The sequence below is a fragment of the Thermobia domestica genome, chromosome 11 (genome assembly GCF_964235325.1).
Source record: "Thermobia domestica chromosome 11, izTheDome1.hap1.1, whole genome shotgun sequence".
Classification (NCBI taxonomy): domain Eukaryota; kingdom Metazoa; phylum Arthropoda; class Insecta; order Zygentoma; family Lepismatidae; genus Thermobia; species Thermobia domestica.
The window spans coordinates 122,092,022-122,164,110 of record NC_137464.1 but is presented as its reverse complement, the minus strand read 5'-3'; positions in this window follow the sequence as shown (position 1 = coordinate 122,164,110).

The window sequence follows — 72,089 nt, the reverse complement described above, 5'->3', positions numbered from 1 at the left end:
ACTCCCCATTTGTCTGCACGAGCCGTACCATACTTATTAATATTGTCTTTCACTTTCAAGAGGGTTACTTTACTGATGCACTTTCTCTCTTGCTTAGCTTTCTTGCTTTCTTTCTCTATATCTGCTTCTTCGCCACAGACGAGACAATGAATTTTGAAGTCAAACTGAGAGGATGTGGAACGAGTGGACAGTCCAGGAAAAACAGTGTCTGGATTATCACAATCACTATTTATCAAGTCAAATTTGATTGATGTTTGCCGAGTATATCGTTTTCGACACTCACTGTGCACTACTATAGATGTATATTTGGATAATTTTTCACGCAAGCCATCATTCCTCTGCTCACTTGATGCAATTAGAGTTGCCAGACCTCTCTTTACTACAACAGTAAGCGACTCTGTAAGGGCTCTCCCACACAAAATACATGTACTTCCTGTACATGCTGACATCCTCAATCTAACTTCCTACTTGCAAATAGTTTTCATGTAAACCTGATGTCCATTAATACCTGCAAAAGATAAAATTAAAATAAATGTAGCCTGCTACTAAATATATATGTACAATAATAAAAATATATTATATGAAATATACAATAAAAATATGCAGTACATAATATAAAATGCAAAATGTGCAAAAACACACACACACACAACTACACAATTTCTTCAGTTTAGATAGAAATGAACCCAGTTACAATATTGCAGCTTGGGAAAATGATAAAAAAGATCGGATAACAGTTTTACTGGCTGCCATATTATATAAAGTAAACATCGCAGAGATGATGACTTTTTATTTCGTTATTAAATTTTTAGTAAAGACTCGGTGTGCAAGATTTCGTGACTTCAACAGTTATGTGCAAAGTAAACTGAAAGCTAGACTGGGCATCTCGACGACCGCTAACGTTTTTTGAATGTGAATTGCTTATTTGTAACATGTTATGAAAAACGTTCTAATTGAGCTACTAATGGGCCTATCAGCATGAAACAAAATTATAATCTTTGCAAACCAAGTGCTCTACTCAACAATACTAAAGAAAAGTCATAAATCACTTTAGTTGTGTCTGTATGAAAGCACAAACTGTGTTGAATAGCAAAATATATCAGGTAATTTTAGCTTGAAAGTTTTCTTACATAGAAAATAATTATCATATGAATATGAAAATGTAGTTTATAATAGCTACATGTATGCTGTTTAATATGGTATTTACCGGACGTTAATATGTTATGTAATTTAGGAGCAGGGTGTCTTTGTTTCAAACCCTATGTACCTAACATACTCCTTGGCGGCCATATTGGATTAGCCGCCATATTGGATGAAGCATGCATGGGAGGGGCAGGGACTTTTAATATGTTATTACATTCACATCAAGGACTCTGTGGGCGACGTTTGAGGAATTCAACAATTATGTCCGGGTTTGACCTATATAAAATTATGCCAGCTAGACTGGAGTAGAAATATTTCTCAGCACTAGCATTGAGTGCAAAAGACCCATTTCAAATTCCAATGGGACCTTATGTGATTGGTGTTCTCCGTTAATCCGTATGCTTTGTGCAAACTTACTGATAAAAATCAACAATAGTCTCCAATTGAACCAATTTTATGTTCCATGTGAAATAAAATCCAAGATTACTTAATTTAAAGCTTTTATTCAACCCTTCGTTGGATGTCATGCTTTCACATTTTCTCATTTACGGATCCAATGTCAACTGTAATCTCTATATAAAAGAATAAATCTTAACTGACTAACCGATCAACGCCCAGGCCAAACCGCTTAAGGAAGTAACTTGAAATTTGGACACAGTAAAAGATTTGTGATTTAAGGTTCCACAAGGGAAGATTTTCGGAAATTCGACAGGGAAAAAGAAGTAAAGATGGGTGGCAATTATTATCGTTAAATGTCCATACCTCGGGATCTCTGAAGGTTAGAGGCATGACATTTTGTTTATGGACTTCTCACTTCAAGCACTGTTCCAGCTTTTTTATTTGATCTAATTCAGTACTCTTGTATCTAGTGGTATATGAAGAATATGCATGCGTATTGAACATTTTACATGCAAATTCAATCTACATACCCTATCTCTAAACTACATCAACCAATAAATTGGCGTACCGGATGTAACATGAACAAGATACGAAATCGGGTATTTTCTCATCATCAATTCTGTTTCGCTCCTATCAATCCAGATGTAAAATCCGGATCTTTTATCAGGCACAGTACAAAAAAGATCTCATGACACCTTGAATTTTCCTGCGCTCATTACAATACAGGATGTATTATCTAGTGAACTACGAACCACAACTAACTCGGTTTGATTTTGAGTTTAGCGTTCCTGTCAGTACCGAAGCTACATGGAACGTGGACCTACAGCCTAATATGGGAGCCGAATTACATGAGCTCCCGCTGGGAGTTAGCCCAGGCCGATAACTAATGATGACACTTGTAATAGGACACTGCTAACATCAAAACTATAAACCTATTATAAGTGTTCAGTCTAGTGCAATTGCAAACTTGAATTCTTAAGATAAATACATTAAATTCGAATATTATGCTATATCAAAAACGAGCTCATCTGTATAGTACGACTTTATTTTATTTGTACATTTACAGTATTCATTTCAAGTGGATAAGTATAAAGGTTAGCCCAATCACTTTCCCCAAATGATATTTCCTACTGGCAAGCTTCACTAAATAAAACCTATTGAGGCCAGACATCATCGCCTACTAGTTGTAGAGGTGGAGTGATCTTGACCTACTTTCGAATCGGACACTCTTTTCTCATTCGCTCCTATTTTATGATTGACGATGAACTTTCGTATTGTGAAGATTGTATTCCCACTGAATATTCGGCACATTTTTGTTGAATTTCTATAATATTCAGACCTCTGATAGCATGTAGAACAACTTAAAACTCTTAGTAAGGTTTTAGGAGATAATGTGAGCTCTAGCGTCCGTATTCTCACTGTTATTCATTATATTGCTATAGTAAATGTATTCTGAAATTTACTTATCATCTGTATTCTGTAAATATGATACTATTTGATAGAAGATGATAATTGTGGTGATTGTACTTATCTCACAAACGGTTTAAAGTAATCCACATGTCGTGTGAATAAGTAGCACAATGTGTTCTTTGGATAGTTTTGAAAATGAAATGAAATATTTAACTTTTACGTCCCACGGCTATACCGCTTAGGCTAAAGGAGACGGTGATGATGAGAGATGAGTGAAATAGTGGAATAAAGAAAGTGGGAGGAAACGGGAGAACTTCGAGAAAACCCACGGACACGGTGCTTTTTCCACTACAAAGTCCACACGGCGCGAGCTGGGATCGAACATGGATAGTTTCGAATTAATATAGAGATCAATATAGACGAACGTGGTGAATAAAATAAATTATAATTATACGTGATTTTACGTAAGCTTGAGAGGTATTGATCATGAATAATTAACAGCGATAATAATAATTAGATTACCAAAATAAAGGAGGTTGTGTATTTAAACTAATGCAGTATAATAACTGAACGTAATGGATCCATTGCGTTACGCTTAAAGTAGGGTTAGTTTTAGTAGCCCCATATTGAATATTAAGACAATAGATGTTTCCTGGATTGGGTATTAATTGATCAGAATGTTTTACCTTCAATCTCAAGAAAGTAACGCATGGAAAGATTTAAGAAGTTGACACATACCATACATTTAAAATACTTACATTTCTACTATCCCTCCAATGGAACAGTTCTGAAACGTTAGTAAGCAGGATGATAAATTTGCATATCTTCTGAATTCAGTCTACAACTAAAGTTTCCAGGACTAGGAAAACAAGATCTACAAATAAAACTACTAATGAGGAAGGCCAATGACTTATCGTAACAGCGGAACAGTTGTTGGCAATGCAGACAATTGCAGTTTGAGGCAAAGTAGTACATGTACAGGATATGAGGTACCCAGTAAGGTTTTGATATTGCTATAAATGCTATTTACGTGACCATTACGAACCAGAGTTTTGTGTTAATGTAATATCAAATAGTAGCGTGGGAATTAATTGCATTGCTTAAGAGGGTATTTTGGATGAAAATAAATTGAAGTGTAATGTACACCATAGTTCACCTATATAATATTATATGTGACGAAATGAAATATTTTGTCCAAAATTGAATTACTCCTTTTTGCACTCGCATATGAGAGAACACAGTTCCCTACTATTGCCACAATTTTAACACAAATTTCCTTCGCGGAGTTTGGTTATAAGAAGAAAAATTGCACCATAGCATGGCACTCTTATTTCCGAAGTCTACACTGACTTATACCTTCTTCACTTCAGAAATGGGAAAAAAGAGACTAAAACAATTAAATGTCTTATATTTGGATTATAATCTACAAAACTATTTTAAACTATATTAATTGTAAACATAACGAGGGAAAAGATTGAAAATTTATAATTGTCCTCTTGTATTTTGTGTGTTTCTCTTTCTATAGTTAACTTCTCTTTCAACGTACACTGTGTAGTTGCTTGAATAGATCCGAGATGGCGACTGGATAAGTTCAGTTGGTTTGGGCGTTTAGTAATGCTTTCAATATAGAGGCAATAGAAGACATGGACCTACAGCTTCACTTGGAATCTGAAGCACATGAGGACCCATTAGAAATCGAGCCCGAGACTCTCACACCGAAGGATCATACGCAGACCTATATCCACTTGGAAGTTTTAGTCTCTAAAGTGTCTAGCTACAGACAGGATGAGAAGAGTTCAATATCTAACCGCGTCGAAACACGACGAAAATTCTCACTCGGTTGAAGCCTAGTGTAGTATAGTTGAAGCCTAGTATCTAGAATACCTACCTAGAAACACCTGGTATTTAGGTACCTGTAGTATGGTGCTGAATACATCATCTAGTGTCAAGGTCAAAGTCAGGATCCTTACCTTCAAATAATTGTTTGGCCACTTTGACCTATTCCTAAGAGAGTAGTTTATTTCTGTAATCATTAGCTTTAACTTCTACATGTAAAAGAATATAAATAAATATTTAGAAAGTTGACAATGATATAGTATATAATAACTCTGGTAAGTAATACAATGCTAAAAATAAAGCTATGGTACATAGTTTGAGCTATGACTTACTATTATTCAGATCAACATTCCACATCTCCTTGATTTTATTGGAAATGTAAATACTCCAGCTACTTTCTAATAATTCTACATTATTTTCAAAATTTACTGCATTTATGTTAAAACTTTCTAATATAATTAAATTGTATTTATTGTAGATATTTGTTTATGATCAGCACGATATACCTAGAAGCAGTTTCTTTTCGAATATACATCCTACTCATGGTGATAGAATTGTGACTATTCTTGTGAAGCCTATAACTGAAATAGGTGCTCATGATATCAGCATTCCGTCGAGAAAATGTCGCTTCCGAGAAGAAAATGAAGGAATGTGGTATTTTAAATTTTATTCTCAAACTGCTTGTATAGTTCAATGTCAAGCAGAAGAAACAATTAAAAGATGTAACTGTACACTCATGGATAGATATGAAATAGGTTTGAAATTATTATTTTGTTATTCCTTGAAATATAGTTAGTGTCGTTAATAATTCCTCAGACAATAGTAGAGTTTCCAAACACTCATGCTTATTATCTAGTGTTCATATTTTTAGTGTACCATCCTATCATACTAACGTACCTAGATTTTCGTTTAGAAATGTAAGTAAAAACGTGTGTAGTATGACTGGAAAGTTCAGAGATAAGAGTCACACTACTCGATAGAAAGACTAGGTCTGACAGCGGATGTAGAAGTGCAAGCTTGTTCTGTTCTTGAAGTGTCCTACAAATATCACTACACTACCTTTGTTCAGCAGAGAATGGTAGCCTGGTGAGTGAAGATTGTGCTTGGTACTCGACTGTTTAGTAATTAGTGATTAGGATGGAGTGTATGTCAAATTTTGTTTTAAAATCGAAAAATTAGCTTCGGAGACTTATTAACTTTTCAAAATAACTTTCGAGGATGAATCTCTGAAGAGATCAAATTATTTTCTCTAAATGCATTCAATTCTCCGGCCTATAACAGTCGAAGATGAACAAAGATTTGGTTAGCTCTCCACTTATATATAACATATCTAGTTCTAATATTTCTTTGTTAGAATGTACAATAACAACCTTCCAAACTCCCACGAACGAAAAAGCGCGACTAAGTATGTTGGAATACTGTATTACTGAAATATTTCGGTGCATACAAAGTTGGTGTTCTTTTCCTCGATTCTACGAGTATCGTGTATCATAAATTTGCCTCTAGTTACCAGGTGATCACGCAAAAAGACTGCGAAAGTGTCCATCAGGTTTTGCGTGAAAATATGCGGAAGGAAAGACTTGCAATTTGGCAAGAATTCAATCCTCCACCTTGACAACACTTCGCTACATCATGCGTTCTCGTTTATGGATTTTTTCGATCAAATTACAAGTTCCTGTGCTTCCGTATTTCTTGTGACATAGCCTCTTCCGACTTCAACTTGTTTCTTAAATTGAAATATTCCTAGAAAGGGAAACCATATGACTTCCTTGAAGAAATCCAGACAGTTCTTCAAACGCTTAACAAAGAAAACTTTCAGAAAGGCCTCCAAAAGTGAAAATACCGTTAAAGTTGGTGTGTCCAGTTAGGAAGGGGCAACTTTGAAAGAGATATATCACAATATTTAGTCAATGCTTCGATTTTGAGATTAAAAGTGCAACCTTAAAACTTTCCATTACATAAATTTAAAGGTCAATTAATAAGCCTTTTGAACACTTCGAAGGTATTTGACCAATTTTATTATTGGTATTCTGCTAATTAACAGAACAGTTACAGAATAGTTATAGTATAATATTAGATTATTATAATTCTTTTTTTTCAATATTGTAACAATGAAATGTTTTTAATAAAAGAAATACTGACCAAAGCTTAAAACCTACTGAATTTTAAATTATAATATGTTATAACGGTTTCGGATATCTAACATATCCTTCTTCAGACACTATCGAACATAAATAAAAATATCGACACTCTTTCTTTGTCGAAATTATTCCATTATACTTCGAACACATTCTTATAAGTGGCGAATTTCTATACATTTCTGTTCTGGCTCCTCGCAATAAAATAGATCTCTACATAAATGATTTTGTTTTACGTTAAAACTAATTTTATCTAAAAAAAAAAAAAAGAACTTTTGTATTACTCCATTCATGACTTTATAAAGGAATGGTTGTTCAAAATATCTCCTGTTAGTTAAAGATACAAAGTCAAACTCTTTCAATAGTGCAACATACGGTATTTTATTTCCATAGGCAGACATATTTTATTTTTTAAAAATATAAATAGCTTAAAAATTTCTTTTGAATTTGTTCGAGCTGTCCCTGGAGAAATTTCTGATATGGCTTCCGTATAAGAGAGCAATATCCTAATTTTGATCTAACCATAGCATTGTAAATCATAATAATGGTATAAAAGTTATGAAAATATTTTGAATTTCTAATTACAAACCCTAATCGTTTATACGCATCTTTTATACTATTTCGTACGTGGTTATGAAATGACAAATTAAAATTCATTGTAACTCCCAGGTCTCTTAATGAATATACTCTTGATATAATATTACCAGTAATTGTATATGTATATCTTTCAGTGTCTGTTTTACTTACATAGCTAAAGTAGTAACACTTTCTGAAATTCAATGGGAGGTCATTATCTACACTGCAATTGTATATAGCAGGTATATCATCTTGTAGTAGCAACGTATCTTCGTAAGTATTGATTTCTTTATATACTTTGATATCATCAGCATGTAGGAGACATTTTGAACTTTTAATTTTGGTCGGAAGATCGTCTATAAACAACAAGAAAAATAATGGTCCCAAATTAGACCTTTGTGGAACTCCTGAGTTTACATCATATTTAAAAGATTCTACATACTTATATATTGCATACTGTTTCCTATTACTAAGATAGAGAGCCAGAAGATTTTATATTTGACTAGACATACCAAAGGTAGAAAGTTTTTGTAATAAGATGTCATGGTTAATTTTATCACAAGCTTTAGCAAAATCTATATATATATATATATATATATATATATATATATATATATATATATATATATATATATATATATATATATAGTATCCACTCTTATTTTTCTATGAAATGCATCAGAAACATCCTGGATATAATTTATCAAGTTAGTCAATGTTGATCTACCCGGGTAGAAACGATGTTGGTTTTCAGAAACAAAACATTTTATATGATTAAAAATACGTTTATATATTATTTGCTCTAATATTTTCACAGGTGCACATAGTATCCTTACAAGTCTATAATTTTCTATCATATTTTCTCCCGACTTATAAATTGGACAGACTCTTGTAATTTTCCAGAGACTGGGAAATTATTGCGTCTTCAGGATTAAATTATAAATTGTACCAAAGGATACATCAATACTTCAGATCAATCCTTAAGTACATATGGTGGTGCATTATCAGACCCACTCGCCCTTTTGGGTTTTATTTTTTTATTGCTGCTTTATATTCATCTATCTTTATGGAATGTATCACTAATGAATTATTTACGTTCATTTTGCTAGATTCACATATGCTGTAATATGTTTTGTTTTCAGAATATACTGACCTAAAATATGTTATAAAACCATCAGCTATATTTTTATCATCACATAATTTCTTATCAATAACTGTTATCGGTTGATTTATAGAAGATGGCCTTTCTTTTTCTTTTTAATAAACTTCCAGAAGGCATTTGCATCCCCTATAATATTATCTTCCATTTCCCTTACTTACTCTTTATATACTTTATTGAACATTATTTTTTACCCGTTTTCGATATTCTTTATACAACATTGTGTTATATTCACATTGTTTTTTCTGTTTTGTGTAGTATTTCTTTAGCTCTATCGTGCCCAATCTATCCATATTGAACTAACAGGAAAATGTTTCACTTGAGTTCGGTTTCCTTCTGGGTACGATTATGCTAAAATTTTCTTTTATTGCTTCATTAAACTGCTCTGCAGCCAGAAATGACCACTCCGTTTCACGAAATATTTCATACATTTTTAAAAAATCTGCCTTTTGAAAGTTATTCCTGTACGCTGAGCTATTTATCGTGTACCGGCAATCATTATTTTTATGAAGGTTTACTTCTATTATTAGTGGAGGATGATGTTCATCTGGTCGAACTATTGGTGAGTCGTCTTTAGTTACCAAAATATTTTCTCTTAAATTTGTTAAAACTAAATGCAAAGTTATTCCATTTTAGTTTCTAACATTATTAATCGATCTTAAATTATAAAAGTTCATAAAGTTATCAAGTGCTCTATAACTTGGTCCTTGAAGCAGTAGATCGCATTCGACACCCGTAATTAAAGGAAGATTAAAATCACCTATTATAATAAAATTACTATTATGAAATGCTACATTATTTTCGAATGAATTGAAGAAAACTAATATATTCCTCTATCTTAGAATCCGGAGTAAAATACATATTAACAATATAATAGTATCTTCCTTGAAAATTCACCCTACACAAAGATTTTCTAATTTGTCATTTAGTGTATATCCACAGGTATTATATTTGTTTCTAATAGCAATTAAAACATCTCCCCCTCTATCTTAAACACCTCTATCCTGCATAGTTATTACTAAACAGTCCACCCTCATAAATACTATCATTTAACCATGTTTCTGTTGCCAATATAAAAAACATACTCATTCAAGGACGTATTAGTTAAAAACTCGTTTGTTTTCGTCATTAATCCCCTTACATTCTGATAATAAATTCTGACCAAACAAATTCTTGCGGTAAGGAGTAAGGCTATGATTTATATACACAACTTCACTAGATGAAAAACCAAATGTCTTGCGTTTAGATTTCTTTTTCCCTTTTTTCTTTGCATGAGTCTATCTTTATCCGTGCGCCTCAAAAACTTTACAATAATTCTCCGTGCTCTGGTTTGGAAGTTTTTTTTTAAGCTATGACACACGTTGATTATTTCGTTCCTTATTTCCATGTCCAAGGCCCTACCAATGCTTTTTACGGTCTCACACACATCTTCATTAGCTTTTTTCCGGTACCCCGTATATTTCCACTGTATTTCTTCTTCCATATTGATCTAATTCTTTAAGTTTTACCTGTGTCTTTCAACTATTTTTTAAAATGTAACTTTCTTCTTTAATGCATCTATTTTCTCCATGCACTTTTTATTTTTTCAGATTGTTGTTTTATTAAATTAGCACTCTCATTTAGCTTTTCATGTACAACGTCCAATGATTTTCCTAAATCTCGTTCACTTTCACGGTTTACGTTTTGAATTCTATAATATCATTGCTTAAGTTTTGTACAAGTACGTAAATATCTTGTAATGCTTGACACGCTGTTGAAGAAGATGGTTCACTGTAAAGGTTAGTACGTTTCTTTTCCCACAACTTTTACATCGCCATGTTTTATTTTACAATTTCATAAACTAAAGATCCTCATCTTTAAGTTGAGTACATTTTATGTGCCAGAAACTAAGGCAGTCACCACATTCAATTTTAGAAGTTACATCCTGTCTAGATATGAGTTTCATACACTTTCCGCACGAACTCATATTTAATCAGTATAAACTGTTTTGATTGCACCCCGTACTGAAATATAAAATAGAGTTGGCAGCACTGATAAAATGGTTCGTTTTTTTGTTTACATTGCACCGTTCATGTTCGAGTATCGAACTTTTAAGATTATTCTTTTTCTTGAGCATTAGTAATGTAACGTATTATATAAATATAATCACTGTTACTTACAAAGTTTTGTGCATTTTATACTTAGCAGCCAGACTCACTTAATCACTTCACACACTATAAATTTAACAGAACGCAATCCACTACTGCTTTTATCTCTCATAGAAGAGTTGTCATAATATTGCCTAGGGCGTTCTTGTTCCATATTTTGTTATCTCTTACCTATTTAAAGATATCACATCATTACTGTAAAATTAGAGGTGTTTTAATTTCGCAGTGATTAGGTCTCCTAAGTACATTTCAAAATCATCTAAATAGCTTAGATTCCAACATTATAGTGACAATGGAAATTGATAATGAATGGGAGACATATTAGTTTTGAGTAAAAATTTGAAACGATTACGAAACAGTATATATAGAAAACAAATTCGTAATGATCTGTACTTAAGAGTTGACTCCTATCATGATTCTTCTCAGAATTCACTACGACAAACACTGTTACCCAGGACAAAGATAATATCAGATAAATGTCATCTGCAGCAAGAAGAAAGTAATTTGAAATATTTTTAATTTATAACAAAAGAGATATAAGGAAAGCAATAACAAAAAGCCAAAGGTCTAACAAGGAACACATCTCAGAAATGATTACGGCTGAGGTAGCATTGCCATTGATTAATAACACATTTATTAAAATGTGTTGTTTTTTAAATAAATATAAGCAAATATGAACTGACTTTTTTAAAAAAAACACTAAAAAGCATAAAAATATTATTTATTATAAGAAAAGCCAAAGGGCTAAATTAGAAAATTTTCCATTATTGGTATTATTTATATAAAAATTGGAAATCGTTCTAAGACAAAAAATTAATGCCTAATATAAAATTACTTTGATAGTGATGTTATAAGGCATTATTATTATGTTTGACTTGGCACAGATTCAAAACTTTTTAAAGATAATAATAATAATATTTTTCTGCTTTTAATATTTTTCTTCTTTTCTTCCTTCTTCTTCTTCTTTTTATTATTATTATTATTATTATTATTATTATTATTATTATTATTATTATTATTATTATTATTATTATTATTATTATTATTATTATTATTACTCAGTAGGCCAAATTTTGTAGCACGATATTTGGACCTTTTTATGTAATTAGCAATAAAATTAATTTCAATATCATATTCGTTATTTTTAAGTGATGACGACAAAAAGAGTCACTCAATGCTAGTTTGCGTGCTTACAAACATAGGTTTAAATACTAATTGATTTCCTTTTTTTGTGTATGATCTATACACTAACATTTTCGCATATTTCAGGTTTAGATAAATATGCTTCTTGTTTCCGTTGTACTGAGAATATTATAGGTAAGAGTATGTAGATATAGAATATGATTCACATATCATTGAAATTAGTGCAAAATGTCATACGTCCATAGTCTAATTTTCACGACGGGGAAATACACATTATCATTACTAGGCTGCTGTTTGTTGTTTTTATATTTTCATGCATACTATTCCAAAAATGTATTAGATAAATGAGTAAACTGTCTATATGAAGTGTGGGACAAGAATAAACGACCAAGTGCATGCTATATAATTATTTATTTATTATATATAGCATGCACCATGTTATATATTTATTTTAAAAATTATTACAAAAGTAGTATATATATATATATATATATATATATATATATATATATATATATATATATATATATATATTACACGAATACGTGCACATAAATGCAATTTGTAAAAATAGATGTGATTTGATAACATCAAACTTACGTCAACGGGGGAATTTTACATTCGCTGGTTTCAGAACTGCAGAATTGCCAATAAGACATAACATTAATGCGACACTTACAAAATGATTTTCTTGCGTATTTTTTGCAAGTGCTGGTTAATGGGAAGTCAATAGAAAAAGTTCCAAGTGTCATTTCCGGGATCATTCGCCATCATTGCCTGTGTATCCATACTGAGATGGGTAGAGTTCTGGGGCTCCATCAACAAGACCTATGTGCATTGAAAGCTCTTTTGATTGGTAGATGTATCGAAGATGAGGTTGGCAGTAATTTGGAGAAATCCAGACGATTGATGCGATGATACTGGTGAATTCTATACTTATCCATCGATGAGAATTTACTTGACATCATATACACTAGAAAGATTTCTGCAGACATTATCATAGTTTCTGACAATTCTTCTTTGCCGAACTTAGTCAGATACTGTACCATGTTCTTTGCAGTGGTAACAGCAGATGCTTAGTCCAACTTTGCCCGTAGTGTCGCATCCAGTTTCTGTCGGTAAGACAACATTCATGGAACTAGGGAAACATTCAGCAATAACATGGATAGGAACATACCGCGAAGTGATCCCAGCCCCACATAATGCCCATAATTCTACTAATCCGTGACTTCTGAAGTCTTTCTGGAAATAATACAAGACACAAGTGAAAGCATCAATATTAGAGGATGCAAGAATTAGGTGCTTAATGCTCATGTTAGAGACTGCATGCTTAATATGGAAAAATATCCTCTCATCAGCTTCTTCTAGCTCGCATTGCAAATTAGGAACATCGCTTATTTCCTCATTTAATATGCGAATGCTTCTTTTCCCACAAACTTCTAATCCACCAATATACTCATCCATCCCTTGCAATTCATGACTCTGTTTCATCTAATAGTCAGGGAAAAAGATTTGCAACCTGTATTTATTTTGGGAACATATCCAGAATGTATGCATATCTTTTGGCAGTGTTTCTTTTTCACCATTGATGGTAATTTCAATGGGTTGACTCTCACATCTTCTGAGGTGTTCGTACGATTTTACACTACCCTCGATATACACATCGAATATGATACCTATTCTGCTTATACCGATAGAATTCTACGCAAGATACGGTGTAAAAAATTTCCAAACATCATCAACGACTTTCCAGCCGACGCATCAACAACACGGACATGAAGCATGAAGTCAAATTCAGCTGAAGTTTGTAAAGAAGACACAGAGAGAGTTGAAGTAGGCATTTCAGGCAATTCTTTTTCCAGTTCCTGTATCATTTCAGATGTGTTTACTTTGGGCAGAAAACCATATTTTTTTTTTTTAGGAAGAACGAAGTTGAAGTTATTTCATAGCACAATAAACGATCGAGTGGGTATTCTCCCTCCCTAGCTATGTCAATAATCCTCCTACTTTCAGGTGTTTATCTTGTGATGTCAACTTTTTTTGTTTTCTTGGTGAGTCTTCTGCTTTTTTAATTCACGCCAGAGAACTGAACAATTTACTGCCTTTTTAAATAAATCTATCGTCGCAAAATTTAAGGAATTCTCCATTGTCAATACTCATGCACATCAGCTTAAAATTCTAGTAGGTTTCCATATAATGTTTTCCAGTTACTAGATTGTACAAACTACAATCATTTAAATCAAACGGTTTCTGTCTTTCACAGATAAAATTCACAAATGTTTTCATAGAATCGGTATCTGATTGAGCGACACTTAATCAGAATTGGTGGTGAAGCGTGTACTCGTTAGTTTCCTGGAAACCCGCTCATCTTACGATGGATGTGTTTGATACTGACCTTTTCATTTTGAATTAGATCGCGTTAGATAACAGATTCCTTCCGTCTTGTGATCCCGATGATTCCTCATGGACCTTTTGCCGGTTTGTTATACTCCAGTGTTCGGTCCATTGCAACTAAACTAAAGTTTCGATCTATTGTTGGACAACAAAGTGACTTCTCATGAAATTCTCATGGATGCTTTTGTGTGTTTCTTGAAGATTCGAGCAGCCTTCCAAATGAACTGAGCCCATCTAAAATAATAATTTTTTTCCGAATGCAAAGAACAGTGGAAGGGCCCGTCGGAGAGCAGACATATGAAGCTCCCAATTGCCCTCTCTGTCACTTTGAATCATATCTCTTAAGACTGAAAACACAACATTGATAAATGTATTCCAATAACAGAACGTTTTTGACTTATTGCATACATCTTCCACAAAGGAATTGAAATCACCAATCATGGTTGCATAATTTTGAAAACTTCAATATATAAATATTTTTAATACATAATTCAGAATTGCGATATTAAACTTTGATTCTTCTAGAAAACAATAAGCTTATAAACAAGAATGTAATTTAAATATCTTTGCAGCTTAAAATTATATTGTTTTAAATAAATAGAATTCATACTCAGAATACATATTAGAGAAAGATGATATACAAATGTAGGTTCTGTACAAAAATGGTTTGTTAAATAAAGCAAGACTACTTCTACTTATTGAAATAAAACCTCATAGAAATTACAATGACACGCATTTAACTAAATACCGTAAAGCTAAATAAAACAAACTGTAGCGTACATATTTACGTTATATATCAGATTTAATTTTGCGCGCATTTTTGCGCTAAAGGTAGGTTTTAGGCAAGTGCATCCTGTCGGTGGGAAGGATGGAACAGGGAGGTACATGCCCCAACTTTCTCCCCTGAAATATCTACTTATCATACAAACTCTTTATCATACAGATATAATACTGTCCCTCAATTTTTTGATCACGCTACGCCACTGGACAGAAAGGTAAAAATAGTGAATTTCCTCAAAATTTAATCCTTAACAACTTTTGTAAAAGGTTATTTAAAAACGCTCAACCGTTTTAAATATATTCAAAGATTTCTGATATAAGGTAATTTTTCGGCGACCCTTGACCTTGGCTGCTATATTGTCAAAAAACTCACGGTTTTCAAAACATGTGACCAAGACAGAAATCAACCACTAGTACCATTAAACAAAGTCCAATAATAATTTGCTCTCGACCTTTTCGATCCAACAGGACCCATCGGTGGCATCTAGACTAAGATGGTTTCTAGTACTCTTAAATGCTATATACATCCCATTTAAAAGATGTTAGTAGCTATCACTTTTGCCATCTCGCAGAACTGGATTTTCTCGAAGGTGCCTTAAACATGCTATCCCGTTCTTGAATGACACCTAGACTAAGATGGTTTCTAGTACTCTTAAACGCTATATACATCCCATTTAAAAGATGTTAGTAGCCACCACTTTTGCCATCTTGCAGAACTGGATTTTCTCGTAGGTGCCTTAAACATGTTATCCCGTTCTTGAATGGCACCTAGACTAAGATGGTTTCTAGTACTCTTAACTGCTATATACATCCCATTTAACAGATATTAGTAGCCACCACTGTTACCATCTTCCAGAACTGGATTTTCTCGAAGGTGCCTTAAACATGCTATTCCATTCTTGAAATCCACCTAAGTCACTTCTATCCTGGCTAACATGCTACCGGTTCATTGTATATATCATGGAAGTCGTTAGGCACCCTCAATTCAAATGAACTTTGTGATAAAAAGTAACGAATTTACTTATTATTAAACTGACACAACAGTAAAATTGCCTCCTTATATCCGAATACAGAATATCGTTTTATTCCCTAACAATTGAATTCAAGCTTGTTTGTCAATGAAATTTAATTTTCAAAACGTCACTCGCAAAAGACATTTCCCAGGCTGGAAATTGAATAACTTTTGAACGATGTACTGTAATCCTTTAAACCAAACATACTACAACTATTAAACATACAGTAAAGGAGTTTTCAAAACTAGTTACTTTTCCACACGATCTGTAAATAGCTAAAGCTCCTCCTTAGCCCCTATTTACACTCACATTTTTGATCGAAATTGTTAGAAAAATATTACCTGCAAATTCCTTCCACCACAAAATAAATGTTTGAGAATTTTCCCTGATTGACCTTTCCTTACGTTTATAAAGTGTCGTTGTGTCACAATTAAAATTCACTGAATATAATGAAAATCGAATTTCTAAATCAGATGAGAGCTCTCTCGTGGGTTAATGTTAGTAATATCAATGCAGGAGACCTGAGTTCGATTCGTATTGAGAGCTCGTTTGTTTCGAATAGCACTTTAGGTTGTAGATCGCATATAGCATCGGTGCTGAAAGGGACTATAAACTAAAAACCAACCAATTTAAATCAGCTAATTAACTGAAGTTTTACCTTATAGTTAATATTTGTACAGATCCGGCTCTTTACATTACTTGCTCTGAATTTCTGCATCTGAATGATTAATTCATATTTTGTGAAACAAAGTGTTAGATATCAAATTAATTACTATTGCTAACGACGATCCTAATCTTGAGTCCGGGACTTGTAAAGAAGTTCCTGTCCCCATTTTTGGATCTCCATGTTACTCACATGAAATTCCTGCAAGTTAAGTAAGATCTACCTACTCGTGTTACGTGAAACATGAAGTACCGAGAGACATAGTTCTGTCGTTATCTCCGGTGACTCAAAAGCTTTTTCGATATGCAAAAGTCGGGCTACTACCTCTTTTGTGTTTCCAGCGTTATTTAATTTGTAGACGTCAATGACAATTCCTATCCATTGAAATAAAAATAATTAAATTTCGAGAACTCCACTCTGCTATTAAACATTGATTTTCTAAACTTAGAGTTTGATTTTTAAAATACCACTCGTTTTTAACCATGCACCAGTTAAGAATAATTCGTCTACCGCATTCTTCTCATTTAGGTCATACTTAGTCTTATAATCAAAATTAAACCTGCATTCCGGAACACATATGAATGTGGCTTCGGGAGTCAAGATCTTCTCACCAAGGATCAAAATTTCAGAACATTATTCATGCCATAGTTATAAATGCAAAGGCAATTCAGTGGCTAATCCAGCTAAAACACTAATTACTTTACGATCCCCGGCAGTAGGAACCCCAATAAAGCGCTTAAATCGCTTCGTGAACTCGTTATCGTACAAGACCTAGTTCGCTTCATCAAACTGGGGCCACCAAACTTTCAATTATTCCTTAAAGAACACGTCCTGAGAAATCAACTATTTAATTCAGAAATTTCTCAGTCTAAGTGCAAAGGTACATATTCAGGACAAACTGTCCATTTCCAAATTGTTCCACATGTAAGGAACATAAAATATGTTCATGATACAAAGTTCTTATATGCATAATAGTAGTATTCCTAGAAGTTTATCTAGTAGAATCAGCAAAAACTTTGAGCAATTGAAAGATTGTTTACGATCACATGGTATTATCCCATATTTCCTCCCATTCTAGAGCTAAAAGAAATTTTTCAATCGTGTGGAATTTTAAATCTGGGGAATGATCATTAATATTGCCACACCATGCCTTCCGTGGCTTACAGAGCTAGAATCACCCTTCTATCTTGATTTTGGTAAAGGTATCACAGTTTTGCCTATTGACAGGAGGCTATGAGTAAACAGTGCCACATTGTATTCTGATATTATGCTAACGTTCTATAAAAGATACTAAGGAGGGTTTGTGTTAAAGTTTATGAAATTTCAAAGAGAGTGTATGATATTGAGTATCAAAGGTCAGGGTCATATATTAACTAAACTTAGATTTATTAACTAAATTAGATTACATTGGATCACCTGTGCAAGGACCTGCTTATATTCATGGTCGAAGTTTAAGTGGTTCGACGGCTACCTTAAACTTTATGCATGTTTCACAGCCTTTGGTCTATCCCATGGTTAACGTGCTTGTTATCAGAACGGGAAATCTCCGGTCCTGGTTTGATTCCTTTTAGAGTACATTTGGTTCGAATTTGGAGCTCATGTGACATAAATCATACGTTAAGCTTTAAGGTACGTGTCATAGATTAAGGATCTTCACTACGGCGAAATTAAACTCCCGCTAATTTTAGAGTTTTTCTGTAATATTTTCAAAACAAACAAAAATATTGGAAAAGCAATAACGTAGTGAACTAGACGATACGACTTTGCATGTGATACCTTTACCACAATTCAACTATCTGCTTTTGGTATGCCGCTATTTACAAAAGCCGCAAAAAATGTTAAATCTATCTACAGTTGCAAATCGAAAGCAGACAGATGAGTCGTGATAACGGTACTGAAGAACCTTAAGAACTCTAAAAAAAGCTCTAGGTTATATCATTTATTCGATGCAAATATCTCAGCCTAGTTCATGCCAGATTTTAAGTATTAAAAAATAATGTAACGTTGAACTAATGTATAGTTCATGCAAATGCTAGATCATGGCAATGTGAAATAAAGTTGGATTTCAAGTGTTACTATTTATCTAAGCGACCCACTACTATGAATTTGACAGTAATGTTGGTCATTTTAGATACGTTAATTTTCAAGCTCCTCAAAAACTCCATGATGTTGGGGCTAAAATTGAAAGTAAACGGCGTCGGGAATGTTATTGTTCATCTCAGCGACACCGAAGGCTATAAAATTGGCATTAAAATAGGTCCTTATCAACATAATATTTTTCAAGACCCAGAACGCCCATGACGATGGGGGCTAAAGTTGGACTTGAACACAATCAGAAGTTTTACTTTTCATCTCAACGATATCGAAAATTATGAATTTGACACTAGTATCCGACGTCGCGAGAATACTTATCATCTACTTCCATGCATACACTTTTACAATTTAATAAAAAAAGAGTTTTTGAAGGAGATAAGATTAGATGGAAATATCTTTGTGGACAATATTTGGTGGCTCTAGGTCACCTTTTCCTATACAGAAAGCTAATAAAACTCACACACAGCATATATATATATATATATATATATATATATATATATATATATATATATATATATATATATATATATATATATATATATATCCATTGACTGAACAGTTTATTTAACTCTCTTTTTTAATAGAAATAAAATAATACAATATCTGCTTTCACTTGTTATTCTGTAATTAAAACTAATAAATGACATCATATATAAATACGAAGATATTGAAATGTAACTGCAAACAAACATATTTAGTCCAGGCCCTGGCCATAGGGCCCATAGGAATGGCATGTCTGACAGCTGTTCTCTCTAGATCCGGAAACTACCATCAAAAACAAGTGAACAAACTTGGGTAAACATTCTGAATTCCGGGCAGATTTTTTCTTTGATGTCATCAATATGGCCGCAATCGAACTTCAACTTACCAAATTTAAAATTTCATAACTTCCTTACTATTGACAGAAAATATATTGGGCTTTTATAGCAATTATAAAAGTTTGCCTTCTATTGCCGCCATTTTTAAATATGGCCGCATAACTAGAGAGATTATAATTTTCACATTATTTTTTTTAAATTTTATGGCAAATAACTTTGAAACGACTATGTTTAAGGAAATCTATCCCCAAACAAACATTATGGAGCATTTAAATAGCTTTCAAACTATTGATGTATCTCAATCAATAACAGAGATATTCAATTTTATATTAGGTTAAGTGTAAAATTTTCTTCAGTAAGTTCGCAGTATTAAAATTGTATCCATAGATGTCAGCGCCGTGAAGTTTCGGTGCCAGAGCTGAAAATGCTGAGAAGTAATGTTTGAAGAAATGTTAGAAATAGATCTGCCTTGAAAATGAGAAGTAAGGTTGAATAGGTTAGGTTGAGGATAGCTTTAAACGACTAAGCCTCAAAACTCGAAACTCAAAATTAAGTTGGACTAGATATGCTTAAAATACTAATCATTTCGAACCTCTTTACATGCCATTTCACCTTACTTACCTTAGAATTTCGGCTGTAATTAATTAATTAATTAATTATTATTATTATTATTATTAATAATAATAATAATAATAATAATAATAATAATAATAATAATAATAATAATAATAATAATAAATACACTGGGCTCCGAAACATAGCGTACCCATAACTTATTCAGTAGTCTGACATAGCTATTATTAGTTTCTGTAAAATAACGCGATATTTAGCATAAACTAATCACTTTACGTTCTTTCAGGTGTATATTAATATTGTTGCTACTAGAGTTAGGAATTTCTTTTGATATTTAGAAACTACTATTCTTACTTTCAGGATGATGGCGAGACGCCCAATTTATGATTAAAATATTTATTCAGTTAATATACATATATATATATACCAATAACTGTAATTCTATTTTTTCTAGTTTCTGTTATATGAAATATTGAGCTTTAACGATCAAAAACATTCTGTACCATGGCATCAAAATCATTTTAATCTCAATCATTAGTTGGAATTAAATTGGCAGCAGAAAGAATAAAAGATCATGCGACTAGTATCCATATTAACATTAACAAATGTACGCCTAAACCCATTATGATAGACACCTACACCTAAACTATTCATTTTAGACACTTCTTTAATTTGAACGTTTTTGAAAGATGTTGTAGACCTTTATCTTAAAAACATTTTAATGATTTTTTCTTTCATTGTACATTATCAACAGTTAAACATTAATATCTGACATAATTGTACAATTCAGTAATGTATGCCACTCTTAAAAACTAATAACTTCAAAGCATCTGTTTAAGATTGCTTTACTGACATATGCAGAACAACTACTTGTTAGTTCCATTTCTTGGTCACAGTGGCGTAATTTAGACCTTCAGAGGAAGGTAATTGCCCTCATGAAGTTCAGATACAGGGGAGTATGTACAAATTTTAATAGTGAAGCAGATTTCAATAACAATTATGCTTTTAATGATGAAAGCATGAAACTTGGTGGAAACATAGCTTACATAAAGCTAAGTACTAATATGATAGAGAGCGAAAAATATATGACCAGGAACCACCTCTGGCGGCCATCTTAATATGGTCACCATGTGCCATGCATATACATTTCGAAAACCGGCAGTAACTTTCTTCGATTTGATTTTAGGGTGATGACTTCTATTATAAAAATGTACTAAGATGTTCTGATGATTACAAGGATGTTCATTTTGTTGATCCTCGGTTATTAGTTTCCGAGATATTGTCGGAAGACTTTGAAACAATATGGGAAATAAACCTGACAGAAGATACAAATTCAACAATAGTTTTTTTCTGGTGGTTTGAGCGTGATTATTTTTATTATATATATAAAACAAGAACACTGCAATGATTACAGGAACGTATATTTTATTCCTGTATGATGAGTGGTTCTCAAGATATTGTCAGAAAATTAGAAACCTACTTGGGAAATAACTGAGAAGAAAGAACATAACACACATTTTCATTCTTGTTAACCCTGTTGATGATAGAATGTGTATTACACACTAAAAATTAATATAAGAATATACTTACATAGCCTTCCTCAGACACATTATGAGAGAAAATTTTGACAGCTTATATACAATCTTGATGCAAGCACTTGACATATGGTATACTACTTTGGTCAATTGGAGTTTTATTAGTAATCTTGAATTTTCCAAAGCTACGAGGGCTAGTCAAGAAAGACTTGGACTGATTTTTTTTTCTAGGCAATTTATTATTACTCAGCAACAGGCACATGATCCTTTTCAAAGTAGTCCTCGCCCATTTGAATGCACTTTTTCATTCGAGTCTTCCAGTCCTCAAACACGTGTCGCAGGCCATTCTTGGAGAGGTCCTTCAAAACCGCCTCCGATGCCTTCAGAACCTCGGAATTATCGGAGAAGCGGCGTCCACGCAGTCTGGATTTTAGGGCAGGGAATAGAAAAAAGTCGCACGGTGCGGTAGGCGTCTCCACCATCCTCAAACCTTTGCAACAGCTCCCTGCAAGTCTCCACTCGAACGGCCTTCTGCTCTGGTGTCAGGAGTCGCGGAATCCATCGCGCACACACTCGGCTCATGTGGAGGTGGTCATGCAAAATTTTGAAGGCACTGCCATGAGATATGCGTAGTGCGGCTGCCAGATCGTCGATACTGATGCGGCGATCTTCTCTAACAATGACTGCTGCCGTGTTAATGTTCACCTCAATAACAGCTGACGCTGATACACCCGGTCCACCAGCTTTCGTGATTGTCATTCGGCCCTCTTTAAACTCTTTGAACCACCAGAACACGGTACTTCGTGGCAGAGCGTCATCTTTGTAGGCTGCTCTCAACATTCCTAGAGTTTCTGTTGCACTTTTCCCCAGGCGATAGCAGAACCGTATCGCTGCAAATTGTTCATCTCGTAATGACTCTATTTCTTCTACAGGCGACTTCTAGAGGCGGCGCAGAACATCACCTGCAATAAAAAGTCGTGGTTACCAAACATGCAATGATTCCTTAACAACATTTTTTATATATGCACAGCAAGACCCACCCTACTTGTATGCCAAACTATGAAGCTCCAGCGTTAACAGAACTGCCGGGAAAAAATCAGTCCAAGTCTTTCTTGACTTGCCCTCGTACAATGAGCTGACGACTTGCCAATCATTCTTATTTAAAAAATATTACCGTTCATTGTAGATGTCATTGTGCATATTTTTAATAGTTCCATCACATCCGGAGAATTTCCATCAATTTGGAAACTCTCCAACGTTCGCCCATCGCCTAAAAATAAAAATCCAACAAAAGCAGAAGATCTTCGCCTTATTAGTATACTCCCTGCACTCTCCAAAGCATTAGAGCATATAATACATGACCAATTAACTAAGTTCCTAGATAAAAATAACATCTTAAATCCGTTTCAGTCAGGTTTCAGATGTCAGCACAGCACTTGCACTGCTCTAGTAAATATCACTGATGATATTCGTGCCCTATGGATGAACGCTATGTTACACTGTTATCCCTACTAGATTTTTCTAAAGCTTTCCAAATTATAGACCATGACATACTGATTGCCAAACTGTTTTCCTTCTACAACTTTTCCCAGTTAACTTTATCTTGGTTTAGCTCCTATTTATCAAATAGAAAACAAAAAGTTGTCACTAATAACATATGTTCCAATACGAACCTTGTTCCATGTGGAGTCCCGCAGGGCAGCGTCCTAGGACCTCTTCTGTTTTCGTTATACATCAACGATTTACCTGTGCACATTACTCATTGTAAATATCACTTATATGCAGATGATATACAATGCTATTTGACCACTAATCCCCTAAATTTAACCACTGCGATTGATTACTTAAACAGTGACATTGAAAGTATCTGCACATGGGCACGTAACAATGGACTGCAAGTAAACCCAACCAAATCAAAATATATCATGCTTGGTTCTCGTAAACTACTCTCCACAATCAATATTACAAGCCTACCGAATGTTCTTGTAAACAACGTAGCCATTCCTGTAAGCGATAGCGTCGATAGCCTAGGACTCCAGATCGATAAATTCCTAAATTGGACAGACCATATTAATAGAGTATGCAAGAAAGCTTACGGCTCCCTCCATTCTCTTCAGCGTTTAAAAAACCTTCTTCCGGAATCCATTAAAGCGTCCCTGGTTCAGTCATTGGTAATCTCTCATTTAGATTATTATGGTGAAGCATATGTTGATTTAACCGAAGATCTGGCAAAACGTTTACAGCGCATTCAGAATGCCTGCGTTCGATTCATATTTAATAAAAAGCGCTTCGACCACATCTCCCATTGTTATCAGCAACTAGGATGGTGCAATCTAAGCACCCGCCGCCGCATTCATTCTCTAACACTTTTATATAAAATAATTAATTGTAAGAAACCTACTTATCTATCCTCTATATTTAAATTTCTCGGCCATACTCACCCAGTAAATACCCGTTCTAAAGGAAATACAACACTCGCCGTTCAAACGCACAAATCTAATTTCTTTTCCAAATCTTTCACACTATTTGCCACCAAAGCTTGGAATGACACCCCTGAGAGCATCAGAAAGTCTGGTTCAGTGTTGACTTTTAAACGTCGGCTTAAAGAATATCTTTCTAATGAAGGTCTTCAGTAAGTTAAAAAAAAAAAAAAAAAAAAAACGAAAAAATAGTTGTTACACACGAAACTATTTCTGGCGTTACCATGCAGTCGTTCGTTTGTTTCTCTTTCTATTTCTTCTTATTTTCTTTTCTATTCTCTTCTGATACATGTGCACATTATACACAATCACTTAAGTAGGTGCATCATTTTATCTATAGATAGTGAATCATAGGAATGTATTTTATGTTATATATAATCAAGATTGATGTCTTTGTTTCTCCTTGTATAGTTTAACATGTCTTTAGCATTGTCTCTTGTTTGTTTTAGTATTTATTTTATATGTAATAAGTTTCATTTTCATTTTTCATGTTTTATTTTCTGTATTGTTCTGTGTGTCGGTAACCCTTTAATGTGCCTAACTGTATATCATTTTTATTTTCGTCATAAAAAAAGAGATCCGACTGTAAAAGAAAAGTGTAAATGGTTGAGTGGAAGAAAAGGTTATGCCTTAACTCCGCCATTTTAAATAAGAAATAAGAAATAAGAAATGAATAATTTACAAGTAACAGCATCTTATCCCATTGTTGTTATTACTGTTCCATTGTCATGTAATATACTTGCTACACATGGACTAAGGAAAGAGAGTAACTCTTCCTTCTTGCGAGATGATCGTAGAAACTCGTCCCACTTTCTATGTAAAGAAGTACTTGGCGTAACTCTTGTACTAATGCAACACCCCTTCATTGTCTTGTATCTCTCTTTAATAAATCCATTCGGTAGCTGTCCAAAATAATATCTACTCTGGCATCTGTATTAAAATGTATCTTGACATATGGAATTACACCTCAATCCGCATAATCTTGAAAGTTTTGCATTCCTTCCGTTGGTCGTATAAAGTGAACAATGACAGCCCCATTAAGTAACACTGTATTTATTTCATTAGGCCTATCATGCTAATGAACAAGTTGCTCCACACATCCTATTATGTCGTTCTTTTTTGTGTAACGAAGTTGACCATACTCTGCAAGAGAAGGGGGCCAGGCATGGTTTTCATGTCAAAAGAACTATTCCAAATCACCGCCTAGAGCTTCACACCCTATGTACAGACGTGAGAATAACTTCACGTCATTGCGTATTGAAGATAAGGCACTCTTCAGTTTTGATGGCTTTGTTGGTGGTGCTCATGAAAGAGAGTTTGAGTTTTTTTCAACGGCTGTAGAACTGGCTCCTTTGGCTCTGTTATTCCATTACTCATATACTGTTGAAAGTGAGCTAGACCAACATCTTCAATTTGCATAGTTTTCTTTACTTGATCATGGGCGATTTGCTTTGTGACTATGTTAATCAAATCTTCTGATTCATCGTTGTAAGGGTTTCCCAGGTCCTCAAACGTATTTAGAAAGCTTTTCATGTCTTCCATGAAATGCTACTAAACACCAAAATTTTCATTCTGGTTAAGGTGAGAACTAGAATGATTACTCATTTCTTGGAACCGTGATACAAGTTGTGCAACCTTGGTTCACATATAGACCATTGTCGAAATGCAGATAGATTTTCTGTAAGTTCTAATGCGCCATCGTCTCCTTTAACGATTGCATTGTATTGTTAATATGCTTGATCAATTAGAATAGCAGGAAAACTACGTCTCGTCTTATAGATGACAAAATCGCCCTTGCTAAATTGGGTAGCAATCGCTGGGTGCGTATACTTTAATGTTACTTTATCTCTCAAATGAAGAGGAAGCCATCATGCATAATTAATACGGTCTATCGCAAAAAACCACGGACACATCTGAGTTAGTAACAATACAACTGAAAATCACCTGAGCGTAGTGATGACCAGTTAGGAATAACTGAAGGTGTAGTATTCTGTACTAGTACTGCAATAACTTTGTTATCTGCGGATGTTGCACCACTCAGATATGGGAATCTCGGTGCCACTGGTTTCAGTAGCTTCAGTGTATGCTTCATGTAAAAGTACATTCAAAGCGCAAGCAGTGATCTGATGAACCCTTCTTGTTTTCTTAATATGAAATGGATCTAGGAACGCTTCGCCAGCTCGAAATGTTGCCAACTGAGCATCAACTATCAGCTGCGTCCATCCGCTTCCTTCAAGTCATCGTCCAATAAGTTTCAAGAATGCTTGTTCGATGTGTAGAACTCCTAGCATTATCACAAATTTGCCTTCCTCAGAGATGGTTGGTTGGACTGTAACTGACGAGCTAGAGCAAAAAGAGGTTGATCAAATGATATTACAGGTGCTTGATCAGGACAGAAAATAGAAAGTGTCTTTGAAACAATTGTTAAAAGATGTGCAATAACTGCAGCAGAATTAGGTGGTTGTTTTCAGAAGTGGTAGGAGAGCACCTATACAAGGCTCTTTAATCGGCTTTTTCTTGGCATGATATGCAGACCAGGAAACAGACTCATTATTGGTATTTTCTTCTCTAACCAGCTGATTAACGTTATTCATCCATTCCTCTTCTTCCTTTTTCACTGTTAGTAAAGTTGAGATCGCTCGCGTGAGATTGTACTATAAGGACTATTAATTGCTGTCCGAATATTGGACAGAGCTGACCTATTGTATAGAAGTCAGGAAGACTTGGAATTCAGTTCGTTGCAGGCTTTGATGGTATTTGAAGATCCAGCCATGTTTTAGCTCCTGATTCAATTGTCGGGTGTTCTTTTACCACACAAAGAACTTACACGAGATACAACAAGATATCACCAAACACTTCACAGATATCACTGAATATAATGCACACACAAAGAAAGCAAACTATTTTCGCGCGATTTTCTGCAGTTTCACACAATGGATTTCGTGGTTCTTTCTCTTGTATCTAGTCTAAGACCACGCCGAGTCGACCTCATGTGAAAATTTTACGAAATATCTGGACGTTTCTATTACAGATCTTCAAAGGAGTCTACACTAAGAATAGAAATAAAGAATTATATGTGCAGGATGAAGAAAAATAATTCAATTTTTGTCTTTTTCCCCGTACGTTTCATTTCTCAGAAGGCTGTAATTCCAAATTATGTCCTACAACTCCTGCCATCCATGAATTTACTTTTTTCTCAGTTGCTCACTTTTCAAGCAGGTTTCCAATTTTCTGAGAAAATCTCGAGAACCACTCATCGTACAGGAATACAATATACATCCCTGTAATCATTACAATATTCTTATATATATATATATATATATATATATATATATATATATATATATATATATATATATATATATATATATATACCATCAGGAAAAAAGCTATTGTTGAATTTGTATCTTTTGTCAAGTTTGGTGTTTCAAAGTTTTCCGACAATATCTCGGAAACTAATACTCGAGGAACAACAAAAATCACATCCTTGTAATCATCAGAATATCCTAGTACATTTTTATAATAGAAGCCACCACCCTGAAATCAAAAGGAAGAAAGTTACTGAGGGTTTTCGAAATGTATATGCATGGCACAAGGCGGCCATTTTAAGATGGCCGCCAGAGGTCGTTAGTGGTCATATATTTTTGGCTCTCTATCGTATTAGTACTTAGTTTTATGTAAGCTAGATTTCCACCTTCATGCTTTTTCATGCTTTCATCACTAAAAGCACAATTCTGGCATTTATTGACCACAGTAGAGGAAGTTCGGGTATTATGGAATACCATTTTTCTTTCGCGTGTAACTCAGTCAAGAATTGCACATTGAAACAAAAAGGAAAACAAACATACTCCTTACGTATTTGGCTTTATGTATGCGTATCTTGATAAAGAAGTTTCGGTACAGGGGTGGGCAAAACTAATAATTTGTAAAGAAACCACTTTGGAGGGTAATATGAAATAGTCGGGTAATATGAAATACAAATGCTATATAGAAAAGAAATGAGTTTTGTGTTGAACATACAATGAATACAGTTACAATATATAAATATTCTGAATGCCAAGAAATAACTGAATGTGATTACTTGCAAAAGTCACAAATATAATACTCTGCTTCAGGATCGGTACAGTCATTGTGAGCTCACATTAAACATGATCAACGCTGGACCTAAGCTCACCCCTTGAATCGTCAGAAGATTTGATGTAATAAAAAATACGCTAAGCATTGTTGTCATCATAAATGTATGTTTAATTGCCCAATACCGATAGATATTTTTGTAATCGAAATACGAAATACCATGCTTTTCTTGCGGGTATTCCATATTGCCCTCCACGCCAATTTGGAAACGAAAGAGCTATTAAACGAATTCGAAGGCTTATAGGATAATGACGCTTATCAAACTACCACTCTGTATCTCCAACGGGGTAAACGGTCCCTGAACGGGACGTGTTATCATCTCCATGATCTTCAAATACACACTCAATAATTAGTCAGGTTTTTAGCTCAGCAAGCCATTATCGCACCTCACAACTCTCAACAACTGGCGTTTCATGGTTGAATGAACTTTCTCTTTTTCCTGAAATCAGCATTGCAACCTTCTGTTTTAAGATTTAAAAAAAAATAAATCTAACTATTTAACAGAATAAGGAGATATCACTAATAAATTTAATTTCGAGAGTACACTAAGTAATACGAAGTACATCGCACATAATCTTATTATTAACTTCCTAGTAATGATAGGAGACAAGATTTGAAACTTCAGGCTTTTATTAGATTCAGGAGTAGTAGTTAACTCTTGAGAGTGACAACTTTTTTGGACTATCTTCTAAAACGTGAATCAGTTTTATCAAAAACGACTCAGGAGATTCTACTTATATTTCATAAATAAATATTTAAATCCAATAACCCAACAATAATGTGTAAAACAAATTCTTATATATAAAAAAAAATATGCAAGAAAATAATTTCCTGTTAGGGCTGAGTTTTTTTTCTCTAATACGGCATGCTATTTTATTGATACTTCCTTCAACTTGCAGAAATAACTCTGTTTAGGGTTGCAATACATCAAGTTTATGTGAGGTAAAAGGGGTAAATTCTACCCGATCTTGCACGTTTGAACCCGCTCATACAAAATAATTTTCCAGTGAAACCTACCGAATAAATAATTTGAATTTATTAAAATATGTGTACAGTTATCTTCTTTATCGCATTCAAACAATCCTCACTTATTGCGATTGAAAATAGTAGGGTAAACGGGAACAATGACAAATATTTAGTCAACATACGGTTTTAGGCACATATCCAAGAGAAGACTATAATCTATTTATGGATTAAAAATGGCATATACTTGATTGTGAGGCTACTTATGAAAACAATGACTCATTTACAATATTTCAACTTTTAAGCATGCCGATGTAATAATAAGAATTTATACAAACAGACAATACCATTACATTACCAGTTCTAAGCCTCGATGATGTGTAAAAGAAGTTGACATTGTACCTCGAATTTGTAGCCTATTTAGTAGGTTCGACTAGCGTTACAAGTAAATAACTAGCTAGAATAAGTTACTACAGCACCTATAATTTTTCGGAAGATTTCATAAATGCCAATATCATGTGTTATAGATTCTAATGCATATTCTATTCAGCAATATTTTACCTAGGGTGTGCTAACACACTGAATAATTTCTTGAAGAAATTTAAGGCGCCAACACTTGAGAAGTCGCCCCAAGAAAAAAAGACTGCTTTAAAATGCTAAATTATACACGAATATTAATCTAGCAAGCAGTAGAAACCGATTTTGATACTACTACTACTACTACTACTACTACTAATAATAATAATAATAATAATAATAATAATAATAATAATAAGCATCGGAGATTTTGTTTTGATACGGTCTTTTTTTCAAGTTTAATATCCAAGATTATGCTTTGAGGTTAAAAGAAATGATAATAATTCTTCTACGGAGATGGATTCATAGTCGTCCCAATGTGATATGCATGGGCACACCCTAATAAAATACATTCTTTTTTCCTCTTCATTTGTCATGCATTTTAAAATGTGTGATTCTTTAAAATGAAATAAATGAAATCTTTCAGTTTAACGTCCCACATTATGCCGGATAGGCTAAAGGAGACAGAGTGATTCCTTAACATAACATTTTATGTTTTCGAAATCCACTTAAAGCTAGATCAAATGAGCACGTAAGAACGTTATAGTAAGATGGAGAATGGGAATTAATTACCTTTGTGCATACCCATATCAAAAGTTCTGGCTACGCCTATGGATGGAAAGCTCTCCCAGCTGGTCTATGTCTAGCACGCGCCCTTTAGGTGGACGAGAATTCGGGCTCGATTCACGGCAGGAGATTATTGAATGATAGCGGTTGGGATTCCAAATTAAACTTACGTCCAAGTCTCATATAGCCTCGCTGCGGAAAAATAAAAAAAAAGGCTTGAAAGATGGCTTGAAAATTTTAAACTCAAGGAAATTGTGGTAAGTTTGGAGCATCAGAAACAATATGGCACTACAATGCACATATGGCCTTTTTTTTTATACGAAAGTTACCATTGAAGAGACTTTTAAGTGCCAGCGGGATGACCTACCTATGATTATCCCCATTCTCACTAATTTGAATCGCAAGCATATATATACTACGTTGTTCAAAAGCGAATACTTTTCACGAAAGTTATCGCGAAAATAACTTTCAGAATATCGGGAGAATAAGGGGGTCTTGATTTATTTTAACTGCATGCATTGGGATGTTTGTTAAACCATAAACAAACTATACTCTATATTATGTCAAAATCTAGCAATTTTCGCAAACGTCTTCACAAAATATTATTTTCTTATATTATTTAAAATATGAAAATCCCAAAGTCTGGGGTATTTGTTCCCGTTTACCCTACTATTTTCAATCGCAACAAGTGAGGGTTGTTTGAATGCGATAAAGAAGATAACTGTACACATATTTTAATAAATTCAAATTATTTATTCGGTAGGTTTCACTGGAAAATTATTTTGTATGAGCGGGTTCAAACGTGCAAGATTGGGTAGAATTTACCCCTTTTACCTCACATAAACTTGATGTATTGCAACCCTAAACAGAGTTATTTCTGCAAGTTGAAGGAAGTATCAATAAAATAGCATGCCGTATTAGAGAAAAAAAACTCAGCCCTAACAGGAAATTATCTTCCCTGCATATTTTTTATATAAGAATTTGTTTTACACATTATTGTTGGGTTATTAGATTTAAATATTTATTATGAAATATAAGCAGAATCTCCTGAGTCGTTTTTGATAAAACTGATTCACGTTTTAGAAGATAGTCCAGAAAGTTGTCACTCGCAAGAGTTAGCTACTACTCCTGAATCTAATAAAAGCCTGAAGTTTCAAATCTTGTCTCCTATCATTACTAGGAAGTTAATAATAAGATTATGTGCGATGTACTTCGTATTACTTAGTGTACTCTCGAAATTAAATTTATTAGTGATATCTCCTTATTCTGTTAAATAGTTAGATTTAATTATTTTTTAAATCTTAAAACAGAAGGTTGCAATGCTGATTTCAGGAAAAAGAGAAAGTTCATTCAACCATGAAACGCCAGTTGTTGAGAGATGTGAAGTGCGATAATGGCTTGCTGAGCTAAAAACCTGACTAACTATTGAGAGCGTATTTGAAGATCATGGAGATGATAACACGTCCCGTTCAGGAACCGTTTACCCCATTTCAATATGAAAATACAGGTTGTAAAGCAATTACCTGTGAAAGTTTTCAGGAATAAGAAATCAGATTTTCACGTCTATGAACACAACGAATATCACAATCACAAGGACACAGACTATAGAACATCATGGGAACGTGAGGTAGTAGTTTCTTTCCTCTCCGCTTGAAAGAAACACATTACAGGTGAGATCATGAGGTTCCATATTACCCGACTACTCCATAATACCCGAACTTCCTCTAATATACTATATTAATGAAAAATATGAAAATCCATTTGTGTTGGAGATTTCCCCTTCTGCAAGCATAACCTGAAATGCCGATATTGCTTGGATATCTTTATACCTATTGCATACAAACTTTGGCGATGTGTTTATGTAAATACATAGAGTATCCATGGATGAATAGCTTCGCTTCGTTTATACGATTATACTGATTATGTATTATTATGCCCTCCAGTAAATTGATTCGTACTTCTTGTTGTACACCTAAAGTCATCTGTAACATTCATCAGCTCCCCTTCGGAAGCATGCAGAATGTATCGTCGAGTACTGAAATCTCTGGAAATAAGGCCATATCGAGTTAAATGCGTTCAGCAACTGGAAAATCCCGAAAAAATTAATGTGAACTCGATAGTACATTGCGGTGGACATTATTACTGGAGGTCTTTTGGATCCATAGTTATGCTTAACTATAGATTAAGGCTTGTTCTAGTTATTCGATTAATTCAACACGCTGAATACTAGATACTGTACCACTGAAACTCTTGATCTGAGTCCCGAAAAGCCCTTTATTACTAGAAGATCGGTGTTCACTAGCACCTAGACAGTAAGAAAAACAGCTAATTTTGCTAACAAGATGGGCCAATATACCACATCTTATCCGAGTTAATACCATGTGCTCATGTAAAGCTTGCAGAAGAACAGGGAATCTGATTACTTTTAAGTGAGATATTCTTGTTTTGCGAAAGGTAAATCGGACAATGCACACTAATAACCCTCATACCCTGGTGTTGGGATATGTTGGAACGTATTAAATTATTATCAAATATAGTATTGTTTGTGGTGTGAGAAATACTCCGTTGTTGATCTGTAAGTAAAACTTTCACGGATGCTTTTTAATGGAACGTAGATAACTTAGTTTCGAGTAGTAGTTGCAGAAATAAGAGTAGGCAGCTCTACAGAAACTCAATAGGAGTACTAGTGTTCTTACATAAACTTCGTAACATAAGAGCGAAAGAGAAAAAGCAATATTTTTTAATTTTATGAATATCCAGTACGGAGCGTTTCTAAAGTTCCCAAACTCCAATTAAAGAAAATTTTAAACAACTATAAATTCTTCAAATTTCAGTTCTTATAATATGAAAATATTTAATGTAACTAAAGTTTGTTTTTAAGGTTGAATAACAAACTTTAACATTTAGAGGAGATATTGGAAATGTTTACCATCAACTGCTAGGCACAAGTTTGCTCGATGATACGTATCGGAGACCATTTTGAAGTACTGGCTCCGGGATGTCACTCACTGCTCTGATCATATTATCTTTCAGGTCCTGGATTACTCTTGAACTGTTTTTGCCCATTGTGTTCATAAGATAGCAATACAAATAAAAGTCTGCAGAGATTAAGTCAAGCGCTCAAGGCGACCAGCAATTTTCGATATTAATTGATCCCCGAAGAAATGTCCAAATATCTCCATTAATTCATTTGATGTATGACTCGTTGCTCCATACTGTTGGTACCAACGTTAGTTTTCCTCAAGCAAAGTTACAAATTAAGTTAAAATATCACGGTACACTTCTGAATCAACAGTCATGTTGAAAAATTCAATCCCCAATTCTTCTCCTTGAATTTATGCCAAATAATCCCACTTTCTCGGAATGAAGTGGAACTACTTGAACTATATGAAAACTTTCCGGGGCCCATATGCAAGCATTCTGACAATTAGTGTATCCACATAAATGGAACCAGTCTCATTACTGAAAAATGTTTGCTGATCATATTGTTCCGCGGGAATTTGTTGAACCACTGACAATAATTTATGTATTTCTGAAAATCTAATGGGCACAGTATGGTACGGGCACAATATGGTAAACATTTCCAAGCACACAGGATCTGAGCTCTGAAAGTATTCACACCCTGTGTGCTCGAAACTTCAAACGTTTCGCAGCCCTATGACCGATACGATCTTTAGCTATATTCAAATCTCAAAATGCATTACGCTCATATCTTATCATAATTTAATAACAAGTGGAAAATTTAAACAGACATCTACGTGTAAATGGCTGTACTAATTTTAACATAATACTCAGTTTTACTAACAAACTAACAGTTTCGCTGCCTAAAATGACATTTTCATTTCATTCTTATTGTTTTTTTGACACTATTAAACTATTTATATTCGATCTTCGTTATTAAAACTAAGTGGATTTTCACGCGCAAGCACATATAAAACCTGCCAGAAGCAAAAATGAGGAATTTTAGCCGATAACGGTTTACTTTACAAACCAATACAGGCATATTTAAAATACGAATTGAAGTCGAAGGTAGAAAATTGTTAGTTATCATCTGAACAAATTACCATACAGCAATTATACTCAGTAAAAAAAAAATTAGTAAATTTACAAAACGGTGGCAATCTGTTTGTAAAGCCTCTATTTAAACCAATTTACACCTATAAAGTAAAATTACTAATATGAAATGGTATAAAATTACATTTTTATCAATAAAATATATTTTCTTATAAATTTACTATAATTTTTCAAAATACAGCAAATTTTGTAATATAATCTAAGGAAATGTATATCAACTTACGAAATGAAGGGTATTTGATTTTACATTGATATTTGGCAATTTAAATATAGACTTTTTCCAGTATAGGCATTAGGACGACAACTTTCCCAGCTCACGCCAAATGAGTTTTGTGGTGGACAAACACTATTAACGTGGGTTTCATCGTGGGTCTCCCATTTCCTCCCACTTTCCTCATTCCATATTGCATTTATTTCTCATAGCACCGTTTCCCTTAGCCTCGGTGCTGTATCGTAGTACGTTAAACTAAATATAAATAGTATGAAAACTTACTAAACAAATTGATAAAACACTAATAGAGGGCATTATTTTGCAACACTTTTCAATATTAGAAACTAAATAACTGATTAACAAATTTAAAAGAAACGCACATGATGACAGGGACTGAAACTATTTGAATTAACAAAAGCTTTGAAATTAATGAATAAACTATGTTTTCATGAGCCAAAGAACCTGGAATACACTTTATGTGAAGTAAATTCTCTTTTTCCAGCAGATTTCTCTTCTTACGATATAGTATATGTCGAACTTGGATTCTGATGCTGTAACAAGAACGCTCTAACAAACGCATATAAGATTCAGAAATGTTTAACGTTTATCAAACATGATAGGCGTAAACAATCATTACTTGTATCTTTTAATATTTCAAGTTTCTAGACGGGGAAATTTATTATATACACTTAATTAAAATATAAAATATTTAAATAAGTCCCGTATGCTTAGCTTTGGTAGGCCTATTCTTATCTTTTAAGCACACAATTGTTGTGAAAAGATTATGAAAAATTTGTTGTGCCAGAATCAAGTGCATTTCACTAGTTTAAAGAAACCAATATTTCGGTTATAAACACAACCGATCTGAATGTACAGACACTACGGCGATGGTCATAAAAGAGGTAATGAGAATCCTATTGATATGATTTTCTAAGGTATGGTCAGTAACAAAACTAAGTTAAAATGTTTATAGTTGCTAAACCTAATAATATATTTTCATATCTTTCTTAAAGGATATCTGAGGAATGAGGATAATATGATCGACAAATGTAATTGTCTCAATGATTGTACAAAACAAGAGTATTCTACTATTTACGATAATATTATCAGGTAAATGACAAGACAAGAGTACTCTATTATGTACGAACATTACATCAGGTAAATGATAATACATGTAGGTTTATCAATAATTATCATTATCGTTAGCATTTTGTAGTGAATTTTACAAAATGAGTTTCCGTGCGCGAAACTCTCCTAACTTAACAACGATGTGATTATTATTAGTTTTCCATTATAGGAAATCTTATAGTAAGCATATATTCGTCAGTGTCCACCCGTCAGTTTCTCGAGAAGCATCAGTGTGAAAACGAAAGGAGATAACAAAAAGTTGTTTTCTTTGGGCTAATCAATTTGGAGTAGAAAGAACTTGTTCTTTCTCTTCCTTTAATCCTATAGTCAATCAAGAAATGCTGGAAATCAATCATTTCAAGTTTCAACGATGATCACCATAGAGCAAAAACAGTAACAGATTGCAAAAAATGATGTTTTTTAATCGATTCATTGTTGCAATATTAGATTTAACCGCCATTCTTATTAATTAAAATAATAATAAAAATCACGAGGCACAGCACTAAACTTTTTAACTTTAATTTTTAAAGTAACTTGGGTTATGCTGGACTCATTACCGAAAATCTTATTTATGAAATACGAACAAACTTGCAAACTATATCGGACAACTTCGTCCAGAGAAAACGTCCTTAAAAGTGAAATATCCCTTACGGATTTTTCATCATAAATGGTTTCCAGTGAACAAAATCTGATAAGTCATATTTGAGGAAATTGTAAATGAAAAGAGGTCTAAGAAAAGTACTAACGCCAACAGCAGAAGGATATTTTAGTTTTGAGTGATTAAAGCAATATTTTAGCGTTATTAACAAAATTGAACATAAGTATCTGATTTATTTTTGAAAACTTTCTAAAAGAAACTCACCCTCAAGAATAAACTACTATCTGTAGAACTTTTCAGTATAAATGAGTTATACCATATTGTCAAGTCACTGGTGAAACACTTCGTAAGACTGTACAACAACTATTTTCCCTGGTATAGGAAGACTTGAACAAAAATACTGTGGTTGTAATATGATGAACTTTGAAACTTTAGAAGTTGTGTGATCCAAACTACATGGCAATAGCATTGATAATGGTTGTGTTCTCTGTATTTTTCCGGTAGCAAATGTATCCAGATTGTGAACATGGTGAACAATGAACTACGTGTAATGATGGCAGTAATTGAGGCTGGAAGGTTTCATCTGCTTGTGCATTCACCCTATTCCTAGAACTCACTCCAAGTGACTTCTATTTGTTTCCAAGTTAAAACAGCATATTCTCGAGAAGTTTACCTATTATGAGACTGTTACACATGGTGTAGGACAATGTCTTGCTCACCAACTGCCGTATTCCTTTTACAAACATGTAAGAGGTCTAGAACATAGAGAAAGGAAACGCATATCTGTAATGGTAACATTGTTAAACTCCCCTCATATTTATAAAGTGTGAATAAAATACTTTGAGTTGTTTTGGTAAACTCAAAATGAGCTCAACTTTAAGAATTAGTCACTTTCATATGCTTTTGCAGAAATTAACTTGTACACTCCGCATCAAAAAATTTCGACAGTTAACGCCGTGCAGTTAGGCCACCAAATATACACTTTCTTATCCCATAGCCGTGTCAGGTAAAGAGAGCCCCTCTCTATCCTCCTTTCATCTCCCACATTAAAATTAGCTAACAACATGACCACAATTCTAATTTCAAACTACACATGCATTAGTTTCGATAAAATGAAATAAAAAACCCGAGACGAAACAAAATTCGTAAGTTGATATAGGGAGAAACTGAAACACAAACAATGAAAAATTGAAACCAATGGGTGCCTATTAAAGAGAGATTCAGAAATGAGGCAGAAAGAGAGAGAAAAAAGAGAGAAAAAGAGACAAAAGGAAACGAAATGTAGAACAGATAAAAATATGGAATTCAAACGTAATAAGAAAAGAACCTAACATTATAAAGTTCCGTTTATAGAAATCCGACAATAATATTGAAATAACGTTTGTTTTTACATATTTTTCAGAACTACTCGAATATATAGAGGATGCTTTAAACATTTATTAAGTCACTTTCATAAAGGGTAGCATACTCAATTTCCAGTAGAACTATAGATCTCCGAGACACATCTAGGATTATGTCAAAGGCTTAACATATGCTTTGTTTCCGTGTGGTCGGTTCTTAATTCGGTAGTGTTTATTGGACGTACTGAACGAAAATACATTCTAATAAACTCAGTAGAGAGCGTTGGTCATATCCTCCATTTCAGACTACGAATGCAAATTGAACAAAAGCAAACAAACAAAAAAAAACGAAAAAAGAAAGAAAGAGAAAACAATGAGTGCTATTTTACTGCTAAATTTCTATCAGAAATACCCTATATTAAAAGTCGAAATTTTATCGTAATGAAAAATTACAAATATTCGAAAGGAAAAGATTATGTTCCTCATAGATGTAGCATGTTTCAAATTTCAACGTGAGTAAAACAAATTGAATTATGTAGTGGAAACAAGTTTTGTGTCGAACTAGTATAAATAACTTTTTATATATATAACCAAAGAGATTGCCATTTTCTAGTCTTTTCCGAAGATTTATTTGTTCCGAACATTCAGCATCGATTTCATCTCTTGCGGATATAACGGAATTCGCACAGATAGAATGAACAAGCTAGAGTTCAAATGGGTCATCGCGTCAGTAGGATGCTTTTGATTAGGTTACAGACCACCAGTGGGTCGAGGATTCAAACCCGTAGTGACCCGGTAATCCGACTGAGACAAGGTAACCCAGAGGATAAAAAAGAGATATTACTTATCCCATTAAGTCATTAAGTTTTATTTTTATATATCTACCTCTCCGCTTCCACTCCCCAAGTTTTCCCTTGAAAGTGAAATGATAAAAATTATCTCAGGCCCGAACCTCATCGATGTTAAAAATTTGATCAAGATTGATCGTCTGGTTTAAGAGTTATCAAGTTTTAATTATTCCTTTTAACTCTATTTCTCCTCACCCCTAAGTTATATCGTGAAAATAAATATACAAATACCATCTTAGGCCCGAACCTCATCTATGTTGAAAATTTGATCGAGATCGGTCCGGTGGTTCAAGAGTAACGAAATCACAAAGACAGTCACTTTCATTTTCATTTTTCTACATATATCTCCCTCTCTTCGGCCCCTACTATACACCATCAAACTGAAATGATAAAAGTCGTCCCAGATATGAACCTTAACTATGTTGAAAGTTGGATAGAGATCGGTCTGGTGGTTCAAGATTTAACACGTTTTATTCATTTTCATATATCTCCCCTCTCCTCCCTTCCTCCTCCCCCTAAGTCCTAAGTTAATATGAAATTATAAAAAAAGCTTCCAAGTCCCGACCCTTATCAACATTGAAAATTTGATCGAGATCGGTAGGGTGGTTCAAGAGATTGGGAGCCACAAAGTCACTTTCAAGCTTATGATATAGGTTATTATTATTATTATTATTATTATTATTATTATTATTATTATTATTATTATTATTATTATTATTATTATTATTCGCGTACTTTTCAACTTGTACGGCGAAACTACTGTTTTTCATTTATTAGTGGCCACTAATTTCTCTCTAGGCCGCTGAATAAATGAATTTCGTCGTGCACTTTGGTGCAAATAACCTCACAGGAAGAAGCCGGTTCATTCCAAAGATCGGGGCCAAAATAAGTAATATTTGGCTGGTAATTTGAGGTGATATGATAGCGCATTCCTACTCGTGCCTTAGAGCAGCTCATGTCGCAAAGCCTGCTGGGAGCATAATTCATACGATTTTCACAGATTGGTAGTGTGGTGAACTTAGTGGCATCTTTTTTGCCTATTTAGGCTAGTACGTTTGATATTTGTGGTGATTCCAATTCCTGTGTCTATAAAATTTGAGTGTCATGTCTTATAAGAAAGAATTACAATACAAATTCATGTTTGATAATCGTTATCGAAGTTCTCGACCTAATTCAAGTCAAGTTTACCAATGGCTGTTGGAGAAGTTTCTTCGCATGTTTGATCAGATTTGCGCTCTTCAACTTCATGAAGAAACTTTTAGTATTTATATTAAGTTTAAATCACTCAAAGATTATGAACAGTTTGCCTCGACAGTGCCTGAGACTGTGACCTTTAATCACGTGGACGGTAACGTAAGTACAGTAAGAATGTTACCGGCTGAGGATCCTGTAAAATTGGTGAGAGTTTATGATTTTCCATTGGAAACTCCAGTGCAATTATTGGAAGAACATTTTCGTGCCTATGGTTTGGTAAGGCGAGTAGAACGACAATTTTGGGTGGCCCCGTTTCCTACAGGCATTGATAGTGGTGTGCGGGTCATACATATTGAGCTAACTAAGCATATTCCGTCTAGATTGATCGTTCAAGGTTACAAAGTGAATGTTTCATTTGATAGTCAGCCAATTGCTTGCTTTTTTTTGCCAGAGCACGTCACATACCGTGTCTAATTGTCATTTAAAGAAGAAGAATAGTGCTATTGGGGGAAACCGCTCACCCCGCCAGTGATTATGACTGAATTGGGGAAGGTATGGCGCTATAATCCGCTTCCGGCTTCTTCCGATCACGTAAGTGACGAACCAAGTTTATCTAAGACTGGGTTTGCAAAGGATAACAGTGTTCCCGACGAATCTCAGTTTCCTTCTTTACCAACGGGATCCGTTGCGCCTTTACCATTACCAACCATGTCGTCAGTATTAGAGGAGAAAAAATCTTGGTGTCTGAGCAACAGCCCTCAGAGTCGCCTCTGGTCTCTACGATACATTCGGAGAATCTGAAGAATGCAGATGTGACAATATGCCCGAGAGAACCCCCCTCCCAGGGTCTTGATCCTCTTAGCAATTCTGTTTTACCACCCAGTGCTACGATGATTGCGGTTGACCCGGCTTCACAACAAAAACGCCGAAGTGTATCTAGATCGACTACAGAAAAGAAAGAACATACAGCTGTTGTTGGTGGTTCTCAAGGAGCGATACAGTCCAAGTCACGTGACCACAGCCTCAATAGGCCGTGCTACGTCTGATTCCGAGATATAGCGTGCCTGCATAGTGTGTTTGTTTTGCGCCTTCAGTTCACGAGTGTTTTTCAGTTTCATTGAGTTGTGTGTTTAGCAAAAGTGAAGATTTCTTTTTCAAGTTTGTATGTGTCATACATTTATTGTCTACTGCAGTGTATTTATTCTATGGCTGCTACAAGTAAGTTTTTGTTTGTACTGCTCTTAGTGTTTTTGTGTGGGAGTATGGTGCAGATCAATGCTTTTATTTTAATTACTCTCAACATTAATAGAATTAGTTCTGCACAGAATTTAGCGTTATTACAACAATTTATTGAACGGAATCGTGCAGATGTTTATTGTTTAACTGAAGTCACTTTTCATACATTTGACTTTCTCACTGACTATAATGCTATAGTGAATTCTGAAAACACCACTGGTGTAGCGTTGTTAGTACGAAAGGGTCTACATTATGATAAGGTTATGCTATCTCCGGATGGGAGAGCCATCCGTTGCTATATTCACGGTATATGTATTATATGCTTATATGCCCCCAGTGGATTTCTTAAAACACGAGAGAGGGAAGATTCTTTTTCCAGTGTCATTCCATCGTTATTACCCCCAGGTCTTACTTATTGTTTATTAGCCGGCGATTATAATGCGGTGCTCGACGCCCGTGATTCGCTCACACCATCACCTCCCTGTCGTGCCTTAGTTGAGTTGGTGAGAGTTCTTCAGCTCCATGATGCTCTTCTAGCATCTCACTCTACGCATGCAATGACGTACACCTGTACTACGACAGAGAGCCGCTTGGATAGGATGTACATCGATGCTAGCTTAAGTAAGGCTGTCCTCGCTGTCCATACACGGTTTTTATCTTTCTCAAATCATGCAGCTGCCTTAGTTCATTTTAAGCTACCTTTTTTTCTTCCGGCGGGAAGGGGACGTTCCTTCTGGAAGGTCAACAACGAAGTGATGTTAAGAGACGACACTGCTGAAGAGTTTACCGAGCATTTTAAGTACTGGCGTAAAATGCAATGTTATTTTCCAACGGAAGTTGCGTGGTGGACTACTTATTGTAAACCCAAATTCCGTAGTTTCTTTCAATGGAGAGGGAAATTGTCACAACAGCACGATCGTCAGCTATATGAGTTTTATTATAGGGCACTATGTGACCTCTGGGCTGCACAGCCTTCTCTACTTAATCTGGCTTGTATTAACAATATTAAACGTAGAATGCGTCAAATCGATTCACGAGTGTCGTTGCAGGCGTATTTTTCAGATCTATATCATTGTTTTCCGGAAGAATCGTCTTCCTTGAATCATGTGGATCTCCTGTTTCGACAGCGACGAGCTACATGTATTGAATCGTTAGTATTGGCCAACGGCGATACCATTTCTGACCCTTTACAGATCTTACAAGAAGTTACGCAACACTATATCGCCTTTACGAGCGCATCGAATTCGGACTTTCTTTTTGCTCCCGAGTTTCTATCAGCCCTTCCCCAGCGGCTGCCTGCAGACGCTTGTCAGATTTTATTGCGCCCTATTACTGCTGACGACATCTTGGCGGTTCTCAATAAGTCTAAGGGACGTAGTTCTCCCGGCATAGATGGCTTGAGTGTATCTTTTTACTGTCATTACTGGCCTATTCTTCGTGGTACCCTTGTGACACTTTTTAATTCCCGGTTGTCTAATGTTCCCTTTCATTCTAATACTGCGGTTGTTGCACTTATACCCAAATCGTCCAAGGCGAAGGTTGTGGCTGATTACCGCCCTATCTCCTTATTGCCAGTTGATTTGAAATTATTTACTAAAGTTTTTACAGCCCGATTACGACCTATCATACAGAAGCTTATCAGTCCGTATCAAGCAGCCCTGCACGAGTTGAATAACATTCAATACACCCTTCGTACCCTTTGAGATCTCTTTGCATACTTTCAGTCTCGCGGTGTCCCAGCAGGAGCGTTAGCAGTAGACCTAGAGAAGGCTTATGATAGTGTCAATCACAATTTCCTTCGTCCAACCCTAGACGCTTGGGGTTTTCCCGCAACTTTCTGTCAAGTAATTTCGAATTTATACGCTACTGCCACATTTCGTCTCCAAATTAATGGACATTTATCTGACCTCATTCCCTTAAAGCGAGGTTTGCGCCAGGGCTGTGGTTTAAGCTCTATTTTATTTTCTTTAGTTATAGACCCTCTCCTCTATCGTTTGGCGCTTGTGTCTCCCTCGGCCCTACCCTCTTTACTTGTCAAAATATCTATTGTTTCGCTGATGATCTGACTATCACAGGGGTCGACGCGGTTGCTCTTCAGGGTGTCTTTCCGGTTCTCAAACGATTCTCGCGTTGCTCTGGCGTTCAGTTTAATGAAAAGAAAACTCAAGTGTTACAATTTCACGGATTCCAGTTACCCTCTCCTACCCCTAGTACGCAGGCTATACCACATGTTACATCCTTAACTATTTTAGGCATTCCCTTCACGTCATTTCCCACTCCCCATTATGAAGAAGTTTGGCAACCTCTCCTTAAGCAAATTCGTGGGTTGTTCTTCACCCTCCGCTTTCGTCGACTTAATTTATGGCATCGCATTCAATTTATCAATATCTACGTGGCATCTAAGGTGTGGTATAGGGCTAGGGTATTTCTCCTCCCTGAGATTTACGCTAAAAGATTTGAATCTCTGTTCCTTTGGCATATATGGCGGGGTTACTATTTTCGCATTCCCAGAAATGCCATTTACCTCCCACGTTCCCGTGGTGGTCTAGGTTTAGTTCATATCCGTCTCAAATGTCAAACTCTCTTCATGGCAGATTCCTTCGTCGGTCTTTCATCCGTCAATTCTATTACGAACCATTGGTTTAGTTGTTTTTGGCCGGAGTATGCTCACCCTGTCAATCCCCCTTTTATTCAACTTGCCGAGCAGTGTCCGAAATATGTTTTGATCTTTATTCGATATTGGATTTATGCTGGAATGCCTTTGGTCCCTCAGCAGCACAATGCTCGCTCATTATATTCTGTTCTCTTCACATTGTCCTCTCAGCCGACTCAGTTACGAGTAGTACAACAGTTTCCACATATAGAGTGGCAGCAAGTGTGGGCTAACATTTGGAACCCAATTTTACCTTCCTATATGCAAGTGTTATGGTTTCAAGTAGTCCATCAACTTATCCCAACCCATGCGTGGCTTTATGCAATACATCGAGCACCAGATGCTTTGTGTACTATATGTCGTTCTGAGGACACTTTGGCTCATCGGTTTACAACATGTGAGGGAGCGCCAGTGATATGGAACGCCTTGCAGGTGATGGTGGGTCGTATCACTCGTCGTCCGAGTGCACAGTTTCACATTGATCATATGGTCCTGCCGGAATTTCATTTTTCCCCCACTAAGCACCGAACAGTGCTTTTCCTGCGAGCCAGCACTTTACTATATTTCCAGCGGCATATCACGTTACTGGATGCACGTACTTATTTTGATTTTCTTCAACGTACACGCAGGAAATGTTATTCTCCGCAGCAGGACAGGATTTCTTTTAGTAGGTTTCTAGAAGTACTTTTGTCATGAACTACTTTTTCCTTGCTCCAAAGTTAGAATGGGGCAAGAAAATTTAATTAAATGGTAACTTCGGTGTCGTGTTTTTCGTGCTCTGGGAATAACATCTCCAGTCGTGGTCCTCTCTGACAGAAATACTGTTTAAATGCAAGGGAATAAGTAAAATCTCTTTTTATCCTCTGAGTTACCAAGTGTCAGTTGAACTACCGGGTCATTACGGGTTAGAATCCTCGACCCGGTGGCGGTCTGTAACGTAATGAACAGAGTCCTACTGACGCGATGACCCGTTTGAACTCTAGCCTGTTCATAATATCTGTGCGAATTCCGTTATATCCGCAAGAGATGAAATCGATGCTGGATATTCGGAACAAATAAATCTTCGGAAAATACTAGAAAATGGTAACCTTTTTGGTTATATATATAAAAAAATATTTATACTAGTTCGACACAAAACTTGTCTCTATTACATAATTCAATTTGTTTTACTCACGTTGAAATTTGAAACATGCTATAACTATAAGAACATCCAATTTTGCTTTTGAACATTTGTAAGTTTTCATGACAATACAGTTTGGACTTTTAATATAGGATATTTCTAATAGTAATTTAGCAGTAAAATAGCACTCATACAATTTCTCTCTTTCTTTTTCATTTTGTTTCTTTTTTTCAGTTTTCATTAATAGTGTGATATGGATGTTATGACCTACGCTACCTACTGGAAATTGAGTATGCTATCCTTTATGAAAGGGACTTAATGAACGTTTAAAGCATCCTCTATATGTATTCCAATAGATCTGAGAAAATATGTAAAAACAAACGTTATTTCTATATTACTGTCGGATTTCCGGAAACGGAATTTCATAATGTAAGATTCTTTCCTTACTACATTTAAATTCCACATTTTTATCTGTTCTCCCTTTTCTTCTTCTTCTTCTTCTTCTTCTTCTTCTTCTTCCCTCCCCCCCTCTCTCTCTCTCTCTCTGCATCATTTCTGAATCTCTGTGTAATAGACATCCATTGGTTTCAATTTTTCATTGTGTGTGTTTCAGTTTCTCCTTACATCAACTTATGAATTTTGTTTCGTCTCGGTTTTGTTATTTCGTTATGTCGATACTAAGGCATGTCTCGTTTGAAATTAGAATTACACTCATGTCGTTAGCTAATTTTGGTATGGAAGATAAGAAATGGGGAAAAAGAGGGGTATCTTTACCAGACACGATTATGAGATAAGAAAGTGTATATTGGGTGGCCGAACTGCACGGCGTTAGCTGTCGCAATTTTCTTGATGCGGAGTGTACCACAGTATAGAATTATTAATGAAATATTGAGTTATGAAATATAAACAAAATTATTACACACGTTTTCGAGAAAATTTTTCTTTTGTTTTTACCTTTCAGTAAATTTTCCTTATTTTGAAGAATTTAAAAGAAATCTAATAGCAATTCTAATCAATCTTTAATTAAGCAAACCATTAAGCTCAAACGTTTGTGCGGATACATTAAACGGTGTAGCCTTTAGGTGAGTTACGTTGGGATGAACGGACGAACAGATATTCCGAACTTTTTCAGATGAAACATGTAGACCTGTTGAAATCTCGAACTCAATTTTTTCACGCTCTATCATATCGCCGTTCAACAGGCAACGGATAGTGAGAAACTGTTTCTTATATGAGATTGGGTAGAACAACTACATATTCCATCTCTGAGCTTATTCCTCTATTGTAACAGAAACTTATGGATCTATTACTTTGGATTTAAGTACTTAAGTTGTTCGGAAATCTACTGTATTTTGAAAATGCGAAGCAAAATGTACATGTTTTGTTGTTACTGTAAATTATAATCATTTTTCTTTCTTCATTTCTTCTATTATGCCTTCTATCGTGTTCTTTAAAATAAAGATTTGACTTATGCATAACTTCTATTTTTAAGTCTCCACAGTAGTAATTTTTCTCCTTTCCCCCTGTTAAATCATAGTAACACTTTTTGAGTTTTAACACATTATACATAATCAAAGATTGTTATTAATGGAACTCAATTTTAACACAAAAGAGTACTCTCAGCATTACTAGAGTTTTAGTGTGTTATTGCAATACAAAATTAGTGTTGTATTTAACACCGACTCGTTCTTACAGGTCTGAAACAAAACCAATATTGAACGATGTGAAAACAACGTTGTAGTGTAAAAGACCTAGGTGAATGAACAAAATGGAACGCGGAAATAGTAATAGTCATAGCCTCCTTTTATTTTAATGTATAACCTGGTTGTTGTGTTGTTATTAACACCCCAGCCTGCATGGTGAACGCAAGCGTTTGAGGTATTGAAATAAGGAAATAATTTGCACTAGTGATCAATCTAACGTTCCACTTCCTAAAAGGACTGATTTAGCAAAGGTACCATAACCGCTTCAAAACCTGTGTACACTGTAATTTTTAGTATGCACATTTTTAGTGTGTACATTAATGTTAGTTCCACCAAAGATTTATGACCTTTATATGGAAAAATAAAGAAGAGGAGAAGTATATACTGTTGGTGGAAGAGTGTATTCTTCATTTATTATTGGTTTCAGTATCAAACGAAACTACTAAAGTAATGTTGGAGGTAAATATAAAAATAGATTTATATATATAAATAGCATACATTATACCGTTATTGTATAATCATCGAGGCAGTATTGATATCCAGGCAATGTGTCCATATGTTAGTGTATTTAGCATAAAGGTTTATAGTAGGGATGGCCAAAATTTTCCGGAATCCGGATTCCGGAAATTTTGTTTTCCGGAATCGGAAAATTTACTTTCCGGAATTCGGAAAAATTCCGACATTCGGAAATATCCGGAATTTAGAAAAATTCCGGAATTCGGAAAAATTCCGGAATTCAGAAAAATTCCGGAATTCAGGAAAAATCCGGAATTTTTCCGAGATCTGGAATTTTTCCGATTTTACTTTCCGGATTCCGGAAAGTAAAAATTCTGGAATTGGCCATCCTTAGCTAGTAGCTGTTAAAAGAGAAACACAATAATGAATAGGCTACATATACTGTATTAATTTCTTGTAGTTGGATATGTCTTTATCATTTACGTAGACAATTGCTACTGCAGTTATTTACTACTTTATGAGAAAGGTCTTATTTTCACACACAAAAAAGTCGCCGGTATGTCTCAAACATTATCGCGTTCCCACCTGCAGCTGCTCCAAAGCACTGCAAACCACTTTTTAACCAGGCGAAAGGCAGTGAAGGAAAATAAATCTCAACAAATATTCTAATAACATTCGCTTATTGTCAACATACCTACAGTGAGCGCAGAAAGTGTTCGTACACCGTGCATACTTTATATTGAAAATAGCTAGCATGAGAACGGGAGGTGGAAAATATATATATATAACCAGAATTAAGAGTACACATTCATACATTTTATTTCTATATACAAGAGAAAGGCCAAACAAACACAATCACTGTTTTGTTCAGAAGAAAAGAGAGAATTCCTTTTTTGTAAACGCAAAAAGTCACCGTACACTTATGCTTGAATTAATGCTTATAAAGTATATTACGTTATTTAATATTTTGTGGGATTACCCTGTGCGTTAATGATTGTCTGTAGTCTTCGTGGCATTGATTTCACCTGTAGTAGTTCGTAGTTCTGTAGCTTCGGGACTGATTATGTCCCATTCTTCTTGAATAGCTTTTCTTAGGCCTTCTTTAGTAGACAAGCTGTGCCTTCTGATTCTTGTCTCCAGAACAGATCATAGATGTTCTATGGGGTTCATGTCTGGGGATTGGGGAGGTGTGAGAAGCTGTTTCAAGGTATTATAGAGTCAGGGGCGGATCCAGAGGGGGGCAATCGCCCCCCCCCACAAGAGGAAACTCTTATTTTATATATAAATAAACTCATCCATAACAAGTTTGGAGCTCTTAAAAGTAGCAGTATTACCGCCGACCGCCCCCCCCCCCCAGAAGTCCGTCCTGGATCCGCCCCCGGCAAACCTTGCAGACAGGCCTTGTTCAACAGTACAAACAATAATTGCGATGTATAATGTTTCTATCACTGTGCGAAACCATAAAAAAAATAATAAAATAATAATAATAATAAAAAAAGAACTGGAAGACCAAGAGTGTTGAGTGAACAAGTTAAACGTTACATTATTAGGGAAAGAAAAAAGGTTCCAAAAAGTAGTGCTGTGCAATTGGCAACGTATCTGGAAACACGCGGTGTTAAAGTATCAGCCAGTACAGTGCGGAATATTTGCAGGGTATCATGGTCGGATAGCCAGGAAAATGTTCTGGGTGAACAAGACAAATCGTATAAAGAGACTAAAGTTTGAAAAAGAGTATAAAGATAAGATATCAGGCTTCTTTCTGGAATAGGGTCATATTTCGGGCGAAAATAAATTTAATTTTATCGAGTTCAATGGGAGGCGTATGGTATGGCGCAAGGTGAATACAGAGATGAATCCTCAAAATCTCGTCCCTAAAGTAAGACACGGAGGAGGGTCCGTGCTCGTCTGGGGTTGTATGAGTGCCTCAGGAGTGGGTCGTCTCCACCTTATCGATGGAGTGATGATCCACAAAGTGTATATTAACATATTAAAGGAATATCTCCATACTAGTGCGCAGAAGATGGTTCTTGAAAACAATTTATTGTTCAGCAAGACAACGACTCCAAACATACAGCGGAAAATACTCGATTGTGGCTACTCTATACAGGGGCGGATCCAGGACGGACTTCTGGGGAAGAGGCGGTCGGCAGTAATACTGCTACTTTTAAGAGCTCCAAACTTGTTATGGATGGGTTTATTTATATATAAAATAAGAAAGTTTCCTCTTGTGGGGGGGGGCGATGGCCCCGATCGCCCCTCTCTGGATCTGCCCCTGAGGTTTGCTATCTTTCTCAAAGACTTACCCTTCTTATGCACTTTAATAATTACTTTTCTTGTCTCCTCATTTGTTTCTGTTCGGTTGCTTCCCATTTCGACAGCCCACCGTGCAGTTTTTTCACTCCTATTCACAACTAAACTCATTCTGTTACTCGTCATGCTATACAGAGGTGTATACTCAGGTGAATACTAGTGAACCCCAGTTGTGGTATCTGTTTCGTATTCGTACGCCAGGTGTACGATCACTTTTTGCGTCTACTCTATACATTTTCTACGGAATTTATTTACTTTCTGACCATTAAACTTGTCTTTGTGGTTCTTTATTGATATATTCATAAAGCTTAGTTTTCATTATTCATATTCTGTGTGTTATTACACTTCTTGAATTTTCTGTTTCTTTTTCGCAGGCATTCTCGTTTCAATAGCATAGGTGTACGAACACTTTCTGCGCTCACTGTATGTACAGTAAATACAAATTTATAATTTTTGACTTTACGAAGTATACAATGTAATTGTTCAATAATTAACATAAGCAGGCATTCATTAATTTATATTAATATAATAGTTAACAAAACTAATAAGCGGGTGATTGATGACTCAGTGGTAGAGTTTTCATCTATGGTATTCTAACCCAGGACATGTGGGTTTTCGATGGATAATTTTGTGTTCGAAAATTTTCCCGGTTGTACTTTTGGTTCCCTTTCTTGTATTTGTTCCATCATCACTCATTAACGAATTTAGTTTATCAAAACTCTATAGCCATATATTCATTTTGTCCGTCAGTAAAACAAACAATCTCAAGAACTATCTGATGGATTACCATCAATTTTGGCCACGATGCACAGAGTCAATAGTTAAGAATCGAGTTCCCTGATGAATGTAATATTCAAACCGGAAGCGGTACAAATCAACCATTTCCGGTTTTAACGTTAATCATTATATAGTAAATATGTTAATAGATAGCGAGAAGCGGTTTCCAGTAATCGACATATATAACATTCATGTAGATAGAATGTTACCCAGTTTGTGCATCTGCTGAAATTAATGAGCTTAGGTATTTAGAGAGCATTTTCCGCTTTAGAAAATGTGTGCTTGGTAAAGAATGTAGAGAATTAGCTGAGTCAGGCACGTAGCTAGAATATGGTAATAGGAAGGGGGGGGGGATTTGTCACGAAATACTGTGGTTATTTACCAGGGGTTCAATCATTCTAAACTATTTTATTGGCAACATATATTGGTTCGTTTAGCCAAGATTTCTAATGGGGGCATGATGTGAAATACTGTGGTTACACACCAGAGGCTCGATCAATCTAAACATTTTACTGACAATATACCCATATTGATTGGTTAGGACAATAAAATGAGGATATATTAGTAAGTATTTTAATAAGAAGCTATGAAGAAATCTCGAGTAAAAGAATATAAAAAAAGTATTGAAAAAGATATCGTCTTCCGAGGTCATTCGAACGGTGTCGAGAATTTTGCGTCTGGGAAATTTGCACCCTACCTCAAGAACAGGGAAAATTGCGCCTGCGATGTACCTCCACCGGGAAGTTTGAGCCCTGCGAAATAAAAGAACCTATTGGAGCTTACGCATTTCCTCGGAGGGGCTGACATTACAGCATAAACAATCCTCCCCCCACAACCATGCCATTTGTGATTTATTTTCATTGTGGCTATATAAGGGGAGAATAAACTTCAATATAAGCCAAAAGAACACAACGGATCAACGCAATCACTGCTTCTTCCAGAGATGATTTTGGGAGAACACTGGCCTCCCCAGAGCTCTCAGAGTGCCCCCTCGGAGGAGACCAAAATAATACGTCTATAATATAATAATAAATAGAATAGTACCAGCAGTGACCCCCCTCCGGAATACTAAATGTGCCCCCCGGAACATTTTTCCTAAAAGAACGGCTGAACGCAATTGTGTGTTTGAAGTGTAATTCCAGCAAGTAAACACACTGTACATAGTTTTCTTGATAATATTACTGAACTGATTTTACATTCACTTTACATTTTCTTTTCTATATTTTGTGTCCTGAAAAGCCAAACAACTCTCAAGGATTGTGAGCAGAGATATCTGGGTAGAGCCAAACAGCCTTTTGTAGATTAAATTATACTCTTTGATTATATTAATAAATAATTATATATCAGTCATTTATACGTTTATTGTAAATTTTGTAGTATAATGAAAAATTGTATTTGTATGGAATGCCCTTTAGTGAACTAAAATTGTATTTTTTTCATTTGTTCGGAATATTATAACGGATGGAGTAACTCACTGAGACGATGAGAGGCAAGCCTAGTTCAAGTGCGAGTGGAAGTTACTTTACACAATACAATAATAAGTTGAATTGTAGGGCGCTAACATCCCAGTGCAAATATAGCCGGCGCATTTTCCCCTCTTTTTGGGGTAGGGCGCAAACATCCCAGTGCAAATATATTGCGAGCGCATTTTGTCCTATTTTTGTGGTAGGGCGCAAAATTCTCGCATTCAAGGAAAATATAATGTCCGTGAAGTTGACAAGCCACTTATGTCAGACTCCAATTTCGACTTTAAACGTCGCTAGTGTTACGTTAGTGTTCGATAGTGACGCAAATCGTTAGTACTCCAACTGCACGCCAACACGCCCACTTCTAATAATCATCTCAAAAATGAGGTTAACCGTTAGAGCAAGTAAGTGCTCATTGGTGCCATTAACATTAACGTTAAAGCCTCCATCGTACGGCCCCTTGAGTAATAATAACACCACGTTTTTGGCAAGTCTCAATGCGTCCCTATATTCTCGCGAATATTCTGACGTGCCCAAGTTAGTTACTTTTTTTGGGGGGGGGGGACTATTGTTTATCTGTTATTCTTTATTGTTTATTGCTAGTCTGCAGAGTAGTCCTTACATTAATATGCCATTGTCCTTGATAATCATTGCGTATTTACAAGCAATTTGTTATTACTGTTAGAAGATATCAAAAAACAACAGATAAAATCTACTACTTAACGGTTTATATTTTTCTTTTACAGTACATAAACGATTAATAATAATAATAATAATAATAATAATAATAATAATAATAATAATAATAATAATAATAAGACTATTCCAGCATAAAAGTTATCAATTGCATCACACTGGCAACAAGCGACGCATATTTTAACTTCATAAAAAATCGTTTCTCACGATTTTCTGGAAAACTACGTATGATAACATCTTCATTATGTCAAGTTGTTTATCTCAGTGTGATATATGTCTTACCTCTGGACAATATCACAGTAAAACAAAAATTAAATATTAGAAGTACATCGTACTTTTGGACTACATCTCATTAACCATGGGAAGATTGAGTAGTGTATACTTTAGGATGTAAGTTTCAGCTTAACTTGCATCATACATTCTTAGGATTACAAAAAGGAAATTTGTTCGTTTGCATTTGAACAAAATTCTTAGGATTACAAAAAGAAAAAATATTTTTTCCGAAATCCGGAATTTTTCCGAATTAAGGATTTTTTCCGAATTCCGGAATTTTTCCAAAATCCGGAATTTTTCCGAAATCCGGAATTTTCCCGAATTCCGGATTTTTTCCGAAATCCGGAATTTTTCCAAATTCTGGAATTTTTCCGAATTCCGGAATTTTTCTGAATTTCGGAACTTTTCTGAATTCCGGAATTTTTCCGAAATCCGGAATTTTTCCGAATTCCGGATTTTTTCCCAAAATCCGGAATTTTTCTGAATTCCGGATTTTTTCCGAAATCCGGAATTTTTCCAAATTCCGGAATTTTCCGATTTTACTTTCCGGATTCCGGAAAGTAAAAATTCCGGAATTGGCCATCCCTAGTTTATAGGTATTTAGTACTGATGGTTCTTTTTGCCTCCATATTGTACCAACTTTGTGCTTGAGTGGGTGAAGGCGATTTTTCGATTGGCCTATGATCTTTGTGAGCTATGGAGTCTATTTAATGTAGGAGTCAAATATGACGCCAAGATGAGTAAAAGTATTCAATGCCAGGACAGGTGTATGATCTACTTGAAGGGTTAATCGACTCGGGGTTCTGTGTACTCGTGATTAGCGTCTATATGATAGGAAAACAATAGAATGGACTTTGGTAAAACTAATACTTAACCACCCTATATTACACCAGTGAACAAATACGTCAGTTGCTATTTGCATGGTTTTTATGATGGATTGTACTATGCGAGCTATCGTGAATAAAGTGGTCTCGTCAGGAAACTGAAATATGTTTGTGTTGTTTGAAACAACGAGGTCGGTAACGTACAAGTTTAACATAGAAAACAGCGATGAGCCTTGCAGTACGCCAGATTGTAAGAAGATTGGATGGGAAAACGTTTCGTTAATAGACATATAAGCTAAGCGTCCCAATAGGAAAGAATTAATGAGCCGAATGTGTGAAGATGTTAAAAGATAATTATGGAATTAGTATAGTAAACCAGAGAGTCAGACTTTGTCACAAACATTTTCTACACCGAAGGCTATCAGGCAAGAAGGAAAAATGTGTTATATTAATTATAAACAGCTGTGGATAGGCATAATGGTTGATCCAGCGTCCTAAAATGAGGTCAAAGACAGGCTTGCTGAATGGGAAGTAGGTTATGAGTTGTAAAATGGATGTGTATGCGGCGTACTAGAAGTCGTTCCGATATTTTGCACAGGAACTAGTGAGATTTTAAGACGTAAGACGGAAGTGTTGTAGGTTTGAGAAATAGAAAAACTTTCGACTATTTCCATTCGTGAGGAAAAACTCCAGTTCGCAAGATAAAATTATATACAGTGCAGAAAAAAATATAAAAGAAGGTGATGCGTGGCCGATGAAAACTTACCTAATAGAAACAAAGCCGAGGGTAGTGTTGCGTTTACAGAATAGTGTCTGACGAATACCTTCTGGTTGGGTCACAGTGGTAAGTTTATTGTCAATTTCTAAAGAATTGCTGTAGATGAGCGTTTGAAGGAGAAGTTAGGTTTATACGTCAGTTTATTGAAGTTTGTAGGCACTGCAGTGTATGAAAACCTGGAAAAGGTGTAAAAAAATCTTGAAAAATTGAAGCAAATGTATTGGTGGTTTTCGATATCAATGATGATTGCTTCATTGTTGTGAACATTGGGATATTGTATATGGGAGTGCCGGTGAGTTGATGGAATTTGCGGCAATATTTACTAGGATGTGCTACACTTGCAAATGTGTTACAGGTTTTTATCCAATAGCGTTTTTATACGAAACATAATAATTGTGCGTAATCCTAGAGTATTACCGATCCATCCTTAACGCTTAAGGATTTCATGTCACTAGATACTCGCGATATATTCTACAAGAAGTAGATATAGAAGGTATATAATGTGGAGGCAATTTTGGTTTCTGCAATTGTATTTCTGTTTTTGGAATGGAAAGTTGTGCTGCATCATGAAGAAATTCAGTACGAGCAGTGATTGTGTGATCGAGATCATATTGTGTAGTAGACATTAGTACTGACTTAACAGTAGTATCCAGATTGGAGCGATATTGGTCCCAATATGTCCGTTTCTAGCAGAAAACTTTCTGTTGACGTAGCTTAGATTGAGGATACAGAGGAGAGTAGTAGTGCAAGATTGATAGGCACATGATCGATAATTAGAGAATCAAGCACATCAATATGTATCGAGAAATTTGTTGATGTGATGACATCAGGCATAGACTTTGATAAAACGTGGAACTCAGGAACTGTTTCAGTGTGAAGAAAGTCAAGAAAGCTATTTCTATCACGCTGTGACCGGCTATGAATGTTTAGATTTGTCACGATAATGTAGTACCTAAAGATAGAATGTGTGTATCGAAAGAAATCATAGTTGAGTGCATTGTACGAAAGTATGAGTAATAGATACTTACGGCGCATATGATGGATAGATATGAGGAGAAGAAAGTTCATGGGGTTGATAGATTGTAAAGATTTCGAGGTCCAATATGTCGTTATCGAACTGTATATGTAATAATGCCATGAAATGCTGAAGGGGATATCAATCACATTTTGCGGTGCATCGATATAACGGTCGTAGCGGAGGATTTCAAGCATCATAGGATGGTGCTCAGCGAATAAGTTCCTGTTAAGTCCAAAAATCAAGTAATTAAATATTACTTTAAGCCTAGCACATTTATATCTCAATATGTAATACTCTAAGTGGGACCTCGAAATCTTTAAATCACTGTAAACCACATATCCATTAACACAGACTAGAATATAAGAACCCCAAACTCAGAGAAAAACTGGAACCTTGGGGCCAGTAGCGCCTCTAACACACGACGATGAAACTAATCAGTCGATCTAATGTCACGTACGTAGAAAATTTCGTAAGTAACCACGGGCTAGATTATTTTTCTTATTATTTTTCTTCCATTTTGTTATACAATCTTAATATTGGATAGTAGTATTTAGATTATTTTAAGAATACGCGGTTTAATTTCACTGCTATATCTGATAACTGGAGGGAATAACTGATTGGATGTCACATTAAATATACGTGATACAGGATGAAATCAGTTATTTCCTTCATTTAGCATGTAAATCTATCAGTGGTGTTCTGTGGCGTAAACACTGCTTTCAAAGTGAACGCTTTTAAGATGAAGAAAATTCTATTAATATAGAAGAGCTGGGAAGGAACGTTCAGTCCACAGACAGTTCCAGATAAAGTGAACATTAGCTTATCTGATATTTCTGCACTACATCTAAGACTGAGATGCGAAGCAGATGAAAACAATCCGCCGGTTACTATGTCAACCCATGACGTCACGTTCCAAGAATGATGAGAGTGCCAGATGATCGCTGTGCAGACGATCCAAACTGATTTCAATAGCGCATTTAGGAAGTTGCTCGTCTGTATGTATTCTAGTCTGTGTCCATTAACATCCCTTTATTCTCAATCTGTACTCGTTCATATACTCAGTAAATCATATAATCATCTGTATCTTAATAGCTTACTCTTAATGAAAATCTGTTTGGGATTAATCTGCGTTTTAGTATTCCAATCTTCTTCCTAAAACTAACTCAATTTTTACCATCAATTTAACACTTAAATCTTATATCATATCCAAGGATCTTATAAAATAGAGGATCTGCCCTTACAACAAAATCTTGAAGCAATACGCCACAGTTTCGCCACCCCTACTCCGCCCACTCCGCCCAATAGGATCGCAATGTTTTGAGCCAACAATCATGGCGGAAACAAAAGTAGCCAAACAGACGATGGCGGAAACGAGAGTAGGCAATCAGACGTGGCGATGCTCGGTTGTTTTTTGGTTTCATTTATTTTATAGGATGAAGATACATATGGGCAGATCCTCTATTCTATAAGATCCTTCATCATATCCCATAAAATCTGCACACACAAATTCCTCTTTTTCCTAACAATGGACACTGTCAATTAATGTGCACTTGGTGCCCCCCAATATTCCAACAGTTCCGGAATAACGAATAGCGTTAACGTATACGAAGTTGTTCAAGATGACTTAATAATGGCAGAAAGTCAATCATATCATAAAGTAATCTTGTTGGATGCGGCGGAGATATGCTAGGGGTTTCGAGTGGTAGGTGCTCGAGGATAGCAAGTTTTTGGTAGAAAAAGTTTAAAATCATGTTATATTTTAGACCTTTATGGAGAGCAGATCCTAATTGTTTCATTATGACAAATTTTACGGAGTATGTCCCCGCCTCCTTTTGAATATACAAAGATAAGTTTATTTATTTTATTTTATTTCGGTTTTTAATGATAGGTAGAAGAGCTATGGATCCTTCAAGTTTGGCTCTAATAGTCCCAGATCTAAAAGCCGGAAACCCAACCGAAATCCTTTCGGCGGCAATAGGTGAATTTTAGGAATTTGTCGTCCAAAAGTGATACATGAAAAGTTCACACTTCCTTTCGTATGCACGGATTGTGTGTGGATAAATACGCACAGATACTTGAAATTATCGGTGCATATTTATCCACACAAAATCAAGTATCTGCGAAGAATTTTGAGACAGGCAGTTACTGCATCAAGGAGATCAGGACAAGAATTGCCATGGCCAAAGAAGCATTCAACAAGAATAGATCACTCTTAAATAGCAAGCTCAATATTGGACCTAGAAAGAAGTTGATGAAATGCTATATATTGAGCATTGTAGTGTATTGTTCAGAGACATGGACATTATGGAAGTTAGAGAAGAAATACTTAGAAAACTTCGAAGTGTGAAGTTATAAGAAAATGGAGAAGATAAAATGGAGAGAGGGAAACAAACGATGACGTTGTAAAGCAGATAGGGGAAAAGAGGACACTTCTAGCCAGCATCCTTCTTAGAAAGGCCAATTGGATTGGACATATCTTACGAAGAAATTGCCTTCTTCACACCATCATATGAAGCAAAAATGAAAGGGAAGTGAAGAATAGGAAGAAGGAAAACATAACTGATCGATAATTTGAAAAATAGAAGAAAATATTGAAAGTTAGAAGAGAAAACTGAAGATCGAGTAACGTGGAAGAAACATTTCCAGTTCCAAATCTAAAATTGAACCAGTTGAGAACCTTCCAAAAGCATTGAGAGAACAAACTTGTAGAGATGGAGTGGGAAGGATGACTGTAATTGTTTCTACCTGTAAATCTTCTCAAACCAATTTTCTTCTGTTTCTCACAAAATTTGCAAACTGTCATCTAGTTATGATTTACGGTTTCCGAGCTTTGGCTCCTTAAATCTGCCGAAATTCAAAATTTTTGGGACAATATCAAACGGTGGTTAGTTGGCCAATGGCCACCGGTTACTATTTGGTACCAAAATGTTCACCTACAGAGCCCAAAACAGCAGTTTATAAAGGGGCCGGAATGGTTAGACCTCAAAACAAATCTAGATGACCGGGGGAAAACCTAACGGGAATAAAAGTTGCACCAGACTTATAAAGTTAAAGATTGGACATGCGTGGTAACCAAAAAATTTACTACGAAGGAGCGAGATAGTTGTTAACATTCTGAAAAGAAATTTGATTGGTCTGAGCACGGTACAAGGCCAAAGTCAAATTGAGAAAATTCATCTTGGTACAATCAAAGATGTTGGGAATATCTGGGGAACGGTCGCTAGTTGACCAGTGGCCACCGGTTACTATTTGGTACCAAAATTTTCGCCATCCTCTTGGGTATTGATCAACCCAATATGATCTCTCTATGACTTACTGTTCCCGAGATATGGCTCCTTAAATCTCCCGAAATCGGAACTTCCTTTCTGCCCAATATCTCGGAAACGGTAAGTCATAGAGAGATTACATTAGTGTTGATAAATATCTTACCAAATAATGGTAAATAATTTGGTACTAATAGTAACCGGTGGCAACGAACCAAACCAGTGGCTACCGGTTACTATTCTGTACCAAAATCTTCAACTTCCTCTTAGGTATTGATATCATCTCCAATATCATCTCCCTATGATTTACGGTTTCTGAGATATAGCTCCTTAAATCTTCAAAAATTGGAACATTTTTGGCCAATATGTCCGGAACGGTAAGAGAGACACGAAAACTTCCATCACTTTCTCACATAGTTTTTGATGCTTTATCGAATGGAGGGCTCAAAATTGAAAACAATCCCAAGCAACAAACAACCAGCAAGACAGATAGACACACACAGAGGCACAGAGAATCAAGTAACGATCTTGTATAGTAACGATCTTCGTTGAAAACTGCTTGTATATATTTTAGACTAATCCATTTTGCAATCCGTGTTGTAACCAGAAATCGTAAACTTGGATCACTTTCGGTTTGAACAAATAAATATACGTAAAGACAAAACTCTTTCCTGGGACGTTGAGTCTGAATCAAAAACGCCGCGTTTCGATATATATTCCGTTTTTACGCTATGAAAACAAGTGTTGATACCTGAAGTACTAGTGAACTTCAGCCACTATCGTCTTAGATAGCTAGTTGAGAGGTGTTAGTGGTATGTTGTATTTTGACGCTGGCCGTTTCTAGCTGTGTGTTACCGTTTGTGTTACATAGCCGATAAACTTTGAAACCGAAAACGATGAATTTGAATCACGTTAATGGAGAAGAAGACATCTATTCTTGATATATATAATCTATTGAAGAAAATTAAAACAGCTTCTGGTTATCTGTTACCATCTTTGTCTTATGGCAATAAACTTTGAAACAGGAATGGGTAATATAACCACTTCCGGTTTGAACAGAGAATTAATGGAGAAGATTGACGCTAAATTGAGTTGAAAAACTGGTACTTGATATATTTTGTCAGAGTGTTGCGGATGGTGATGGTGTGTTATCTCTAGACGCTAAAATGACTACAGAAAACCAGTTTTCAATATCTCTTACTGTTTTTGCTCCCGATATATGTCCACTAGCAGGTGGATGGATATAGTCATTTTATAAGACTTCTTACATTTACGGGTAGCATAATTTGGAAGTCTAAAACTGAAATAAAATATTTCTAATCATACATGCAATATAAGTTATTTGACTTTAAATTAGCCTATATAAAGTCATTTCTTTAATAATACAGTTAATTATTATACGATCATTCTGATCAAAATGAGATACTTCATGAACTTTATAAAGTCTTTCCTAAAATCAAATGATATTTAACAATCGTCTTCCTTAATGTAATATCACAGTTCTTTCATAGTAAGACTGTCCTCTTTCGCACGACTCCAAGATGTGAATTACCGGTACTAGTAATCAAATACAGGACAAATCAGAGGTAGATCATGACAGAAGTCACATCAGTGTATATTAAAGTTTTTTTTTTCACTTGAAACCAAAGGAAGAAAAGTTTGTTAATATAATTATTCATGTATTAACCAATTAAGATATTAGATACCTTTCTTCTCGTATAATTCCCCTTAATTTCACATGTTCACTTACGAGGAAGGTCCATAAACCGTGAGAGTTGAATTTTGATGACAATTAGTGACAAGATTCAGTTCGAGATGCTAAGTAACGTAGTAATAGTCACTCGATGCGCAAATGCTTCGTTGAGCTGCTACACCGACGCCATCTTGAAATCCAATAGGCAATGTGCAAGAATACCCTTTTGGCATAAAAATGAAAAAGCTTTTGGTATATCTGACTTCAACATTGTAAACCAGGGTAGGGCATCTATATGCGGGAGTACTTCCAGTGCATGATCGCCATCTTGAAAGGAGCCATATTGAATCGCGGTCAAATATGATAAATGGCAAGGGGGTCATGTGGGGTATTAAATAGCATTGGAATTTACTCCTGAATCCATTTCCGTAACCAATGTTTACATATCTGTTTTCAGTTCAGAGTTAGGAGCTCTCTCACCCACAGGAACATATAAACACTGTGCAAGTTAAATTTGTGTTATGGAAGACGGTCATGCGAGCAGTTTCAGGATTTTAACTAATGCAGTAGTAGTCACTTGATCTACAATAGCCACTATATCAATAAGATCTTTAGCCTAGTGAGAGAAATCATTAATTAAATTGAAATGCCTGTAGTGAAAAATGGAATAGCAGCACTGTAACAAATTATAAGCACTTAAATGATGTAATATAAGTTAGGTGCAACGGCACATATGATTTTACAAGGATATGTCTTGAAGTTATTAGGAGTTAATAGATAAATTATCAGAAAAATAATATAAACCGGTTCACATAAGCAGATATTAATCTACTGACCTTTTGCTCTTTAGTTGTGATGATGGAGATCCATAACGAAGTGATTAGCACACAGCATCATGGAGCAGTACAAACACTTAACAAATGCACTTTCGTCACAATCTTCATAACCACAGACACTATTTTCTACTTGCAGCATAGTATCCAGAGCATTTGTAAATGAACCAACTATTGCTCTGGTGACGTACCCACATTTTTGCCATGCATATGCAAGCATGTCGTTTAGGACTGGCGCACAAAATCGCTGATACACAACAGAATGCATTTTCATTATGAAAATTCTGTCATATAACTTGTTCAGTGTACCAGAAACAATGAATTTATGTCGAAAATAATCCTCAAGTCTCCAAATTACCAGTTTATATTGCCGAAAAAAGTATACATCAAGAGGCTGAATAAATTTGGTCTTTGGGGATATAACTTCAACACGAATGTTTTTCTCATGTAACAATTCTCGCACGTCTTCACTCGTCTGTCCACTTCACAAGTCAAGCAACAGCAGGGAATCCTCTTTCACATCAGGAATAACCACGTTTTTAGCCACCGTTTGACGTGTTCGCGAGTGAGTTTGCCTGATTTGCTCGCATCAATAACAATGTTGAATGGTCTCTGTCTAGCTAACTGTTGTTTCACTTTGGGTCCGAACACGCCTTTAGGCTCCTGGAAACACACACACACACACACACATATATATATATATATATATATATATATATATATATATATATATATATATATATATATATATATATATATATATATATATATATATATATGTGTGTGTGTGTGTGTGTGTGTGTGTGTGTGTGCCTAGCCGTAGAGGAAATGTGAATTTGGATGGTATATGCGTGGGACACTGAGGCCAAAGACTGAACGACTGCTGTGGTATGTTTCTCACCTATTTCTGACAGAGTTCTACCAGAAGTCATTTCGTACTCAAACCTTGACTAATCAGTATTAAAGATGCATTCACTGTGTACGGTTTCTCGTATTATTTTCTTAAATTTAATGACAAAATTTTGGGCAATATCAAGTAATTCACCTTCGTTTTCAACATCTTTCTTCGTTACAAATTGAATAATCCTTCGTGAGCGAATCCTGTGCTCTTTTTTAAATTTGTTAATGAAATCACGAGAAGCACGGAATGGATAGTTCAATTTCCTCGCTGTCAGTAACAACCACGCTTTTAAATGATAATCATGTACCGTAAGTCCTTTAGTGCGATAAATGTTGAATGTTTTTAGTACTTCGTATTTTAGTAGTGACATTACATGAGAGCGAGGAGGTTTGTTACGGTATTTCAAAGCCTTATACACAAACGCCTCATTGCATTTGAATTTCTTCGCTGCAGCTGCAATAGTGTTAAGTTTCTCATTTTTTTTCAATAGTGCAACATGATCCTGAATTTGTTTGTATTTTTTAACGACAGCTTTTGTCACGTACAGATTTTGTCCGGCTTGGAGATGACACCTCATACTCGCTCGTAGAAGACTCACTTTCACTAATTGATGGACTAGTTATCTGTTTGAAATCCATTTCGTTTGTCGAATCTTCACGCTCACTCTCTGTGTCATTGTCTACATATAATGTGTCACTCACTGTTCGACAAATGTTACCATCATATTTGCTTGCTATCATTGCAAGCAATGTATCTGCAAATGTCTTATCTTCTACCCTATTCTCTCTCACGACACTATATTTTTCCACCACTGCTTGATTTAAAATGTTGACTGCGTTTATTGGATTAATTGTTCGCATCTTATGCACGGAACGAATGTTTCACTGGTCCAACAAATGCGTTCGTATCGAACGTCACACATCTGCTCGCACCAAAATTGCTGGTACTACTACCGTTTGTCATTCGGACACAGACACCATACACATCACTGCACACCCATGTTGCAATTATTGCCTGTAGGAAAACTCTCTAAATTCTGAGTGCTATGTCTTAATACCCTAAACAATAGTCTAAAGTCAAGAGAACTAATAAGTCTACTTTGTAAGTTTTTAATAGTACGGAGTACAATATTGGGGACATTCACCACATTCCCATAGAGTATTTCAAACACAAAAAAGAACCATCACTGTGAGTGTTAAAGCACATGAATAAACAAATCCCAAAATGAATTTCTTGAGTTGTCAAGTACGTGATTTAAATAATAAATAAATCCTCGAAACACCTGCTACAATTAGTTATTTATCACAGTTTTGATATGAAAACTAGTCTTGCCCTTATTATAAGCTAGTGTTTTATCGTTAAAGGTGGAAAGATGCCGATGTTTAATTATTTAATATTGAAGGAAAAAGCAAAATGAGGCTCTTTTTATGGATTGCAACTTGATATTGAATCTTGTAACAATCTTTATTGCCACTCTTCTTAGCAGGTGTGTATGCATTCTCTTATCACTAATAGCAGAACAGACACAAGAAAAAGTGAATTCTAAGTTTCCAGGTGTATATTCTAAGAATAGGCTGTGAACTGATAATTTAAATACCCTTCATTGTTCAGTGCGTCAGCGATAAATCGATTTTATTTAGACAAACTGACAATAAATGCATTAAAGTATTTTAACTTCGTAATATGCACGGTAAATTATAGGTTGTCAAATATGAGTATTGGAAAGGAACGCAATATTCTGCAACAATGAGGGTCTTTCCGTAAGGTTTCAAGATTGGAGATGGAAACACAATATAATGGACCATGTAAAATTGCCTAAAATAGATTTTTGGTTTGATTTAGTTCAACGTCCCACACTTATGCCCGCTACGCTAAAGGAGACCTGGACCTACTGATTATAGTGGATTTTCTAATATACTGTATATATCTGAACAATCCCTTTGGCATTCTCTGCTCTTCAGTAGTATTAAACATGCGTTTCATCGACTACCAGTCTATTCCACCGCAATTTGAAATAGATATAATTTATTACAGTGCTGCTATTCCATTTTTCATTACAGGCATTTCAATTTAATTAATGATTTCTCTCATTAGGCTCAAGATGTTATTGGTATAGTGGCTCTTTGGATCAAATGACTACTACTGCATTAGTTAAAACACTGCATTTGCTCGCACGACCATGTTTCATAATACAAATCTAAGTCGTACAGTTTTTATATGTTCCTGTGGGTGAGAGAGCTCTTAACTCTGAACTGAAAACAGATATGTAAACATTGGTTACGAAAATGGATTCAGGAGTAAATTCCAATGCTATTTAATACCCCACATGACCCCCTTGCCATTTATCATATTTGACCGCGATTCAATATGGCGGTTTTCAAGATCTCGATCATGCACTGGAAGTACTCCCGCATATAGATGCCCTACCCTGGTTTACAATGTTGAAGTCAGATATACCAAAAGCTTTTTCATTTTTATGCCGAAAGGGTATTCTTGCACATTGCCTATTGGATTTCAAGATGGTGTCGGTGTAGCAGCTCAACGAAGCATTTGCGCATCGAGTGACTATTACTACGTTACTTAGCATCTCGAACTGAATCTTGTCATTAATTTTCATCAAAATTCAACTCTCACGGTTTATGGACCTTCCTCGTTAGCTGGAGAGAGTAAAAGCAGCATGTGACCTTATTCCATTAAATCAATCTTTCTGAAAATTTTCTAAATCGCTTGTCACTTCCTGCGAACATGTGTTTGCTCAAAAGAGGTCATTAAAGGTCAGAGAGGTCCGCAGGATTTTAATTTACTCCTACTTCCTGTTAAATATCTACTGCTTTAGCACTATTTATTCTGTTATCATGGTTCATACGTCATTCTTTTCAAAATAAAACAACCTTCGAATGGAGCTAAACCTGTGAGTATAGAAAGTAAAAGAAACGCAATTTGAGAAAATTCAGAAAATTTCCCTATATTCGGGTCCCCTTGTGAATCGGCTCCCACTGCATGTATCCGATTACAATCCACCTTCAAATATACTTCTGTCTCTTCGAACTCATATGCCAAGTAACATTATAATACATTGAATAATTACGAAAAAACTAATATTTTCTAATCATGTTGGAAGAATCAAAATGTCATGTTAAAACAGAGGGGAAAAATACGAACTGAAATAAAAACTCTATTCATCCATGTATCATTATTCATACATCATTCTTTTCAGAACAGAACAAGTTTTAAGATGGTTCTTTCCATACGTGTGGATAAGAGACACGAAAAGGAAAATTCGAGATAATTGGGAAAAAATCACTCAAAAGTTCCTATCAGGAAGTTTCACACCCCAGGACCAACTCCAGGTACACACACTCGGACACAATCGACCCCGACGTATACTCATGTCTCTTCGTAACTTATGTACCAAGTCATAATGCAACACTTTGATAAGGTACGAGGGAAAAATATTCCCTAATTCTGCTCCATATCAGATTTTGGATCTTACAGTAGGATTGGGAAATATTTGTCTCTCGAAATTACTCAAGGCATTATAATATAACTTGGGACATAAATTACGAATAAATAGGGACAAATTGCAAGGTAGGTTATATCTCGATCATGCAGCCGCGGCTAGTCGAAGGGACGGAGAGCTTCCCGAAAGAGATAATTTGTAGGAAAATTTCCCGAATTATCTCAAATTTCCCTTTCCTTGTGTGCCATGCACATGCGTGAAAGTACGGTATGGGCGCTTGTTTCATTCTAAAAAGAATGGCGTGTGAATCATTATACTCGGATGAATAGTACCGTGGTTAAACATTTAAACTTTAGCTCATATGAGAAACACGTTAAGATCTCAGGAAGAATATGACATCAAATAATAGTGAATTGCATTGTCATCCACAGACAGGTCAGAAATTAAAAGAGAATTATGAAGCAGATGCGGGCCACGTCAGTTCGATTAGTTCACTAGGCTTCGTGTATTTGAAAATCGAGGAAATGTACTTGTGTGTATCTCCACAAATGATGTTGAGTCTTCCGATATAACAAATCTAGTCTAGTCCAATACCAGAACTTCCCACATTATTACATCCTTTGTAAATGAACGGCAATCAGAAGATGCAACTAAATCCATTTATGACCCTAGTTGCAAGCAAAAATCAAAGAGGTTTAAAATCCAAAATAAAAATGATCAAAGAAACACTAAAAAAATTGAGGTAGAAAAGTGTAAACAGGGAACTAGAGATATTTCGTTATTCGCTCGTTGCTGCAAAAGGAGGGTAGATAGATTTGGATAAAAATGCTCTGGTTCGAACTGACAGATTATTCTTGTTCTGCAAATACTGATGGAACTTTTCGATTGAGGAATAACGCAGCGCTATCAGCATTACTTGACAGGGCTGAACCATAGATGGAATGAATTTGATACATAGTATTTGAAAAGCGGCAAAGGCAAAATCATTTGTAGATTTCGCAGATATTTTTACAAGGAGTGTATTAAATCGTCTCAGCAAATTGAGACATTGTAGTTTCGAGCATTACAACGTAAGGTTCATAGAAGGACTGTGTAGAAACTAACGAACAATGAGTAATTACCGTCTAGTTTAGAGAAGAGTAGAAGGTAAGAGGTACACCACTTCCTTAATGAAAAGCATTCATCGATTTCTCAGAAAATAAGTCATATCTAGTTTTATTTTTATCAATACAGTTAATTACTTGTTGCATGATCTTTGACGTATAAACAACCTCTAATCATGTCAGTCGGGTTTGAAGACCATCATCATGTAGAGGCTTCACGTGTAGAAGATACTTAACCCTTTAATACGCGCCGGCTACTGTTGCAGCCCAGCGTTTTTGTTTTCGTTGCCGCATAGTAGCTCGAAATGCTAACACAAGGGGTGTATGTGTACCTTCCTATCCACTATTATTCTGCGTAGTTAGTGTGTGGTCGAACGTGAAAGCGAAAGGAGCTCGTTGTTATTCTGTTTGCAAGTTTCATGGGCTACAACTGTAGCCCGCACGACTATTGCTATCACGAGTGTTCCAAAACGTCGAAAGTTTTTCATCATAGTTTCAGTGCTGATCAGATAGCCGATGAGTTAGCAAATGTCAGTTCTGATGAGGAATGTTTTGTAGATGGTGATAGTGACGACGGTGAAGAACATTTTGAGACCGAAGAAGTGCATTTTTCGTACACAGAGATAATTAGTGAAAATTCAGATATGACTGTGAATTCCGGGAGGCAGGGATCACTGACACGTGTTGATGATAGTGATAATGAAGACAATTCTAAAGTTAATTATTATGTAGCAAAACACAATTTCAAATGTAAAAAGGACACTCCTACTCGTAATATTCGCACTTGTCCTCATAATATTGTGCTTCGTTTTCCAAGACCTAAAGGTGGGGTTAGATCTGTGCTGTCGCAACTAGAATGTCTAGAACTGCTTTTAGATGTAAACGTTTCGAGACTTATAGTTGATTGTACTAATATTTACATTGACAATGTTAGAAAGAGATTTGTACGTGACCGTGATTCAAAACTTAGTGACGAGACTAAAATACGTCCCTTTCAGGTTCCTTAGGGAGTAACAGAAAAAACACCAAGTGTATTTGGGAGAATTCTCGAGGTTCTGGTATTGAAACTTGCTATTTAGCAAAGAGTGAGAAAAGATTTCACTTTCTAATGCGCTGCATTAGATTTGATGATATACGTGATCGGGAGGAACGAAAGTCTGTTGACTGGCTTTCACCCATACGAGAGTTGTTCGAGCTTTTCGTTCAAAATTTTAAACGCTTTTATACTCCTAGCAAATTCTGTACTGTCGATGAACAGCTAGTGAGTTTCGTGGAAATTGTCTTTTTAGAATTTATATGCCAAAGAAGCCCGCCAAATACGGCATCAAGATCTATGCTCTTCTATGTGCTAAAACATTTTACACGGTGAATCTAGAAGTGTACGTCTGGACTCAACAAGAGGGACCATATAAGATTGGAACATCCGCAGAAGATGTAGTTTTGAGAATAGTTGATCCAATTGCAGGAACTAATCGCAACATCACTACTCATAACTGGTTTATGTCCATACCCATTGTGGAAACATTATTATATGAAAAAAGCTTACTCTCGTATATACAGTTCGTACAAACAAGCGCCAAATTCCCAGTGAGTTCCGGCCAAATAGTCAATGAGAAGAAAACTCATCACTGTTTGGATTTCACAAAGATATGACTCTGGTGTCTTACTGCCCTCAAAAGAACAAATCAGTACTGTTAGTATCTACAATGCATCACGACAAGGCGATTGATAATAAAAGTGGTGATGCACGAAAACCTTAAGTCATAACACTTTATAATGACACAAAGATCGGTGTTGATATTGTTGACCATATGTGTGCAAAGTACAATGTAGCGCGGAAAACAAAGCGACGGCCAATGGCGATATTTTTTAACCTTCTGATCATTAGTGCCATCAATGATTTGTGCATCTACAAAGCTAACAAAAACCAGAAAACAAGCACAAGAAGAAATGTTTGGAAATTTTAGCATGGGAGCTAATCAGACCTCAAATTGCTAAACGTGTGGAGGCTCCAAACATTCCAGTAAATACGAAACACAGATGCAGGCAACTATTGGTAATTGAAGAACTAATGCCTCAACGCTTTCAACCAGACAACAAAGTTAGTAGGTGTTAACTTGTGTGGAAGAGCCAGAGATAAATCAATACGAAAATCTTGTGAGCGTTGTGGAAGGATCACTCATCGCTTGTGTGCAGACCATGCTTAGGACATGAATAGGAAAACAGTAAAAGAAAAATATGAGAGTGTAAATAGCATATGCATAATTATGCACAATTACAATCGAACTTTGGTAGCAAGAAATTATAAAAACAATATTTTGCTGAAACAGTATATGTTTTGCGTATAATATATTTATATGTAAATACCTTTGTAATTTTTTGTAAAATTATACATATATTTAAAGCATTTTGAAATATATATGCTCAGGTTCAAAATATGTCAGATTGGTACATTTATTGCTAAATACAAATAACTTTTACAGTCTTGTTCCTAAATTACTTTTGAAATATAAATGTTATTGGTCTTCTTTGTGTATACATAGCTTTCAAAATAAACCTATTTCTCAATTGTGTATAGAACCCTTAAAATAGTTTATAAATACAATTCCCTACAAGAAAAGTAGAAACATTTTAAAAAAACTAGTCAATATAATATAATAAAAACAAATGGGCTAAAGTGGTAGCCCGCGCCACTATCCATGACACAAAATTCCACGCGCCTGCTGCAGGGTTAATCATTGATATCGAATCACGAAGAGGCCGACACTAGTATAGTTCACCTGAGCACATCAGATTACTAGCAGCTGATAACAAATATCAAATGTACCATGTTCTTGTTCTTGGCCGTTACTTCAAAAGAATAAATGGTCTTGAAATATGAACGTTAACAGGAACATCCAAGAAACCTAAATATGTTTCCATTCATTCCATTGTAAGTAATCTTTCTGACTAAATATGCAACACTTCACTCGTTTTTCAGGCTTTGGCAGGATGTGATACAACTAACCACTTTGCAGGGTACAGAGAGTAGAAAAGTTAGGAAGCAATTTTTGAAAAATTCAAATTTACTCTAAAATGTTAGTGCTGGAAATGTTGATGACAAAACTGTTACCGAACTTGAAAAACTTGTTGTAAATATGAATACAAACTCAGAACAAACAACATCCGTCAATGAACTACGTTGTCACGATATCTTTGTATTTTCAGCATAATTCTAAATATCTTTTATTATACTTCTGGGCAATATGTAACTTTAAAATATGCACTAACTAGTTGGGAAGAAGAAGAAGAAGAATATATAAGAAAAAGAAATAGAATCAAAATTGATTCTAATATGTTGATGAGTTTTGTCTGTAAGTTGTCGTTATATAAATAAATGATATAATAGTTCACGAAGCATCATATAAACTATGTATGTATAATTAAAATGTGTATTTATTTCAATAATTGTGTTCCACTAAAAAATAAGAAATTTAAACGCAACATAAACTGTTTTGAGGGAATTTATTGATATAATATAGTCAAAAATATGTCTGAGGACCTGTATATAACAAATTATGCTGTTGTACAAATTTGGTGGTCCTCGCCGCAGGATCATCATTGTTATAAAATTTGGTGGTTGATTCGTCGATTCGTCGAAGTTCAGTAGATAACCTCCTAAGAAATAAAATTTATGTGAACAGATTGACTTTTGGTTACCTTGTTTTGATAAAAGAAATATCAATACGGAGTATACATTATAAAGGAGTGGCACAAAAATTTTGAGAACTATCAAAATGAGTCATACTGACGTTGGATATGCAACAGAATCAAATGCTAACAGGGAAATGAACTTTTCTGACCTAGCCGATCTCATTAAACAACAAATGCAACAATCGAAGCAACAAATGGAACGAATAAACTAACTGGAGGAACAACTAAAGCAAGATTTTGGTACCCGAATGGATCAACAGACGGAACAAATGAACCAACAGATAGAACAATTAAAGCAAGATTTTGGTGACCGAATTGATCAACGAATGAACCAACTGGATCAACAAATGAACCAACTCGACAGTAAAACTGATCAACAGATAGTACAATTAAAGCAAGATCTTGGTGAACAGATGACACAACTCAATAGTAAAATCGACCAGACAACTCTGCGAATTGAACAATGTGATCTTAAAATGGAACGAATTATACATAGATTCACTGAAATGCAAAATTCCATCAAAGTGGCAGAAACTATAGTTAATGATGATATTACCCAAGTAAGTGAACCATAACCTTTCACAGAAACTATGGAGAATACAGATCCTAAATGTGCATCGACGAAGGAATGTGACGTCATTGATTTAAATGTGTGGATGAAATTTTCTGTTTTCGCAAAAATATACTGCGGTATTGATTGGATCAGATTATCCTGACTTTTCTCTTCATTCGAATGCTTTTGATTGTCTTACTGATGGTGCGTGTAATGAAGATTCTGGTGTGTATCAATGTGCGAAAAGTTATGATTATTTTCGTCTCGTGAACGCTATTGACTGCTTGTATACACGATATATTCAACATGATATTAATCCTGAAGATGATGCAATGGCAATAGAACAATTCAATGATATATACACGATAATGGTTCATGTAGCAGGAAGAAAATTGATTCCAGTATTTGTGAAATTCAGAAAGAAAACGTATGTTCCCACTAATACTTGTAGTGATTGTTCGATTGAGTTAGAGCTATTGAAATGTTCATTCAACGAAAAGACCAAAATGATAGTAGTGAACAATGCGATGGTGCTTTTACCGAGCGTGATGCAGCGCGTTGATTTCAATCATCTAAGTGTGACATTGCAAAATTTTGAAAATCCATCAATGGTGCAATACTATCCTGCACCAAACTAACCTTGATCGAAACCAAATTCGAAACATGTCATGTGAGATTAAAGTGTGATCCCAATGTAAACTGTGATGTTAAATTCACGTGTACCGGTAACGTAACCAAGCCTAATTATAGAAAAAACAAAAACCGTGGTAGGACAAATTACCGTGAATATCGGGGAAAGAATAGGTACAGATATGTTAGGACACACGACATCTCGCCACCAGTAAAACGAATGAGAACAACTTAATTTTACCGGTAACACAACCGAACCTAACTTTGTTAGTAATAGTAATCGCGTAACTGAACCTAATACTAGTGTAGTACGATTACGTATAATAAGAAGCACGTAAGGATTAGATCTAATTTCGTTCGAATTGGGTTTTGTAGAAATTTCATAGAAGGTACAAATTCTCGAAATAAGAAACAAAGAACTGTAGAAGCAAGTAACGTGCAAGACTGTATTCCGATTTGTGACCTTCAAAGCAACTTGAATGAATTTGTTGGTCATGTAACTTAAGCTAAAGTTACTACGTCCAAGAAAACCGTATTCAATTGATTTTGCTTTATTTCGCTTGAATTATCATTATGATTTTGTCTGTTATTCGTGTCTTGTTTGAATTCTATGAAGATAATTCAACAAATTAACGAATGGAACAATTCGTACCTTTATGATCTTAATAATAAGTTAATTATTATATTATGTTCTGATTATCGAAATTTCAAT